The sequence below is a fragment of the Saccostrea cucullata genome, unplaced genomic scaffold (assembly GCF_032062105.1).
Source record: "Saccostrea cucullata isolate Sc308-1 unplaced genomic scaffold, CSIRO_AGI_Scuc_v1 ctg33, whole genome shotgun sequence".
Lineage (NCBI taxonomy): Eukaryota > Metazoa > Mollusca > Bivalvia > Ostreida > Ostreidae > Saccostrea > Saccostrea cuccullata.
This window is the reverse complement of record NW_026936019.1, coordinates 79,432-151,520: the sequence shown is the minus strand read 5'-3', so window position 1 is coordinate 151,520 and position 72,089 is coordinate 79,432. Positions and strand designations below refer to the sequence as shown.

The window sequence follows — 72,089 nt, the reverse complement described above, 5'->3', positions numbered from 1 at the left end:
ATATACCTTCATCACTTGCATACGGAGTTTATTTAATCTCAGTTGATTCGATGTGCAAGAGCATGCTGTACGCATGAACAATTTCTTAAACGAGGTAAATTATTGACAAACACGTTGATGAAACAAAAATTTCATGCATCTTGTTTAAAGCCATTATTTCGTAAGTTCTATGGTCGATACAATCACCTGGTCAGCAAATACGATTTATCATTGAGTCAAATGCTGACGAACGTTTTTATACTAATTTTTAGTCCATTATTTATACAATGAATTGACGACGGATTTTTCCGTGATTTTTCGATCATGGCAAGTAGCACACGGCGGGTGTGGCCGTTCGGCAGGGGATGCTCACTTATCCATGGCACAAGCTACCACCTCTGATGTTTCGGAGGTCCGTGTTTGTTCTGCTCCTATTTTGTATTGTATTATGGACCTTTGATCTTGAATACTATTAGTTAGCTCTATGTTTCCTTTTGGGTATGAAGATACATTCATTTGTTTGGTTCGAAAACAGTATATATTTATTCTAGGGATGTCAAAATATTCATTTTCCTAAGTCGAACATTCGATTGCATTATTCGAACGATAGTCGACTATTCGGAACATTTGTTTTGAAAATAATAATCTCATTGATCATGTCGATAGCATATCTATATCTCAAGAACTCCTTTTATGTTAAAACTAACATCAAATATCCGTATTGCACACCGAATCTCAGAGAATAGAGATAAGAAAATGAAATAGATTTACAGTGGCGTAGCATTTTTTTTTTACTTACCTGAAAAAGTTGACAAGCAAAACAAAAAAAAAAGGGGGGGGAAAGTTGCCCAAAGTCGAAAATCCTATTTCTTGGGGGGTGGGGGGGGGTGTAGGTAAACTTTTTCTTAGTGTCAACTACTTTTAGTACCCATTCTAATACTACATTTTCGGTACATCACTAAGAGTGGGGGGCCAACCAGGCTTTCAATTAACATTTCTTATAGTATAAGTAAGGTTGGGAAAAAAAGTGGGGGGGGGGCAGGCCCCCCCTTTGCTACGCCCCTGATTTACACCAGTGATTCTCCAAAATGTACGAATTCTCGTCACACAGTCAGCTTCATCCTAGTTAGCTTACAGAATTTTCCTGCAGCACAGTATTTTAAAGCTTAAATTATGTCCTAGCAATGTAAGACTATTGTCTTAATAATTATCGAAGTTTCAAAACTTTACACACTTTATTGTGATTTCTTAGCATTTGAACATTCTTAGAGGTAATAATGAATTTATAATTGGCACAAGTCCAATTCATAATTTTTAAAGTCAAGTTTAGAGCGGCATAATTTACTATACAATAAAAAAGTAATTGAGAAATAATTATTGCGGTATGTAATTAATAACTGTACATGTACTTCCTATAAGAACAGTGTGGAAAATTATTTATATACTGTGAAGACGCTTGACCTATTATACGTCTGAGAACGTATACTATTATGGTTTGAGGAATTACACTTTTTTTCAATTTTGAAATAAGAATTTCTTTATCACCCCCTTTTCTTGCAATTTTTAATATTCGAATGTCGTTTCATTATTCGATCGTCGGTCCATTCGACTGATAGTCGAATAGTCGACTATTCGTTGACATCCCTAATTTATTCAGACCAAAAAATCAAACTGTAAGAATTTAGTTTCACTAAGTGTATTTTGCCCCCTTACACAGTCAATATTTTTTTTAATTTTACCTTAAAAACCATAATGTTGCGATGGCTTTTATGTTTGCGATATTTCTTGTGAATTTTGATTATAGTGTGCTTACGAATGTACCCGTACTACAGATTTAACTTTGTCAATTTTGTAACTGTCAAACACCTTAGATATAAATACGTAATTCCACCGACAATATGACGTAAAAAGTGTCACAGCTGTCCAGTATCTAATCGACAGGTCTAAGATAGTAACTCACTTATAATATGTATTTCCCTTTTTAGGGGACGTAGGTAAAATATAAAAAAAAAATATCAGACTTTCCATAGATTTATATAAAAAACAGTATTTAAAGGTATAATTGATTTATTCAATGAATGTCGTAGATAAAGGATCAGTTTGCATAATATGATACCAAAGGTTTAATCTATCCTTTATTTTTGTTAAAAAAAGTTTTTGTTACTCCTGATAATGGACATTTTTTGCTTTTCAGCTTTTACTTTAAATAGTGACTTTTTCCAATTTCATCTTGGTATTATTTTTATTCCATCAAAATGGTCAGTCGTCAATATGATTTTTGTTTGTTTTTGTTAATTCGTTTTTTGTTTTGTTTAATATGTTTCTTTTTTACATTTCCTTGCCATTAAATCTTCACATTTTTAAAATTTGTGTTCATTTGATATCTATTACTTACTTCTTTCCAAAGTTACTACAGATTTATTTATTGATTCAGCGTAATATTAATAGCAAATGTATTAGTTGATATCATACACGTTTGACCTGGATGTAGACAGGGAAAAGGACAGAAAAGATACCCTTATCATAAAGAATTTTGTGTTTCACTTAAACATTCGTGGAGACAGTTGCCGTTAAATAGTCGCTTTTGCCTTTTTAATGAACATTTATAAATGCTTTACATTTTCACGAACGTGAGAAAGTGCCACCGCAATGAAAAACGTATCAAATTATATAAGAAAATAAACACCTTCTTTACACAACATGTAAATATCATTACAAGTAAAAACCTGCAGACTAAGTTTTTTGTCCACCCAGTAACAAAACAAAATGAAGGTTTCAAGGCAGCACCAGTCATTACGTCAAACATTATTTTAATGTAACTTGAATTCTGTGAAAAGAAAATCAACGATTTGTCAAAAGATGAATTGAATATAAAAAGTTATTTTCATTGTGTCTTTTATGTTTAGTTAATGATATTTATAAAAGTTGCTCACATAACTCGAATTAACGATCAGAGTTTGACCCTGTAATGACGAATTGAAAAGTTATTCTATTTGAAACATTTAGAGTAAAATATTCCTTTATCGAGTTAAGACGCCAAATGAATGTGTTCTATATTATCTACAATCTTAAAAAATGACACATTGCTGACAACTGAAACCAACATTTAAATTAAATGGAATGACGGAGCAAAATGTTTTGTAAACTCATCAAAAATTACAATATACAGTCGCTTTTGGTTTGAAAAGTATTTCAGAGAGAATTTTTTAAAGTCATTCCGTTTTCAAATCAATTTTTTTTCAAAGATTATTCAGGACCTTGAATTTACTTGCAACAATTTCAGATTAGGCATTTGATTGCTCAGTTGATACTCTATTTACATGTATATAAGTGTATTTTTTCATTTATTTCGTGAACTGAGACAAAAATCTATTTTTCAATAACCCCGCCTATCCCTCATTAAACCAAGAGATGGTAGGTGTCTAGTCGACAGCCAAAGTACTGTAAACTAAGTGTGCGCGTGAGCCTGCATTGTTGGATCACAATAATTTGATTAATTACTCAATGCTTTTATCCCTATCTCCTCCTCTCTCCGTACAAGAACTGATTGATTTTCCTTAATATTCTATTGCAAAGAGGTTAGAAGGGATATTACACAATCGGGCGTGTGTGTGAGTTTGTTTGTTGGTGTGTGAGTGAGTGAGTTAATGCTGTGCAAAACGGAATTGACCTAATTTGCCTCGGGATGGATGTCGAATGCCTGATATGCTCTTTGCGAGGGGATAATCCGCTTGGCGGCGCCCTTGTTTACGAGAGAGAGAGAGAGAGAGAGAGAGAGAGAGAGAGAGAGAGAGAGAGAGAGAATGTCGAGTTGAAAGCCACAGCAAATGTTTTCTTCTTTTCATGTATAAGATTTTGGACAAAAGATCATCCTGAAAAGGCTGTTTCGTCAGTTTTATCACACAAATATAGATAGATGAAAAGCGGTAATGAAATTCGAATTGAAACACAAATGAAATAAGTACTATTGGTTTTTCTATTAATTATATGGACAAAACGAACAGTATTCAAGGTCAAACGTTCATAAAACAATACAAAATAGGACTAGAGCAAACACGGACCTTCAAAACATCAGAGGTGGGGTCGGGTGTCATGGAAGAGTTAGCATCTCCTACCGGCCGTCACAAGCGCCGTGTTCTCCTTGTCATGATCGGGAAATAACGGAAAAAATCTGTCGTCCAGGTCATAATATCGACTAATGTCTTTTTCAAGTAAAACATCTAAATACGAAGCAGATGTATCAGACCACGGGTATATTTTATTTCAAGCTCACCGGGATATATCGTACATGTATTGACGTGAGAATGGAAATAACTATTGTTAATTGACAAGTTTGTAAGCTATTGATTTTTGTAAAAATCTATAGGAGGAAAACAGCAGGCATGTTCACCTAACTTTTCTTAGACTTGTCCTTAGATTATTCTTCATTTGCTTTTTTTAATTATGTTATTTTTATGCAAATAAGATACTTTTATGTTTTAGCTCATTATAAATTTCTTCTTTAAATTAATGTATTGGGTCTGTCAGGTGTATTATTTCTTGATCAATAATTAATCTGAGTGTTTTTTAATTGATATGCAATCAAATTATAAACTATAAAAAATATTTTCGCCGAAATATGGCTGAAATATTGCCGACTCGGCGTTAAACAATAAAAATTAATAATAATAAACATTTCTTTCTGAAATGATAGCTATGCAGTTTGAATGAGCATCAATGCAAGAAAAATTTCCTTTTTTAGTTGTGAATTTTAGTTATATTTTGTATTTAATTGGTCTTAAATGTTTTATCATTGATTGATAAAATAAAAGCAGTTTAACATTTGAAATATATGTAAGAAGTATAATCGAACTTAACCCGTTCAGATTATATTTACATAATGGACACTTCATTCCCTCTGAATTTTTGTTGGATCAAAATAAACTTAACTTTTTTTAGGTACAAGTTACGCTGAATTCAAAATATTTAAACAAGAATATCAGCAGTCTCGTTTAAAGTAATCATTCCGTAAGTTCTTTGGTCGATACAATGACCTAGTCATCAAATACAATTTATCATTTAGTCAAATGCTGACTGACGTTTTTCGTAATAATTTTTAGTCCATTATTTATACACTGAATTGACGACGGCTTTTTCCGTTATTTCCCCGTCAGGACAAGGAGCACATGGCGGGAGTGACCGGCCAGCAGGGGATGCTCACTCCTCCATGGCACCTGATCCCACCTCTTATGTTTTAGAGGTCCGTGTTTGCTCTTCTCCTATTTCGAATCGTTTTATGGACTTCAATATTGAATACTGTTCGTTATCTCCATATCCTTCATTTAAACAATTAAGTCGAAACTTTTCCCTTTTTCCTTTCCAATGGTAGGAATGGAAATCCGATTTAGCAAATCTATTTTTGCATTTAGATGCAGAGTTAATTTGAAACTTTAAAAACAGAGAAGAAAGAAGCTTTCCGTAGTCTTCAGCTCGACATTTAGATGTATAGACGACGTTTTATCAATTAGCAATAGTTACTTCCATTTATGTGTCGACTCGATATATCTAAGTGAACTTATAATAGATACTCTGTATATCTGTTTTATATTTTGATATTTTTTCAGAACAACAAGGCTTTCAGGAAAGATTCTTGTTTGTTTTCTGATTAAATGAAATATTTATAGTCTATTTGCTTCTATATCATATATATCATAAAAGATCACATAATTCTTTCCTTCTCATAATTGTACGACGTTTAATAGAAATGATCAACTGAGTTAACTGAAATTAAATAGGGATTATATCTTTAGAAGAATAGCGGCGTATGAAAACATCTCCTTTTCTGCTCTTTAAAATAACTTCAGAACATTGAATTTATTTTTTTAAACAATCAAATACAAAAACAAAATTCTGAAGTGACTGATATTAATTACCGTGGACTAAAGTTTAATTTTATAAACAGAATGAGTTTCATTTTCTAGACGAACTACAAATTCTATAAGCTTTGAAGGCTTTTCATCTCCGAACAGATTTGAGCACCAAAAAAAAAGTAAATTCTTTCTTACTTTTTGTATCTTGATATGACTACTTCATCATAGGAGAAAATAGGAAAAGTTTAAATATATACAGTATATCAGAACTTCTAATATTCGTAAAAAGTCAAGAAAATAGAGGAGATTAAGATAAGTAAACCTCTGTTTATCTTAATTAGGTAATACTTTCTGATAGACCTTATAAAGTGAAATTTTCTTATTCAAAATTGGCATAGAAATAATTTGATTATTATTTATACCCTGAATTGTCTACGAACTTTTCGGTGTCCTCAATCATGTCAAGGAGCACACAGCTTTGTGACCAGTTACAGGGGATGCTTAACCCTCAGGGGCGCTTGATCCCACCTCTTATGAGATCAGTGTTATTTGTATTGTATTGATGGACTATTGTGCTTGATTTCTGTTTAGTCGTCACTATATTTCACATCTCTCTACAATAAGGGAAAAACATCTGCAAATCGGACTTCTTTTTCCGCGAATTCTTACCCCTGTATTAATCATTCATGTGGTCAATGTTATATGGTGGAGTATATGATGTGAATTTATATGATTATCCTTATTCTGTTACCACCTTGATCCCATGATAAAAATAAAACCATAATTTCTTCTGCTAATCCGAAACATTTATGATCGACTTGTTCACGAAACAAAAGGAGTGACGATTTCTTATCTCTTAAACATATCGATATACTTATTAATGAAATATTACTATTTATTGTACTATCGTAGGCCATCTTTAAAGCAGTTATTCGGTTATATATGACAGTGTATTGTTACAGATTCTCAATTTCTCATTAACATTTTAATAATTGAAATGTAATTTAGGAAATTACTTATAGTTTAACAACTTGTTTATCCAAAAACATTAAAATATGCTTTATTCGCCTTTCTCTGTAGTGACAATTATTTTTTTCTTGTACATAACACATTAAAAAATAAAACTCATAATCTTTACCGTGTTCATTGATTTATAATTTTAAACTAATTCGCCAAGAATAATGCAGGGTGATCAAAAGCCAACTCGACTGGGACACATTGAAATTTTGTTTCTTTTGTTAAACATTTGACGAGAATATTCCAACTTTGTACCAAGTTTTCTTCGATAGCAAATTATTACATTTTTTATTTGCAACGATTAGTTTCCAACTTTATCAGTATGAATTATCAACATTTCACTGGTTGAAATTGTCAGCTTCAAGCGACTTCTAATTTAACTTGAAGAAAAGATGAAGGGAGGGCGGTGGGTATAGGGACAATTTTCATCTTTATCTTGTGTATCGCTTCTCTGCCTAATTGTCTAGAAACATCGTAACAATTTTACAAAGATTCTTTATTGCGAATTAACAACCTTATGGAAAAAAGACGACGTTAGCTTTATTTATCTATCAGATCTAAGCATAAACTGTGAATGGCATTCCCAGTGCTAGACTTTTTCTTTTACGACTACCGCAGTTTACATTGTGTGCACTTTTTTGGAGAGGATAAGTAAACATGTATTTGTTTAGACCTGATATAATAGGTTGGTAGATTGCTTTGCAGTGCTTATCTTTGTTGACTTAAGGTTAATGTGATTATTTCTTCAAAAATTTAAAGATATAAATGGGGAGAAAAACGATTTTTAAAAGTCAAAACACCGCGCTCAATTTAACACATGTATCTAAAATCATCAAAAGAAAGCAAATGCTTTTGAAAGACACGTTTCATTAATTTTTGAATAAGTCGAATATAAAATTGTAACGCCTTTAAAGTTACAGAAATTTAAACTGTCTTTTTAAGAACCATCAAAGAGATTTTTTGATTTTTTTCTTTGCAAGAATTTCCATGCGAAAGTCATGTAAACACAGATTCCTCGTTCTGGATAGATGTGAACACAAGCTCATGCTCTCAAAATTGTTTGATTTTTCATACATGCGCCAGTAACAAGTCAAAAAAAAAAAAAAAAAAAAAAAAAAAAAAGGGAAAAAGTCAATTGCAACATTTGAAAAAAAAAATCACTGGGTCTGCGGTCAATAACAATTTCAAGGTATCAGTGAAAATAATAAAAGAAAAAGATTAAGCACTGATTATTTTCATGATTCTTTTATGTCTTAAGAATTATAAAAGTGTTATCCCTTATCTGAATTAAAGTAGACTACAATTAGAAATCTTCAAAATCTTTATGCATGACATATTGAATTATAAAAAGGAAATTGTCAAATAAAATCAATATGAACCTTTATCATGTATTTCATTTATATATATATAAAATATAATTTATATATTTATAAATTTTATGAAACACATTCTAAAAAATTGAAAATATGAGCAATGACATAAATATGTAAATGTTCCTTACATGAAATTTACTTGACAAAATTCAGATGAAATCCAAAGAAAAGTTTCAAAGCCTTAATGCAATTTGTAGTTTGTATGTAAAAGCACTTCTGACAATAGATCAATTAGACCTTCAATTCTTTGAAGTTCACCATGTTCTCATTAAACCCAATATTGACTCAGATATACTTAACCCTAATTCCTCCACCTGTCTTATGGGATTCATTAATCACCCATTTGATTATCAAAAGAGATGGCTTTCCATACTTAAAGACATCATTCTGACCTTTCTTTTAACACTACAATCTTGTTAATGGAGATAAACCAGAATGAACCGTTCAAATATGTAACTATTTCACTGTTCCACTGGAAATGAATTGTCTCAGGAAAGTGTCAGAGAGAGGGAGTCCCTTCACAGTGTGATGACCAGATAAAAGTTAACTCGCGCCGAGTCAATATGATGATAAGACGACTTTAGCGATTGCCATCTTTTCAACACAGGGCACTTCACAAAGCGTCGATAAGAACATGATCTCGGTCCGATAAATGTTTTGATAAAATTTAAACAAAAGATTTAAAAAATTTGAATTGGCATTCTTGAAGAAAAAAAGAATGAAAACACGATTGACCACGCGACTTTTTGATGGCGGCTGGGGTGATTCACGTTTCAGGATTGAAAAAAGTTGAATAAGAAACATTCTGTATTTGTCAGTTCGCAGGGGGCCAAGGTAATCGGTACAGCCCTTTCTTCCAGTAAAAGAAAATCTTTAAAGTCAATTATAATATAAGAATAGCGCTAATAGACGGAAATTTTTCCTGACATTTGAAGAATAAATGTAATATTACTTACCGATGCATAAAGATGACACGAAGGTGACTGTTGCAATTTTAGACGAAGTTTTTACTTTCAGAATTTTCCGTAGTCACTGAAGCAAAGTTCTTCTCTTCAAAACAATTGTAAAGTACATGTATTTAAATTAAAGTGTTTCACTGCAAGTCAGATGATCCTTGAAGTTTATAAACTGAAAGAAATAACTAATATATGGAACAAGTAAAATGTTATCTTTGAATCTTATAAAGTTATTCAGAAGTAAATTTTAATTGAAAATTAAGTATTTAATAATAATTATTTTAAAAAAAATGACATTCAAAGTGTTAACATTAAGCTATCAATAGTGGTGTCAGATAGGTTAAATTTATTTACAAAAGGTTTGGTTATTTCTATTTTTGAATAAATCAAGAAATTTACATTGGATCAATGTCTCTAATAAGTAAACAGACTTAGTTTGAATTAAACATTTTGAAAAGGTGTTTCGAATTAGCGGGAAGAATTACAAAATTTCTTGGTTTTAAAACTTATTTCCCCGTCGCGTCCTCCAACTGGCGCCGAGGAATATTTAACCAAGCTTCCATAGATGTCTTGGCCTGTTCATCTGTTGCCTTTCTGTAAAGAAACATATTTGTCAAACACTTGAATCTCGCTGTAGTACTCATTTGTGGTAATCTACTTGAAACTTTAGAATGCTGTCAACAAAAATATAACAGATTAAATCGAAAGGAAAGATATGGTGATAATTTTCCTGTCCACACGTTTTGCCTTTGTTTTTCTTTGGGAAGGGTATAGTAACGTAACACTATCTGTTTGTTAAGACGGACAGATCTCTACTTTCAAAACTCTCATTTTCATACAGAATCAAGTATTGAACTGATGATTCAAATGATTAAAAAAAATTAAATGAAGAAAGTACATGTTTTTCCTTATATACACAGATGTTGTTAGTAAATATATATTCTTGATGTAAAAAGCAAAAGTTTGGGGAAAAAAGAAAATCAATAAATATAAATGGTGAGTGGAGAACTGAATTTTCTCTATTATCAAACAATCCAGTCCATACTTAAATATTTTACAATAAAATATTAGATCAACAAAATAAATTAATCTACTAGTAAGTAGCACTTTTGTATATATACATGTATTTAATTCTTTATTGTTCTTTCAGTTTTATCATTTCTTATATTTGATTTCTATCATCAGATAGTTTATAAAAAAAAGAAGAAGAATTTTCTCGAATATTTGGACAAATTTAACTTATTGCACAAACAGCATTTGAGACAAGACCTTCTTTATAAATAAATATAGCGTGAAAGAGAGAAACAAATCTAAAAATTTAATACAAATCAAAAACCTCTTATATGCACAATGTTTATCTGTTTATTGAGAGGGAAGAGGCGGATTTAAATTAGATTGATTCTTGGTCTTGGTTTAAAAGTAGAGCAGAACTAATTTATTGTCATTTTGACGAAGCCGACGAAAAGACATGCTATCAAAATGACATTATTTTTTTTACTAATTATATCTTTCTCTCTAGCTTTTGTATTTTACAACATGTATAAAGACCTCAAGCAAAGAGGAAAATGGATAAAAATGAAACATTATCCTTAGTAATTCCTATATGATAGGTTTTTTTTTTACGACAATGGGTTAATAAATGTCCTTGTACATATGAAAGAAATAATTATAGGCAGAGAAATTGTAATATTGATGAATATTTGCAATCTTTCTATGAGAATTCTATCATATTCTTGACTTTGTTTTCTATATTCATTTAATATCAAGTTTCTATGTTCAGGAAAAGTTGAAAATTACAATAAGAACTGCACCTTTACATGTTAAATGTCATATGAAAGCTTTCTTTGAAAATTAATATTTATTAGACATATGAGAGATATTTCATTTCATCTCTGTCGTTTCTTCTTTTTTAACATCCACAACCCGAGAAAATTCTTTGACCATAAATTAAAGAGGTTTGTATACACTCAAATTAAATTATTTTTCTCGATTCAGTGATCGAGCTGAGGAAGTCCGTCAGTTGGTCACTGTTATGTTTCTGAAGCATTATCAAAATCTTATTTTTTGGCTAAAAGAAGACGTCCACAATGGAGCAAAGTATTGTCCAGTTAAATAAAGAGTTAATCTAACCATGATTCAAATAAAATGGAAGACTAACTTTATCGACCACCAACACCATCGCTGGTCAGGGAGAACCCCGCGGCTTTGCACTAGGTTTAACAAAGTTTTTACACCTGGATAGGTGTCTTCCCGCATGCTTCTCTTCACAAACGAAACTGAAACACATCTTACCGTGGCTTTAAATAAAGCAGTGATTTTATGAGATTAGCATCTCTCATTCTTTGCAGTAATTCTCTGGAATCTCCTACGGGGCGCAGGGCCGAAGAGTTCACCTTATCCAAATTCATTTTCTAGCTGGTTACACTAAACTTCTTTAAATGTATCTGAGGTCGCAATTAAGTGTCGTCAGGTATTCTATTTAATGAACAGAATTAGAGACTGTTGACAACCATCGGGTCTTTTCAAAAGAAACAGATACGAGCGCTGGGCGCATTGTTACTTCCGGCGATCATAGCGCCTGTTGATTTCTTAAAGCATTGCTCTGGGTCGTTAGTTTTTACCTTGAATAATTATACGATAGGTTAAATATATGGGAATTCAAAACGAATTTTTGGCTTTGAATTTTTTTTTATTAAAGAGGAAATAGACAATACACAAATATTTGTTTAAACTAATTAAGAATATATTTAAGTGTAAGAGCATCATCAGCCAAGTATACTAGTTACAATTTTTATACATCAGTACGTTAATGCAGATGTAAAGAAAAAAAGACAGCCACACCCAGTTTCATTTTGAAATAAAAGTACTCGCTTTGAAACACACTTAACACAATCTGCCAACTTTGATCAAAGATGGCGTCATCAACAACACTTTCAGTTGATAGTAACCAAGAGGATAGTCAGTATCTTTTTCAAATTCGATGAATTTCATCAATACCGTCTGTTGCATAGCATGTAAAAAGTCAGTTGGACACGAATTTGAATTTACATTGTAGATTATATTTCATTGTGTCAAGCACTCAAGACAAGAAGTGCCAAAATTTCAAATCTGTCGATCATCATCACATCCTTAACGTTAAAAAAGACTAGTAACATATTTCAAAAAAGGTTGTTCAGAGAAGACATACTGTCAATATTTCTATCAATAAAAAATAACACTCTAAAGAAGTCATTCAATAACTGGGCGGAGCTGCTGTGTTAATGGTGCCCTTCTTGTGTACCTTTATTGAAACCCAGATTGAGCCATTACACAGGAATATTATGCAATTAATTATACCCCTTCACTGTTGTATAAATTTTATTCACGGTAGAAACATTTTCCCAAAAATCGTAAAATGAATCTCCTATGTGTTTATCTAGTTTTCCAATAAACGAAGCTATGATTACTAAAGCAAACACCATGTTGACATCTTTGACACTTAAAAGAAACATTTTACTCGTTTTTTTTATACATTTTCCCCGTGAATAAATTCTAATTATTTTTAATGTGTCGCTTGTATCTATTTGATGGGAACATCCTACAGCACAGAAGAGTAAATACCACCTTACCCATGAGAAAAACGACGATTATTTTTGGAAACTTTTGAAATTTTAGCGATGATTTTTACATTATAATTTGATAAGAAATTGTCATTACGTAGGTCAAATTTAAATGAATAACCTTACTAACACTACCCTGTAAAATTCTTTTAAAAATCTGCATTGTCATCTTAACAGTATATCACCAAGGACAAATCTTAACATTTTGATCAAGTTGTTATGAAAAAATTAAAATGGCAAAGAATATTTTGCAACATTTAATACCACTATGAATTACTTTTACCGCGCCTATTACTCAAGATGAAATTTAAGATAACGAGACAAAAAAGAGAGGACGGCTTAGGAGTAGTATATCTTACCGCGGAGTAATTTTAGTTAACACCAATTATCGCGGAGGAAATATAATATATCGTAATATACTGTTGAATTAGATTATGAGATCAGAATATTGTTAAACATGAATTATGGCGGAAAAGTGCAACTGTAAACTTCATGTTTCCTTTTACATGATTTAATGCAATGTCATTTTCCAAAATATCAGTTTCTTCAGAACTCGAATTAATAACTTTTAAATTTCTAACCACCATAATTAAAAACATAACATAATGTATAGGTTTTCATTTTTATTGGCTTGATAAATTGTGACATTAAGCATATTATAAGGTGAAGCAAAAAAATAATTTAACAATCTATTTTATAATATGTACATTGTCATACAAATTAAATTTAAAAGTTGTATCTTTCACAGACAAAAAATACAAAGGACAAAAATTAACAACAATTCCAACAAAATATTTTTTACATCACTTTCTCATATCTGATGCATCAAAGAGTAAAGTTATTTATACATCAAATGCATTTACAATAGCACGGATACGCTTGAAGTCTTTCTTTATTCTGCAATGCAGCTTGATTTCTCAGAGTTTGACGATGAGAATGGTTTTGTTGTGCAACAAGGACACATGGCATAATGAAGAGGCTTGGATCCATTAGAGGAGGAATTTAAACCACTATAATTGGAATAGGCAGCACCCAGTGTTAACCCAGGTAAGACGGGAGGGTAGGGCATTGCAAGAAGTCCTCTTCCTCCCATCCCACCCCAAGCGTACCTCATCGAATTTAACGTATGTGCATTGGCAAGGGTGGAGATCGGAGAAAATGCAGATCTAAAGGATGAATTTGTCATGGTGGAAACTAAGCCTGGATGAGGCAAGAATGAACTAGATGAGGAGGAGGAAGAAGACGTTGCTGATTGGTCAGTTCCATGGTTACTTAAGACCTGTTCTATTGTTTGTACTACGTCACCGTTGCATCCTTGTAGAATCAACTGTAGAACACTTCGTTTCATGTGTGGGAAAATTCTTTGTAGCATATCTAAAGGGTTCCTCTTGGAACCACCAGGAAGAAATCCCTCTTCGTAGGGAGACTTTGAAAAGGATTCTGATTTGTCCTCGTTGGGTGTGGGGGAGTCTGGGATTTTGGGTGATGGGGCAGGGGACCCTGTTGATTCTACGGGGGAGTGTGTCCGTTCATTAACATCTTCAGAAGAACAGCGGGAGACAGGAGATTCATTTCTCAAGGAATCTAATTTTTGTCTTTTAGCAGCTAAAATTAAAGAAAGGAAATGTAAACATTCAGAAATATCATATGATATATTTTCAATGTTCTGTTAATCATTCGATAAAAATTAAGAAATTCAGTAAAAAATATATACATGTATATTTACATGTTTTAATTTTACAAAGTTAAATTCAATGTAAAATATATTTCTAAAAAGTAAAATTTGTATTTTATTATATATTTTATATAAGGTAATTTATTTTTTTTATTATATGTAACATTAGTTAATTTTAAGAAAAAAATGCATCGATATAAAACAACAGATTGTGAAAATAAAAAATTTATGAGAGATTTTTCTTCTTTTTAATTATCTTTACTTCTTAAACTTGATTGCATTATTTGAAAAATTTCTGAAATAATATTTTATAATTCTTATTTCTATTTTGTAAAATTTTAATAAAAGGATTTTCTGTAATTTTATTGTTTAACAATTTATAAATTTTAATGCATTTAAATAGATGGAAATAAAATAAATAACCATATATTGTTCTCTTGTAAGTTATAATAAAATTTATTAGGTATAAATATTACCTGGCTCATCTTCGTCTTTATTTTTTTCGATAATTTTCTTGGCGTCTGGAAACATATTCATTGTCTCAGGATTAAGGTGAAGCAGTCCACTGGGCCCATACAGCATCCCCAATTCTCTGGCTTCATTTTCCTCCTGGGCTTGCTGTCTTCTTAAAGCAACTTGAGCTGCCATCACCCTCTGTCTTTCAGCTATGAGAGTACATTTTGCACATACACAGTCTCTCCACCGACAGTACCTCTTGTGGCCTTTCAGTGCAGACACCACGCCGTGGTTCCTACATCTGGCACATTTTGGTGTTCGGGGGTACCTGTCGGACGCTCTCATAAAGCTATGGGAATCACCCTTCTCCTCATCAGAACTCATTTTGAAGACTCTTTCAGTAAATGTAGTTATGAGGTTCCCTTTAGGCTCTGTATTTTCTCTTCAGTGTCTAGAAAGCACCTTATTTAGATGTTGTTTAAGCTGCAGATCTTCCCCTTTTAAAATGTTTCTGACTTGAACTACTGTAAATGATCCCTCGCTGACACGAGTCTTCTGAAAACTGTCGTCTGCTCCCGGTCTTATTTGTAAAAGTTATGATTATGTACCAGAAAGTACCCGCCCATTAGAAACGATTAGCGTGTGTTATCTGTTTAAAAAAATCACTATTTACTCAATGTGGCTTTATGATTGGTTAAATGCTCTCCGTATCCCGACTCTTGTATTTTCTTCATTAAATGATTGAAGGGACTGTGAATGACAATTTTTGTTCACACACGACGTTGAAATTTAATTCAGAATTTAAACTTTCTTAAACAAGGCATCGATTGCCACTGTGGGCTTTTTCAAATGTTAAAGGGTGAAGAAAAAGGGTGTATTATCAGATCTAAATTTAAAGTATAGTACAAAAGTGACATTTTGTTAATCAATGTGGGGTTAGATACAAATATGAAGTATTCTTACAATAATAACATTATTTTTATAATTTTTATGTTTTTATGATTATAATGATATTTTTAAAAATCTAAATTCCTGTTGATAGCATTCATTTTAGACCTATCTCGTTTACTCCAAATGCAAACTATGGTTATTTTAAATAAATGTTTTTATTGAAATCGAAAATTATATTTATTTATTTCATTCCTTTATGCAAATTAGTTTTAGTGCTATTCAGCATATTAACTCCTGGAGGTTTTTTTCTTTTCATAAACTAATTCAAGCTGATAAAATATGGAAATATCTTACGAAAACTGTTTTTAAATTTCTTTTAAAAGAATTGAAGCAAAATTTTTATCTCAACCCCAAATCTGGAATAAAATCAAAATAAATACAAGTATTTAGCAAAGCCATTAATAAATCATTATAAAAATCATTAATATTAATTTCTATGAACAACTATAGTCCCAAAATTATTTAACCTCAACTAAATGCTTCAACTAATCGCCTATTTTCTGAAATGTAATATTTTCATATCTCCCGATATAAAACCGAATAAAATTATCTTTTCTGTCCCTTTAAATTATCAATAACAGAAAGCTGTCCAAAGATGTTTGCAACAGATAATCTTTTTTTTTATCTATGAGGTAGCGGTCACAGTATTGCACAAATGTACTAAAGAAGAATATTTCTTATAAAAGGATTTCTTGACTGGTTTATACATGTAATGTAGCATAATCCACCAAGGAATGTTTAGCATTTACTGCAAACAAAACTTACTAAACACTGAAATCAACAATAATCTTACTTTCCCTTAAAGAGATAGAGGGACAGTGGATATTTCTTCTACATGGTATTCTGCTTTTAACAAAAAACAAGCTTAGTCATTCGGCAGGAGAGCTAAGGAACACAAATGATGTTTAAGCAACACTTTATATCATGATGCACTGATATTTTACTGAGAAAATTAAAATTTTGTTTTAAATTTTTATGAAAAATATCTTATAATAGTAATTTCTGCTGTTATCGAAATTTGAATAAATTTATTGTCGAGCTTTAATTGCACATGGCAGAATCGTAAACTTACAAAAGTATTAAAATTACGTACACTACGGCATTTTCCTGCTTTAATTAATAAATTAATTAATTAAATTAATTTAATTTACAAGGCAAAGATACCATATGTTGCAGCAACTTATAGTACATTTATTGACCAACTGATTTATATAAAATCCAATAAATGTTCTGTTGCTTCAGAAAGAATATGCTCTGAAATTATAATGCTTCTAAATCCATTCTTAAATTGTGAATCCATGCATTTTTAATAGCAAATCAAAAACAAATATTTATATAAAGGCGATAACAAGATTTTTCTCTCGCCGACTCCTATTTATGAATCAGTATTAACATACATTCATATCGAGTGTATATGGAGTTTATGTCTCTCAGGCGATTCGATGTACAAGAACATGTTTGAACCATTTTATTGAATGAAATCTATTGAAAAATAAGAAGATGAAACAGGGATATCAATAGACTCGTTTTAAGTCAACATTTCTCAAAACTCAAAGTAAACACAATGCTTTTTAGGTCGATCTAAGTTTTACTTTTATCTTCAACGTGTAAGTAATTGTTTTGCATACGAAATGATCTATGTATCATGACCAGAAGAGTTGCTGTGGAAAGGTTTGCTTAATCCATCATGCCATCTAACCCACCTCTGATGTTTTTGAGGACTTTATTTGCTCTACATCTAATTTGTTTCAAAGTGATTTTTTAGCTTGATCAATGTTTGTAAGCTTTTTGAGTTGATCTGTTTTTATATTCTATGAAGTATAGACTGGACTTATACAGAAACTCGTGCATGAGAAGAAAACACATTTGTGAGACATTTCAATGTATAGTCAATTTACAATGGCTACTTTCATTCATATATCCATTCGAGATGTCCGAATGAACTTAAATTAAAGACACCATTATTGACGATAATAAGGACCAAATAAAGTTTAATTTGTGTGACAAACATCATGATTTCAACATTTTTTGCATTTTTAATTTTTCTTACTTATGAAGTAATATCCAACTTTCACATGCATATGGTGTGTACCTCTCCCAACTTATTCGATACACAAAAGTATGCTCCAAGTAGGATCAGTTTTTAAACCGTAACAAAAAAAAAAAAAAAAACCCGTACTATACAGATATTTCAACAACCTCGTTTTATGTCAGCTTTAGGTAAATTCTATGGTGATTTTAATGACCATAAACAACATTTCGGTTGCATTATGGCCGATTTCTCTCATGTGCCTATTTTATATTTTTATACTGAGTTTCGTCTACCTGATTATAACATGGGTTTACGTTGAGTGAGACCGGTCGATAGAGGACGCTCACTCCTCGTCGTCACCTGATCCCACCTCTGGAGTTTACAGGGACCCGTATTTAGGCCTTCTTAAAAGAATTTTCTTGTTCGAAGAATTCTTGATATTTTTCATTTTTCGTGATCTTCACCTTTGCATAAATTTTATCAGATCATTGCAAAAGCTTTTTTTTTTTTTTTTTTTTAAAAAAATACATGCAATAACAAAATCATATTTTCTTATGATCATTTATTGATTGAGATTAATTTAATTTCAAAAATATATTTGTAAAAACAATAATAATATTTTTTGAGACATGTTAAATTTTACTAGTGGTACTACTTTACTAACCTTGCTGTACACCTCGTCGATCATATCGAATTAATTTTAAGGTACTGAATACAATCGTACAATGTACGAACAATCATAAGTATTTCAATATTTTGGGACTTTAAATTCAAATCAAAATATGAAAATCATTCTAATTTTTAATTTTATGTTGTATTTTTTAAGGTCATGTAAAAGATATATACAACAACGCTCTATGTTAGTATATTGTATAAAACTATCCAAATATAAAAGATAAAAATGATTATCAAATAGAAAATTAATTTTCCTATCCCGTAGCTTCTAACTACTGAGACAGGTACATTCTAGTTTTATCAAAAGGAAAATGATGGAAAATAATGTGATATAGACTTTTGATCAAATGTTATAATGACTATTAAACTCTGCTTTGAAGTTTTTTTTACCAGTGATTTCAATTCTTCATTTATATATCTCACTGAATTATTATCACAACCAAACACCTGTTTAATTTTAATTGAAATATATTGCATTATTAGTTTTGTTTGTCATGGTGCTGTTGTTGCTTCTAATTCATTTTTGGACACTCTTTCATTATTATTAGAAGTCACTCACTTGATAGGGTAGCTGTCAACTCAAATATGTCTTTTGCATGTCAAAAATACAGAAACACCCTAGCCACCTGCTAGGCCTTATACATCGAGCATTGTTTCAGCCGGAAGACAAGAAAAATCAAAACGAAAAATAACTCTGGTAACAAAACAAAAAGAAACCCTCCCGCAAGCGTACCAATTTTGTTGATTAATCTGGCAGAAAAGAGTCGTTTTAAGGAAGCTCTGCTGTCCCTTCTACATTATTTTTGCTCCAGGTAGAAATCTTAAATTAAACAGTATCTAGTGTCAATCCGCATGCCCAACGTCCCTTCTAACCACAGACCAGAGAGCTTAACCAAAGCAAGTTTAAAGAGATACTGCAGATATTACTAACACAAAATATAGTGATTTTCTTAATATGTCCGCTATAGAGCTTTAACATTTGTCAACTATCTATATAATGTGTGCACGTCATTGTGTCATATTAAAAACTTTGTATCATACAAAAATACACAACGCTTTAATTTATTTCCAAATTTATTTCCAAATTAACTGAACACAGAACTCGCCAATACGATGCACACGGATTAACAGAAATCATGAGTGAACAAAAGATTCGAAAGATGTTGCAGGATCTAACCTTGGATGAAGAAGTCTATGCCACTCCTCACAATTACAGAATTAACAGCCTGCACTAAATCAGGTACCTATAGCGATAAATTTATACAAGATAAATCCAAAAATCCATCGATTTACGTAATTACTAATGATATATCAGGCTGTCGCGCAATAAGGACACAGTTAATTATAAGTTGCCATCAGCTACCGCCTATATATATCTAACTTGTGATATCTAATAAGATTTTTCAGCCTGATAAAGACAACCTTTTTATTCTGCATCTTTTTGCAACATATATAAACCATTATTCCCGGCATAAATATTGATAAACAAAACAGTTTACTGTTTTCAAAGGACCAAGGGCGCCGAGACAGATTTTTCAAGTGAATGAAATGACGTCACTAAGGTAACACCAGCTGAATCTTGTAAAATCAATGAAGAAATTCAAGTTACACAAAAACTTCCTTTACTTCTACTCTTCTTAAAGGGATTCCCTTGGGGAATTACGTATAAGTATGATACCTGTGCAATACTTATGCATATAGGGCTAATAAACTGTGATTTAAACACTTGGATTAATTTTGCAAATGTGTGTCTTGTTCTCTGTTTACAGACAGTATTTGGTTTCTATGATGCAAAAAACTCAAGGCAAAAGGGATCATCTACCCATTAAAAATAAATCATTTAAACGAATATAACAATGTACAAGACAGGCGAGTCATTTTCATTTCTGTCAAGTTTTGATAACATCTGCAAGTGTTTCTCTTTCCACAGAATCCCACCATTACCAACAATAGGAGAGGGGGAAACTAGAGAAGTAGATTTTGTTTTCAAGGTATCACCATAAATTAATTCTCTATAGTTAAGAGGAGATACTCTCCCATTTGAAGAATTTAATAATTTGTGTCAGTAAAAGTAGAACGAATGAGTAAGAATTCTTATAAGAAGGGAAAGAGACAAAAATGTGTGGATGTTGTCAATACCTACCAGACTGAGTGACCGAATCATTTTGTTTCAAAATTCTCCAAACCAACAGTTACTAATCATGAGAGGAGATGGAAAGTATCATCTGAAAAAATATAGATTATTCATAGTAAGAAACGATTAATTATGTTCCATTAAATATTACGAACCTCATAAAAATGATCTTTTAAATGGCTTTGAATCAAATAATTCAAAAATCTGGAGCCTCTTTATACAACTTAATAAATCCTATAAGAAGATTCAAATATGGTATGGTAAAGATGTTTCACTCTCTTTGAACTATATTGCGCTTTCAATAAAAAAAATCTAAGATAGAATAATTTGTTGGGTCATCATGATCCATATCAGACAAGCAAACAAACGGACAAAAGTATATCTACAGCGGGGAAAATACGCTTTTATGATGTTATAATTTGCTAAAAAAAAAAATAAAAAATTCAAGTTTCAAGAAAAAAAGGTAGATATATCTTCCGCACAGTTTCCTTGAAATACAGATGATTTTCAAAGCTTATACATGCATCTTGATCGGTCTACTGATGTCAGGGATGTTATAAAATTAATGTTATTTTAATGTAATTTGTACAAGGTTATAGAACATTATAGATAACATAAAGATCAAGTTTCCATCCAGAATTAAAAGGTCATTAATACGATCCTTTTTCTTTCAATGTTTTTACCAATGTACACGGTATGCAAAAGCATGTTTGTCAAATGTGTCTTAGAGACATTGAAATTTTGTCGATTTCAAGTCAAAAGATTTGACTTTTAAGAGCTTGGTAAATTAAAAAACCTTACAATGTTTGCAAAAACGATATTGTTATGGCCACTTGTCAGGTAAACCTTGGTTGATGAATAATTTCCTTTTAGAACATTTTGATAAATGTTTGTTTATTATTATTTTTAAACTTCAGTCTTATTTCATTTGACTGCATATTTAATAAGATCTTTAAAATGTTATACCTAAATAAGTGTTTAAAGAGATAATGTTTCAAGATTTCTGAACACTCATCCATCAAGGTCCAATTAATACACTTAAAAATGCAAATCAAGTGTACATTGCCTCGGAGTAAAAACAGTTTAGTGTGCTGATGTGGCGTACATAGAGTATTTAAATATTATAAAGAAATCTCAAAGAGCTATGTTTATAGGTATTTTCTTATAAATTAAAAAAAATAAACCGACTTTTGAAAAAGTTATGAAAACCTAAATTATTATTTCTTACGAAATGAATTATTTATTACTAGCGTATTAATCTTGAATATTTCTATATCAAACATCTACTCAAAAAGGTATTAAAATTACTAGTAGATTTGCATTATCAAAGACATAAGTATTATAAAACCTCACAATACTCGACAATTTTGAATCTCCATCCAATACTTTTTTTTTTTTTTATTTTTTAACATTAAACATTATACAGAAGCACCTATGCTAATCGAATAACAATGTTATCTTGTTGTAAAGGAATGGATTAAAACTTATTCATTATTGCAATAATATATAACTTTTGACTTCTTGAAAAAGATTTCACATAAAGAAATAAGTTAAACATATATTTTAATCATTATAAATTTCTTCTATGTAATAGTTTATTTTTTATTTTGTCAAATATTAGCAAACAAAATTTAGCACATAATTGATTATAACTTGTGATGTATATATAGACTGTGTGGCTTTATATTCCTTTTGGAACATTTTATCAGCTTGGTTATTTTCTCACTTTTATGATTAGCTTTCAAAGTAAATTCTAAATACATTAATTTGATAATTTTCATGTTATGGTAAGGTACAAATTATGCAATCTACGTATACATTTTGATAATTTTGGAAAACAAGAAAATTCGTTTACGATAGGAAGTTCTTTTACAGAAGGAACAGCGATGGACCTTGCTTCCACTTGATTGTACGTCCTTTATCATGCACAAGATGTGGACAATAATCAAAGTGGTCAGTGGCTTTTTAATAAATGACCGTTAACACTGAAGAGCAACGTCAATTTCCATCCAGCAAAATAAAATAAATAGCTTTCTCTTTTGCGTCCTTTATCAAAATCAAAATTTGGAAATGGAAGCCTTCCTGGAGATGGGGCCTTATTTCCGTGCTCTGTGTAGAAGTATGGATTCCACATTTATTTCGGGTTTCCTTTTCGTTGACAGATTTCAATAAGGTTCGGTACAGGATGCACCCAAGCAGAAATCCCCCATGTGATGCTGACATTCTGACGGAACAGCAGCATTTGTATATAGTAATTATAGACCAATCGTTCTCTTAATCACTTTCATTTCATTTGTTTCTCCCTGGTAATGTCAGATCGCAACAAATAGAAAATAGTTCCTTGTGACATAAACATCACTTTCTGAACATTACATTTTCTACTTTATACATTTGACTAGAATAAATTTTCTCATCTTCTGATACAAAAGTAGTCTAAGTGAATTTTTCATTCACGAACTGTCAAGCATGAATCTGTTTTCGGATAAAATTACATTATCACTTGATTTCTTTTCCTTTACAGCATACAATCTATTAGTGTTTAGAGATACATCAAAATTGTCTATTAAAATTGCGTCGTCAACAATTTAAAACATTTGCTGTGGAATTAATGTGACATATGTATTCATACTATGTTTACTGGAGAAAATAATTTTGTAAAGAAAGAAAATAAATATTCTAATAAAAAAATTTCTTTACACATTTTATGGCTCTTTTAAAATGAAATACAATGTGTATATTTCAAAGTAACACGAAGTAAGTAGCGAATGAAAAAAAGTAACTGTTGTCAAATTCGTGGGAAAAGTATTTCTTTTTCTAATTCTCATTGTCAACCATTAACAAAGCAAAGTCAAATTAAAAATATATTAACACACCTGTGAGTTTTCATTATTCAAACTCTGTCATAATGCTTTTGTTCACGGTCATCTTCAGATTGACTATTTAAATATATTTTATTAAATTAGAACTCTTGTAATAGAAAGCAATACGAAATATTCGTAACATGAGTAAAATCGATATTTAGCTTGAAACACCCCTTTTGTTGTGTGGTAAATGACGAGAAAAAGTATCTCAACGTCAACATTGCTGAATGATACTTTACACAACGTGAGGCTTTTACTTATTGTAGCATTCTAGTATTGAAATAAAACCGTTCAGACACTTCAGTCTTTTGCCAAGAACTTGTTAAAAACGGAGAGTGAGAGCGATTTGTTTCTCAAGTGCTGTTCTACTTCTCCGCGAGTTTCAGCATTTTTCAAAAGAATCCGAATTGCTTATGAACATTGAAAATTCGAGAGGACTCGAATATTTCATTTAAACTTGTTGAACGTAATTAATGTACTTTCAAGAGAAGGGATCTCTTGTACGCTCTTTACAAACATGATCGATTCATTATCTCTATTTAACATTAGTTGCAGCTTTAATTTTGATAATTTGAATTCAGCTTATTAAAGAGGAGTTTCTATGGTTCATAAATAGACAGCTGTTGCAAAATCCCATATCTTCCTCTCTCTTTCTGTCTCTCATGTATTTTCTCAATATACTGTAGGACAGAGCAATCACTTCATATGTGTAATTCATTCCTCTTTTTTATAGAGTAAAAACCTGTTTATCCGATTGATATGAGTAAAAGAAGATTATCGATATTTTAAAGCATAGTAAATTTAGCCTTTACCCATGTCCGGTGTAAGATATTCTGGGACAGAAAAGATCAATCTTATTTCTCCCAATGGCTTCCAATGGCAACTGGTGGTGTTTTGGCTTGAGATAAGTATATTCTAAAATCATAATTGTTTTAAAATGTTATTATGTTCTGTTTAACTGGTGATTCAGGTATCCGGATGCTTCTATCCGGACAAATTGTTTCTAAAATCATAATTGTCTTCGTTTCTGCTCACATTGTTTCATCTAAGATGAATCAATTAAAATCAGTAAGAATTAAAAATTAAGTCTATTTCTATGATATACAGGGAATATCGTTTAATGCAGTAAACCAACTTTAATCTGCAAACGAGTTTCGCTACTTTCTTTTACTTGCGAATATTTCTCGTCGCAAACTTTTCCCTTTGCATTTATGTGGTATAAATCCCAAAAATTAATAGACGGGGATGAATTCCAAATTGGAGAATCGTGGATATTCTTTTGCAAAAGAAACTTCTGTATCCTTACCTTTTAAATCGGAATACCATCGTAATTATCTATATACTGTAGTGAGTTTCTTTTTCTGAATTCCAAGGACAATTACAACTAGATCGTTGAATTTAAGTATGCTATCTTTCCTATAGAAATTGACTATTTTTTTACTCTCAAATGAAATACGTTCATTCTGTATAACGTTTTACGCAGAGTGTATACGGCAGAGATCTAATTAGTCTGATTTTAATTAGATTGAGGTCCGTTAAAAAGTTTTCCATGTAGAGTCCTATGCATTGATTGGTTGAAAATGGGCAGTCCATGGTCAAAATAAATAAGACCATGGCTTATCAATCAGATATATATGGAGATCACGAAAACTAATGTATCTCACAAGTCATTCAACAATACAATGCAAGCAAAGTGGGATTAAGTGGAAAGGAAAAGCAACTACCCCATCCGACCGCCATGTGCTTTTTGTCATGGCCGAGGAACCAAAAAAATTATGGACAATTTAAGGTAAATACAGGTCTTACATTGCTACAAAAGTAAGGAACTAAACGAAAAAAAAATTTAAGGTCCTCACTTACATCACTTATATTGTTATTACCGTTGAGGTAACTTTCTAGTAAATTACCCAAATGCAGAACAGATACATTTAAAACAGACTTCTTTGTTTCACGTATAGATGGAATGTAGGATATGGAGATAACGAACAGTATCCAATATCAAAGTCCTTGAAACAATACAAAACATCAGAGGTGGGATCAGGTGTAATGGAGGAGTGAGCATCCCCTGCTGAACGGTCACACCCGCCGTGTGCTCCTTGTTATGATCGAGAAATAACGGAAAAATCAGTCGTAAATTCAGTGTATGAATAATGGACTAACAAATATTACGAAAAACGTCAGTCAGCAGTTTGAAGTCATCACGTTTATCATAAAGATTGGTTGTAAGATTACCATTAACACCGTTTTCAAGAAAAATACCCACGTATAAAACAGGTGTGTCAGGATGTTTGGTACCTTTTATCTCAAGCTCACCAGGATATATCGTATCGACAAAGGAATGGAAATAACCATTGTTAATTGACAATACCAAGTCGATATATCTAAATGTTGAATTGAAGGCCACAGCAAATGTTTTATTCTTTTCACGCATAAGATTTGCAGAAATTTTGCTTCATATGAATACAAAAATAGGTCTGCTAACAAGTTTGGCTTTCCAGAAAGCCTGAAATGTCATCTCTTTGGTATAATAATGTCAAAGAAATAAAACAGAAAGGGAGATATTTTAATGCAATGAATATATGGATTATTACACCTGAAGTTCCCAAATGACTTATTCAGCAAACTCCACAGTAAAGTACGCAATTTCTTTTGGCCGCAGTAATATATATGGAAAGCATGGACGTCTGCGAGAGCACCCAAGGCGATTTTTGGTGAAATTTCATTCAAGCGGTCTTTGTGGTTCTTGATGTTTACAATATACTTAAATTCAAATACTTTCCTTGAACTATATTTTCTTAACACAATACAGAATTATCAACAATAATTATCATTCATTTAAAAGCAGCTAATCATAAAAGTTTGACAGGAATTAATTTAATAAATCCAATTACAGACTAAAAAATTAAAATAAAATTAGCGTTTAATAGTAAGCTTGTTCTTTTGTGCGAGAACCAGTTTTCCCTTCCCGTCAATTGTGTGGCTTACACATTTAATAAGGCATAGTACTGAGGATCAATATATATACGACACACCGAAACTATAGACATTTATAAGCATCGTACTTCTTTTCTAAATTTTCCTTGGCTGTCAAATAGGCCTAAACCGAAAGTAGATCACACACTCCTAAGCTAGTTCTTCTAAAAGACAACCAGTTTACAGGCTACTTGGAACTCTGTAAAACGTCGAGGACTCCCGAAAGATTAATGGAGGCTTACACTAGGACTTCACTTCCGGCATACAATCTTAATGTGTCATCTCCCGAGGGAGATGACAATAACGGGGCGCAATTGGTACCCATGGGAATTCCAATAAATTTTTGGAAGACTTTGTCTCCAAAAACCACTTAGATATTGTCAATCAGAAACTCAAACAAATATTTTAATGTCAACTTCATAATAGAATGTACTTGTGTGTGCAATCAGAATGTGTTTTAACAAAATAATTTTGCAAATGACCAGTTACCACGTAAGTAAATGTACGAGTTCCATTTTTATTGAAAAAGCAACTGTCAATGATATCAAAAAGCCTGCACTTTAATTTATCGTGGGGAATGTATAAAGTTTAAAAGTTTTAAGTTTTTAAGCTGTTGATTTTGGTAAAATCTTGTGATTTCAAATTGTCCGAAAGTTTTTTTTTTAAGTATCCACATCTGATTCACACCACATCTTGAATATATTGTTGCACAGTACTCTTGAAGTTTTCCTACACTTCTGTCAATATCTTAGTGAGGAGTAAGGAAAGATGGTTGGTTGAACATTTACTGGGACCCGCAATGTATCTTTGTAAGTTACTATTATGGTACCACATTCCACATGATTCCACATTTGATTTTTTGGTGGTCTGTATTTGCTCTCCTCCAATCTTGTATTACTTATGGACTTTTGAACTTGAATTCTGTTCGTTATTTCCATATATTTAATTTATTTCATTAAGTTCCATGGTGGATACAAAAACCTTGTCAGCAAATACAATTTATCACTGAGTCAAATGCTGACTGACGTTATTCATACACATAATTGTTAGTTTATTTTATTTATACACTGAATTGACGACAGATTTTCTCGTTATTTCCCGATCATGACAAGGAGCACACAACGGTGTGACCTGTCGACATGGGATGCTCACTCCTCCATGGCACCTGATCCCATCTCTAATGTTTTGGAGGTAAGTGTTTGCTCTGATCCTACTTTGTATCGTTTTATGGACTCCAGTTTTGAATACTGTTTGTTATCTGCATATACGCCATTGAAAATACGTTGTAGATACATGTACAAGGGTTGATCCAAAAGTAACGTTACAACTTTAATAAAATTGATAAAAATTGACGTAAAACAACAATATTATAAATGATGAAAGATATATTTATTTCAAATTAGACCTGAAAAATTCAAATGAATATGATGCATACTTTCAAAATTATTGGATTACATACAACGTGCGTTTATGGAAGTCGTCTCACATAAATAACGTCATATGTACACGCGCCTTCAAAATTTTTATTGTTCACCCTTCTTTCATTAAAATAGATATTTGAGATACACGAACATCTTCACCAATTTCACTTTCTTTAAGAATTCTTGTTACCCATCATACACTCACTCTTTTCATATAAGTCCTCAGTCAAAAGTCTGTGAACAGTAGCATAAGACAAACTTAAATGTTCACTCAAACAGTCTGTCTTATTTGATAACGCCTGACACCATTGCACGTTTCCGTCAAACTTCCTATCTTTTGGTCCGCTTGTTCTTCTGCTGATCATTCAATGACCCACCATCCGCCCAAAATTGCTGAAAATATCCATAAAGAAGTCTCTTATTTACATTCTTTGCTCTTTGAGTCTGTTTAATCACGTACCTTCCTCTATTTGTGACTTCCCTATTTCTGTAGCAAAAATGCAACAGCTCGCCACGGCGTTTCGTTTTTTCATTTTGCATTTCGACGATTCCTTAATTCAAATTCAACAGTGTAAAACAACAATGTTAATGATCATATATACTAATCCCCTTCTTTAATTTTTAATTATAGACGAGAAAATGACGTGAATCGTGTATTTTTAGATATTGGGCCATTATACGCTTTTTAGAGGCTTTTCAATGTGTTTGTTTTCTTCATTGTAAATAAAAAATTCTCTTTAAAACGCGACGTTTAGTTGTGAAGCGGCGGCATCCTCTATGCTCTATTCTTTAAGTATCAATAAAATAAATTCAATTGAACATTATTATATGAAAATTTCATTATTAATTAGATTCATATTTGTGCATCTTTTGGTGTACCATATTTGATAATATGACGCCAAATATAAAAGATATGGACACTGTGACGTTACTTTTGGATCAACCCTCGTATATCTCATGAAAAACGTGAAGCTAATGAGCATCGATCATTCTCATAAAATATAAACAATGTAATTCTGCGGAGATGGCATAAAAGCAGATCCATGGAAATTCCAGGACGAAATCAGGTGCCTAAGAGCATGAATCAAGTCGATCTAAGTATGCCTCTGTCATAGCAACCAGAATTTATGAATTACTGACTAAAGATGACGTTGTTGAAATCCGTATAATATCAACTTAAGCGTGTGGGTTTAAAAGTTGAACATACTCAGGGCTTGCTCTTGAATAGATATTAATTTCGGATACAGTAATTCCATATGCAAGTGAATATAACTAAAAAAAACATGGAAAAATGACGATAGAAAAGCTGAAGTCATCTTGTTTAACATACGTGTTAGGTGTTGGCCTTGGTCGTCTAGTCAGTAAACATTCAAAAATGAAACAGACGTGGAAGAATCTGTGGTGTCTTTTACTTCAAGTTTACTGGGATATATATGTATCAAGTCGAGTTATGATGGAAAATAACCAATATCGAATTGAACAGAGTGTTTTCTTATTCTTATTTAAAAGTTTTACAAATATTTGGAAGCATGGTAGACAAATTTTGATCAAACAATAGCCTGCTGGCAAACAAGGTTATTATATTGACCATAGAATTAACGAAGAGCTGATTCTACGATCAAAATTTGAAAATACCTGCATCATCAACTTGAGTCAGTAGTCTCCGTCTTTTTAAAACTTGGCTGAACTAATAACATACTTATGGGTATAGAATAAATTAGGAGACATAAAACCGTATACAGGTTATTTAGATATATTGTTCAAAGATAGGGAAAGATGAGGATTAAAAAAGAAGACTGAAGGCATAAAATATGTATCGCTTCCGGGCGATAAAAAAATTTAAAAAAATAAGTGACTCCTTTGAGAGGTTGTATTCTAAAAGTAAATGGCTTTCTATCTGCCACTGTAATTCCAGCGTATATTCAAACGCTTTCAAAGAATAAAATTCTTCAAATGAAACAAATATGATAATGGACAGTATTCAAAGTCCATAAAACAATACAAAATAGAAGCAGAGCAAACACAGACTTCCAAAACATTGGTGGCTGGGTCAGGTGCAATGGAGGGGTGAGCATCCCCTGCTGACCGGTCACACCCACCGTGTGCTCCTTCTCATGATTGGGAAATAACGGAAAAAGCCGTCTTCAATTCAGTGTGTAAATAATGGACTAACAAATAGTATGAAAAACGTCAGTCAGCATTTGACTCAATGATAAATTGTATTTGCTGACAAGGTCGTTGTATCGACCAAAGAACTTGCGAAATCAGATTTCAGTATTTAATACTTTATATCATTTTTAAAAGACTTCAGGGAAGTTTTTAAGTTCACCTTTTTGCCAACTCAAATAAACAAATATAATTTTTCAACACTTTATATATACATCCTTTCCTTATAAAATTTGAGTTAAGACTTCTTAAAACAATAGACAACTACTTTATTTTTTTTATATCTTGTGATTAAACATCTATAAATTCGTAGCCCCCACATGACAACAATCAATTTTAAAAAACAAGTCAGGCTACGAAAAAATAAATGAATATAACTCCAAATATTAGTAAATGTTCTTCAACTGACGGATATGGAAACATTATTTAAAAGGTTACAGCTTTGATGGTCATGGTACACTCATTACGACAGAATCACATGTAAATGATGTCAATATTATATCATTGTTTTGGAAGAATTATTTTCTGTACATATCTACTCAGAATTCTCTTTACATTAAGCAGTTATGGTTCATGTTCATAAAAATATCTGTAATAAATACTCAAACCAATTATTTTTTCATAACGTGTACGTATGATAAACCTCCTAAGGGAAATTAATTATATTTTCATTTGAAAAGAAATACACGTTCCTGTGTAAAATATCAATATCTCCATTTGCTGATAAAATAACAACATTTGTTCGTTTCTCTCAACTCAAGCAACTTTCTGATTCTTGATTCTCAATATATGTATTTAAGTAATAAAAATCTCAATCTCACAATTTCTACCTGTATTTATTTTTTTAAAATCTCAAGTGTGCTTTAAATACAGGTTGTATGAATATTTCACTTCTAGACAGAACATCAATTAACTTTCATTATAAAAAAGAGAACCATTTGTCGATATCACATGCTTACAGTTAGTATATTTTATTTTCTCATGGAAGCAAACTTGCTTTAAAGCTGATTACACTTTTTACTCAATATTTAGAAAAGAAGTGAAACAATGAAATTTGCAATGATTATGTGTTAAAAAGTTTGTTACAAAATGGATGTTAGAATTTATAGAAAAATGCATTGTTGAGGCGAAAAGGGTATTTAGCTTATTTTGTCCTTTCTATCTTTAACGTTCCCCGTATAAATTAGTTTTTTTTTATCACTATTTGACACATTCTTAAAATTATAAAGATTAAATTTCATGTTGCTTAAATGATTTAGAAATTACGTAATTTTTAATTTAGTTTCTAATTTAATGCTTCTAAAAAACTATTTATTTTATGATTTCAAAAAGTTTACGAATAAGAAGAACGAACGATAGTATTGTTCTCCCGCTTATCTCTACTCAATTCTCAAAATTTAAAATATTCGAATGATTTTCAAAATTTTTCATAGATATTTTTATGAATTTTCATAAAACGTTACTAATTTGGGATGCCAAAGAGAGATAACTCTATAATTTTGGTAAAACTTTTGTTTTTCACTATAGAAATCAATGGAAAACGAAAAATATTTTTAAAAAACATCTCCCCCCCCTCCCCCCGTGACACAAAAATTTCTTTTCACGGGTAATATGGACTGTCATTTTACAAATTTATGCCAAAGCCTTTTGCTTGTCAATAAAATATGTTCAATACAAAACAAAACAGCTTTTTTGTGTTTCACGGGGGGGGGGGGGGGCATATATTTAGGCAAAAAACGAAAAAAAAATGCTGATTTTTCACCAATTTTAAAGCTATTTACAACTAAATACTTGTATTTTATTAATTTATGTATGTTTTATTTATTTGCGTAAAACACAAGAAAAGATATGAGATACATTTTATCATATGTAAGACTTTCAAATTATGGGGATTCTTGAAAGTTCGATATCAATAAAAAATATCGTCTACCCCCCCTTTTTCAAGAGCTGTAACTAATGATAATTTACTATCTAGCGGTGAAATTAAATTGATTAATCAATTACCATAGAACTGTTCTTTGTATTTAACAAAGATTTAATGGTCAAATTGCCATTAATATTGAATTTAATGGGTGCAAAATGTAGACAGGAATCAGGAGTTAGAGTTCGTAGTTCTTTATTGATTTTTTTTATTAAATATGTTTAAGAAATGAAATTTTACGCTAAACCATCAAATTTAAACATACTTGTTTAAGTCATGTGTAAAGACAATCCAGTTAAATAACAAAAGACCAAGGTAATAAAGGATTTGTTTGATTGATCAATGTTAAATTCTTTGTAGTGTTCATCAATTCATTAACCTTACAGTTTCTTACCCCTAAGTCTATTTGTAAAGCGATAGTTTCTGATAGAATAACAACATTTGTTTGTTTATCTCAACTCAGGAAACTTTATGATTTTTGATTCTCAATTTATGAATAAGAGAAAAAATCTCAAGCTCACAATTTTAACCTTTATACATTAGTTTAAAATCCCAAGTGTTCTTTAAATACAGGCTGTATTAAACTTCTAGATTGAGAACTTCAATTAACTTTGATTATAAGAGAAGAGACGCACATACTGATATCACATGCTTACAATTACTATTTCTTATTTTCTGATGGAAGCAAAATTACATAAAAACTGATAACACCTTTCACGTTATATTTAGAATACAGTGAAACAATGAAATTTGCAATAACTGACAATGTTTAATAGTTTGCTACAAACTGGATGCTGGTTTTACTTTTTATCTTTATAGAATACAGAATTCTAATGACTTAAAAACCGTTGAGGGGTTTTAAGCTTACCTCGCCTTTTCCATCGTCGACGTTCCCCGTATACACATTCTTTTATCACTCTTTGGGACATTTTTAGAAATTAAAAAAAATTAAATTATTAAGTAAGAACGTTATCTAGAATGCAGTTTTCAATTTTATGCTATTCGTTAAAGCCATGTGAAAAGACGGTTCAGTTAAAATGAGTGAAGTCCAAGTTAATAAAAGATTTGTTTGAATGATCAATGTTTAATTCGTGGTTTTCATCTTTTCATTACCTTGACAGAGTTACTTCCCTCTAAATCTTTATTGAAAAGCGAGGAATTTAATCACTGGCTATACTAAGAGAGATAACCCCAGTAATTTATATGTCTAAATATAATGTTCATTAAACATAAATTTGTGAAAGGGAATAATTTCTTTAAGGTCAGACGACACGTTCCTCAAAAATATGTTTTGTATCTCTTGGTATTATATGAAAAATTATTCATATTTGTCTTTCTCTTCTGATTTCTACATAATTTTCAAAATGTTTTTAAATATAAGTACACCAAAAATTGTATTTTAGGCTATTTTGAAGATGACCCATAGGGGCTATATAAGAAATATGACCCCATGGTATCTTGGCCAAATGCCTGGTAAGGTACCCTAATTTTTTGTGAGGAAACTTGTTTATGTACCTTTAATTTCAAAATTCTTAGGAAAAATTATACATTTTTGAGGAACGTGTCGTCTGACCTTAAGTAATTTTTGATATCCTGTATTTCAAAAAATATAATTTTTGTAATAATATATATACTGTAGATCACAATACAAATTATTTTCTAACATCAGAGGTAGTTTTACACTCATGAAGGAGCAGGCATCCCCTGTCGAGTTGTCACACACGCTTTTCGCTCCTTTTCCTGATCGGGAAAAGGCAGTAAAAAAAATCAGTAGACGGTTGAATAATTATAAGAAAAAAATTACATGGTATGAAACAAAGTTATTATAAGACTATAGATTTTACCAAATAAATAAATAATATTATTATTAATGTAAATAACTTTTCTTACAGAATGAATATAATGTAATTTCATGTTCTGGAACTGAATCAACTTTGATACTCTATTTTGTACACAACAATTAGCAATCGTTTTGGTGTATCCGCGCAAAGAAATATCAAAGTATCATGAAATATGATCATGACTTCTTGCACGTAATTTACCATAGATATACGTTGAATTTAAATCACCAGAAAAAAAAAACTATTTGAGGCTTGGAATCAGAATAAAAAACTTTTACAATTTCCCCAAAAATTCTATTTCGTAGGGAAGACTCAAAAGTCCTTTCACAACCAATTTATAAATACATTACTAAATAACCACGATATAACCATAGTTATAAATCTTTCGGCATTTAACATTTAAAAAAATAAATGATTTTGTTTAAAAATTTTGGACCCCCCTTTTGATACTTGTCTATATATAACCTATAATCAAACCCCATTCAACTTACATGTAGGTCATGGATCTTTAAAAGGCTTATCGATTGAACTAAACGCTAAGTTGGTATTGATTGAAAAATTCACTATACCGTATGCGTTTTTCAGTCCCAACTGTTTGTGATGTTTGGATTTAAAGGGCAAGGACTAACTGTTTAAATAAAGAATTTTCTGACGTATACGTGGATGTCTTTCAAAACAATCTTGGTGCTGGTCGCCATTTTGAGGTAGAACGGAGTTGTGTTTTAAATATGGGATGTTTGTCGTCCTCACAGGCCAGTCAGCCCACAGTGACAATCAAAGACAGACAGAGAAGCCTGTCCTCACTGCCTTATAAAGGTTCAGTAATAAACGAACAAAAGGAGACGTCCTGGATACGTCAGGAATCTTTTCATGAAGAAATTAGAAGTGTTCCAAAGACAGACAATAAAACTGATGTATTTGTGTTAAAACCGGAGGAGCCTGAAGAGGAAAGACAGTCTTCCCAGCATTCCTTGATTCTTCATGAAGTAGGCAGACGGGAGGAGAGCCTCGCAAACAACGTTGTGGAGACTGATAAAACTGTTATCAGACAAACATCTGATTTTTCCAAACCTGATACATGTAATACAGAACCAAATCAGAGAGTTAGTGTGAAAAATGATTTAGATTTTTCTCATGATAAAATAAACACAACTCAGACGGCTACAGTTGTGAGACAATCGGAAAATAGCATTACTGTTGCAGGAAATTCTAAGGAACTTCAATCAAATCAAAGTGAAGAATATAAAAACCAGAACTTGGGTGATGACGCAGATTCCGGGTTTGAAAACCCAGAAATTGCCTCCGTGTCTGCTTACAGTCCTGATGACTTGAGTGATGATGAAATGTTTTGATAAGTTAATGGATAATTAAAAATCATGAGGATACCGAACTTTCATAATTATGTAGATAGAAGGAATATCTCTTAATCTAACGAGCTAACGCTCTATTTTAAGCATTGCATCACTAATCTAGTCGTATGCTCCTATGGAGGGCGATTGTTGAAAAGCTAGGCAAATGTTTTGTTTAACAGTTTAATTTATTATACCATACTTGAATTTGTTTTTGTGACCGTTTCAATAACCCTTGATTTTTATTGTTATAAAATTAATCCCATCGTTAGTATGGTGTTCACCATTTTTTACTTATACTGTCATATAACTATATATAAGTTATACCCTGAAATTACATGACAAATATCATTTCAAATATTTTACACAAAGTTCACTATAAAGATAAAAAGAAAAATATTTTTTATAATCTTTTAAATATGAAATATATAGTCTTTCCTTTGTCAAAATTACGGAAAGAAAAAACTAGCTTTTGAAATCAGAGTCAAAACAATTACTTCATTTTAAGAACTATTTAATGAAGCATATAGACATCTGACCTTTGACCATCATTTAAAAAACTGTAACATTGCGTTTCATAAAGTAACCATAACACAATTTTCAAAAAACAAAAGGTCTTAAGTGTTTTCGAGCTACCCTTAAAACATCTTATATAAATCTAGAGAATTGTGTTATCATTGCTGGCATAGTGTTTTACAAAACATCTTGTTTTGATATTAATTGGGTACACTTTTATTCATATTTAATGGTTTTTCGCCAACCAGGAATTGTAAGTAAGAGCATATGCGTTTCAATCGCTCACGTTTTGACATTTGCCTTTTTGCCATTTTGTATAATTATGTACAGACAAAAATTAAGAGCACGAAGTGTGCACTGTCATGAAATGGAAATAAAAGTTAAGAAAAATGTGCACTGTGCAAAATGTACATGTCAATGTACATTTTAGGTACAAATTTTAAAAGCATGTAATTTGTACAGATAAACATATCCTTATATCCATGTACGAGCATTTGACTTAAATGTCTGATATGATGTGTTTGCTGACAAGTTCATAATATCGGCCATTGACATACGAAATGATTTTAAAGGAGACTGTCGCTATTCTTGTTTTAGCAAGTTATTTATCAATAATTTACTACGATTTATAAAAGTTTATATTGAATAAAAGGGTAATTGTTCTTCATAAACTAAATATATCCTTAACACTCACTATTTGGACCTCTGAAAATCTGAATATAATAGATACACTACTCAATTTATTCAAAATATGGTATATACTCATGAAAAAGAAAAAAAAATTTAAATAAATTTTGGTCAGATTGGTCAGACTCCGGAAATTTATATCCTGGTAAACTTGCCAACGACTTGATGACAATTTGGACATGTGTGAACACAGTCCTTACATCCTTCAACGTAAAACGGAATCAAACAGCAGCCAAGCCAGCACCTTCAACAGAAATCAGAACAAATTATTACAGTAATGAATAGTCAGATTAGAAAGGTTCACAAACGTATCCTATTAAGGTAGGTGAACTTGATCATATGAGTGCACAAAAATAAAAGAGAAAAAAATAGTAGATAATTTAACAAGAAAACTAAAATATTAAAAAACATATTGTTCAATTATCACGCATTTAATTTCATGCATGATAAAAAGTCCTGAAATAATTTTCAATTAAACTTGTATTTAATTTGAAGTATTTGTATGCTAAAAACCAACTCTACAGTTTTTAACAAAGGTTACATGTATAAGCGGATTAAGAAATGTTAACGTTTTACAAGGATTATAAACAGCTGTTGTGACATTGAACCTTCATTTTTAGGAAATGAATATTAAAGTTATTATTATCCTGGTATACAAAAACTTCTGAAAATTTTTATAGTAATTTGAGATGTATTTTGTTGTTGTTAATATCAATTGTTAATTTGAAATTAGTTACATGATAAGATACATGAATAGACGAATTTTGTAACTACTACACAAGACAGGGTGAAAAAACGATGATGAACATAATCGATAATCAAACAATGTAATTATATACCTGAATAACTGTTTTTTTGTGTGTGTCATGATCAATTCATCTTCTTTGCAAACAATAAGAGGTAAATGCATATTTACTTTTAACATAGATTTATAGAATAAGCACTGCATTATTGAATTAATTTGATTATCCGTTTTATAAATCGCATTAGTCAAGCGTTTTCTCTTTGATTTTACAAAAAAAAAATGAATAAACTACGAAAATTTTGATTTGGTTAGGTTTAAAACAAGAATTAGAATTAATATTCAGTCAAGTAACTTCTGTATGTTACCTCTACTCCCCCTCCCCCCCCCCCCTCCCCAGGCCTTCTCCGAAAAAAGGAAAAAAGTTACCAATATTATAATTATAATATAGCAAAAATATCAATGATGAGGTTTATACCCAAATAGAATTAAAACGCCACAGATAATCCAGGTTAATGTTCCTGTTTCGAAGGAAATGGCTGTTGTTATTTGATGGTGGCAATGCTGACAGACCATGTTGACCGGGATGTCCCTGAAGACAGGGGTGGGTGGCTGTTGTACCACGGTCACATGCTGATGTGGGGCTGAATAAAAATTAAAACAATACTATTCAATGATGAAAAAAATCAACGATGTTGATTCCTTAACAAATATTTACATCCCAATTTCTTTTTCTGAGAAACTGTGTTTAGTCAATATTTTTAGGTTTTTTTGTTACATTTTTACTGTGACATATGTGTTTTGCAAACATTGTCTGTACATGCATTAGACTTTTTTGTTTAAATATTGTTTTCAAAAATCAATTGATGTGTTCATGAACACCAAATTTATGCACAGCTTCAAGCATGAGAAAAAACTAAGTAGCAATTAAGAAAGCGAATTAAAAATGTGAATTTGGCTGACACCTTCTCAGGAGTATCAAAGGTAAAACGTAAATCCCTGAAGCAAATTGGTGGAACTCATATACATAGAGAATGAGAATAATCAGGTTAAGCGGTCACATCTTAATTACTAGTATTAAACACATTAATTATTTATAAAAAAATATATTTAAACGATAAATAAATAGATAATAGATAAAGATATTATGTCCTAACAAGAAATTACATAATAATAGCATTTTGAAATTTATTTTAAAAAAATATTTTTTTTTCAAATATATTTTACCCATCCTTTTGACTGTTCAAAGTTCTGCGACAAGCCAAGAGGATTACATAAAACAGGTAGCATTTGACATTTATTTTAAACAAAAATTTATTTTTTCAAATATATTATACCCATCCTTTTGACTGTTCAAAGTTCTGCGACAAGCCAAGAGGATTACATTAAACAGGTAGAATACAGTGTGTATCTACTTACGTGGTTGAAGATTTGACATCTTTTAAATTAATTCCCAGAAAAAGTGTAGACGAGAAAAGTTTGTTAATAATGTTAGGAAAACACCGTAAAGAGACAGGGCGATTCACCTGTCAGGTAACGATGTGAAAATAAGACACAGCAGCAGCTTGTACGCATGTGTGATGAGTAACAATGTTTGTTTATATGATTTTATGGGAAGTGTTTGCCCATTAAAACTAATTAAACCGTAGGACTATCCCCACGGAAAACTGGCACTTGGGTCGAATTCCCAAACAGAATCGCTCTCTAGGAGCAGAACCTTTTTTGTGGAAATTATGCTTTAGAGTGAAATTCCAACTTCTCCCTCTCAATGGCAGTTTTCTCTATCTGATAATGCCTTATACAATATTTTAGAATATTGCATTTCTGACAGCAATGAGGTCATTAAACAACACTAAAAAACAGAAGAGATAATAAATGTTTTATCAGTATGAGGATCACGATTTACAATTGGCCGAAACTTTGTTATTAAACATGCATTTAAAATGATACATATTTAAATTTGGATTTATTGATTTATGTTATATGTATATGAACTATTAGTATTAATTAAGGAATGAATTAAATAGCAACCCAAATTATACAAATTATAACCTCGAAGCGGTTTATAAAAAAGCGTAAACTGCTCCAACCAAGGTTATAGCAGTATAATTCAAGGGTTCCTATTTAATTCATTCCTTATAATTTAATTTTCAATCATTAAAAACATAAAACAAGACAACTTCTCTCTTTAAAACGCCTTCAAATTGTTCATATTTTTAACGAAACGTCAAGCGGATTGATAAGATTTTGACGTAAGTCATTGTGACGTAAGCAATCCAGATTATACAATTTAGATTAATTTTTTATCCAATCAAATGACGCGTTCCAACCAAAATTAAATTATTTAAAAATATCAAACACCACCAAATGTTTTTCCATAGATTTCCATACAAACTTGAGCCCCTGTCACTCATGTATATATTGAATTTTGGGCAAATGACCTTTTTGCTGTGAAAGTTCGAAATATTGGAAAACAAAACATGCCAGAAAAAATATACCGTGCCGTTGCACTTTTACTTTCAATTTCCATTTGTTAACAACTAGGTGCGTTTACCATCAAATGCAAATCTCTGAGCATGTGCATCCCTCTCTTCAAATTTTTACCTGTAACTCCTATATACCTCAAAGAAACCCAAGTCTTGAAATGAGATTTTTATCAACTCTATTTCACTTGTCAAATACATAACAAGTCTTTTTTCTTATTGACCAATCACGCGCCAGGTAGCATTTTCTCCTCCGCACAACTTTGGGAGTCCAAAATGTCTGCGCCCATGTATTTGTTTATGCAGGGGTTTTTCCATAAAGGCTTTACATCTTTCAGTTTCTTCGATGAGCAAGAACATGCTTTACGTATGAACAATTTCTAAAACGAGGTAATGAAAATTGTCAAGTGACTCGTTTAAATTCTTCATTTCGTTAGTTCGATGGTCACAGCAATGATCATGTCATGTCAGTAAATACAATCTATCATTAAAACAAATGCTGACTGACTTTTTTCAACTGTTAAACCATTATTTAGACACTTTATTGTCAACAAATGTTTGCATTATTTCCCGATGTGCCAGGTCGGCAGTGGATGGTCAGTCCTCTAAGGCACTTGTTTCGCGTTTGCCCTTCTCCTGCTTTGTTTTATTTAATGAACCAACGGCAACGTATTGATTCAGAACCCCTGGCTTGCGAGGATGTCTTATCTCATATACACTAGTTGATTTTTTTTTGTTTTATCGCATTGAAAATCAAATAAGATATGTATACATGTATTCTTTTCAGTTTTCCTTAAGAAAATGAAACTAAATGAAATGTACATGAGTCTGACTTTAAATTTTAGATAACCAATTTCGCTCTTCATTTTCGACTTGAGCAACATCAGCTTTACTCAAAGTTACCGAATTTAGCTTTGATATATTGTAATATATTTAGACAATTAATACAAAACCTCAAATTATTTTTGAAAATAACCACTGTTTTTTTTCACATTTTATTACATAAGTTTTCGTTGCACTAAAGTTGACGATGACGATGTTGTTGAGGACATAAAGAAGTCCTTATGTCTCCATATCCTTTATGACATGACTATAGATAAAGTTTCGTAGCTTCTGGATTCATGTTTTTATCAAATACCTAATGACAAAATTGAGTTGCAACCATGATAGTAGCAGTGAATTTGAAGCTAATGCTTATTTATCTCTGATTACAAACTTATGGCATTGAGTCGCTTCGAGAAACAACCTGGAGCGTGTTGCACGGAAAACAACAAGAAAAAAGAGAAAAGTAATGCAGGAGACCTTATAAGTAGAGTCTTGACCAAACATAGACCTCTAAAATATCATAGAGGACATCAAGTGCCAAGGAGGGGTGAGCAACCCATGCCTTTTAGTCATACCCACCGCGTTCTTGGTGTTATTGCATCTATCGGGAAATAACGAAAACTCCGTAGACCATTCAGTGTCTAGATAATGGCCTTACAAATTATATGAAAAATGTCAGTCAGCATTTTGGCTAATTGATTGCATTTGCTGAAAAGCTCATTGAATCGACGATAGAACTTATGAAATGCTATACTGTAATGTTGATATTTTTGTTTCATCCTTTTTGGACATTAACTTAACTCATTTTCGAAAGTATATAGTGTACATACGTTAAGCTTGTTTTTGCGTTTCAAATAAACAAGGATAAAATAAACCCCATATGCAGGTGATTAAGGTATATTTCTGCATAAGTAAGGGTTGACAATTGAAACGTTAATGTCATCTAGTTTATTATAAAGCTTGGTTTATAGATTGCCATTAACTTCTTTATTTAAAATAAAAGATTGAAAAATAGCAAATGTTTTCTTCTTTTCATGTAAAAAAAAATTGAATTGATTATGCTTCGTAAGAAAAATTTTCCAAAGGTTCCGCGGAATTTTTAAGCATCAAAACGGATTTACATCACTCCTTGAATATATTTTGCACAGTACTTTTGAAAGTTCCCCTTCACTCCTCTAAATATTTAAGCAAGGTGTAAAGAAAGAGGCTTGGGAGAACAGTTACCGGAACCCGCTATATATCCTTGTTTGTAAGGATTTTTATCAAGTTACGGAATCCAATATAGATATGGTTATTCAAATTCATTTTGGTCTTTGGGATTATGAAAATTACATTGTATTCAAAACGGATATACGATTTTGAAGAATTTTATCCAAGAAAGAGAGCTTTGGGTATAAGTTAGGTTAACACTTATAAAATTAAATCCATTAAATTCCTTTCAAATACATGTGCATTTTAAATAATAAGCATTGAAAAGGTACCACTGTCATTAAACAACGTAAATGAAGTGCATATAATTAAAATTGGGTTAAAAAGATAAAATTAAGACAACAATGCTATTACATCTACAAAAGCCTAATTGTCAGGAAGACCATAGTTTCAAAATAATCCTGTAATAATACTAACAATTGTCCTTAAAAAAAATTCAAGAAAATCCTTCAATTAGCATTTAGATAATAATGAGTTCAAGATAATTCTAATAATATAACTTATTGCGCAAAAGTAATAATTTTAGAGAATTCACAAAAATAAACAAAAGCATTCCATTTTAATACCAATTAGAACATATATTACAAGTAAAACTTGATAAATTAGATTTAGCCTTATTTACCTACGGAAGCCCATTTAGGACCTATCAAAATATATTTTTTAATTCGTTATAACGATTTTTACAATTCGTTATAACGAATTTAATTTGTTATAACAGATTTATTGAATTCGTTATAACGAATTTAATTTGATTTAACAGATTTATTGAATTCGTTATAACAAATTTAATTTTTTTTATAACAGATTTATTGAATTCGTTATAACGAATTTAATTTGCTATTACAGATTTATTGATTCGTAATAACGAATTTAATCTGTTATTACAGATTTGTTGAATTCGTTATAACCAAATTCTTGAATTGGTTATAACGAATTCAACAAATCTGTAATAACAGATTAAATTCGTTATAATGAATTCAATAAATCTGTTATAACAAATTAAATTCGTTATGACGAATTCTAAAAAATGACATAACGAATTCAAATTTTTTTTTGATAGGTCCTAAATGGGCTTCCGTATTTGCCTGTGTCTAATGAGTTTAAATTATTTTTTTTTTTTAAAAAAAATCCCTTTGTCTCGATTTGCATTCGCGTCTCATTTTAAACAATTTGTTCCGTTCATATTCGAACAATTAAAATACATATGTTATCAATACCGCTATTATGACTTTACCTGGATGATAATCAAATTTAATATAATGTGTTGTTTTATCTGATGAAATGATAGTTTAAGTAGTCCAGAAGATTTGGTATCCGAGCTAAGTTAAAGTATTTGTTAGAAGAATGGGGTGTTGTGCATCAACAAAAGTTAGTGCATCAACATGGGTTGGTGTAAAAGATGACCAAAGGACTCCCTTACTTACTGCAGAAGATAGCATTCAAGAACCATCAAAAGTAAACGGAGGTACTCTAGCCGAAAAAAGCCAAAAACCGATAGAAAATAACTTAGTGAGATCAGTAGAAAAGCGACAAAAACCGACAGAAGAAAAATCAGTTCAATCGGTAGAAAACAGTAAAGGGACGATAGAAGATGATTTTATTACTTCGACAGAAAGCAGTCAAAATAAACAAATTACTCCAGCGGAAAATAGACAAAAATCAACAGAAGATGATGTAATTCCGGCAGAAAACGGACAAAAACCAACAGAGGATGATTTAATTACTTCAGAAGATAACAAACAAAAACTGATAGATGAAAGAGTGAATGAAAACGGTCAAAAACTCTCAGAAGATAACTTTATTAGTCCTGCCAAAGAGGATCAAACGCTGTCAGAAGAAAAGTTTATTACTTCGGGAAAATTTTTTGAAAAAGATAACTTTAAAACTTCAACAGAAAGAGGAAAGGAATTGACAGAAGATAACTCAATTAAATCGATAGAAAATGGCCAAAAACCAATTATAGAAGATCGCCCAGTTACTGTGGAAGAAAATGGCCAAACACCAATAGAAAATCGCCCAGTTACTGTGGAAGAAAATCACCAAAAAGCAATAGAAGATCGCCCTGTTACTGTGGAAGAAAATCCACAAAAGTCAAAATAAGACAGGAAAACGATAAGACAGAAAACAGGAAAACGAACCAAACAGAAAAAGACGAGAAAGGGGTCTATGAATTAGTTGATGCGCATGCAATAAATGTAAGTAAAATCTTAATAAAGGTATCTATATTTAAGGATGTTTTTTTTTAGATCAATCATTATTCAATTTGTTATATTTAGCTTTCAAATATTAAACTACCGAACATTGAGGAATTTGCCCGGTACTTCGGATAAGACCCTATAAACCAAGCTCCCTTGTTACACTAGTTGGTGGCAACAGAAAGATCAATTGCTACTTACTGGGCCTGATTGTGAAGTATAGGTCTTAATATGTAAGGGTTTTACATGTTCATTGACTATAGGATTGAAGGAGAATAATAAAAATCTGATTTTAATCAAATTGATTGATGAAAAACTTTCGTATTTTGTCCAAGTGTTAAAGTAATTGTAAAAGTCAGAAATTTTCGCAAAAGTTCATTACCGGATTTTTTACGTTATTTCTTCTAAAGTCTTCTTGGAAAACTGACTTATCAGTAGTATTCCCTTCAGAAAAAGTTTTTATATAAAATTCATTTTGCCTTGGGGTGTTCCCTCCCTATTTAGCTCACCAGAGCTTTTTTTTTTAAATCAAATTTTGTCCGTTTTCTGTTGTCATCGTTGGAGTTGTCCTTGTTGTCGTCGTAAACTTTTCACATTTTCATCTTTTTCTCAAATACCATTTGGCCAATTTTAACCAAACTTGCCGTAAAATATCATTGGGTGAAGAGGATTCAAGTGTACTCAAAAAAGGACCTCTTTCAAGTGAGGATAATTATGAATTATAAATGCATAAAAGTTTTACATAAGAATATATAGGAAATATCTTTTAAAAATCTTCTTTTTAAGATCAGCAAAGTCATGATTGTGAACAACAATTTAAACATCCTCTGGTTATTAATTTCATAGCCCTTTTTTGGACGATGTTATTATTTTTAATTGTTATATAAGTACAGGTGACTCTCGATGGCTCGAACTCCGATCTCTCGAAGTGAACCTCTGGTCCCGTTTTTTCCTCTGTATAACTAAGCAAATTTACTCCTGATCTTTCGAACTTCTATCTCTCAAATTTCTCGATCTGGCAAACCAAAACCTGGGTCCTGTTACACATATTTCATTGAATTTTACTCTCTATCTCTCGAAATTTTGATTGCGCGTGTATACACGCCGATCAAGTGTAAAATTGAGCTCTTACCTAAAAACCAGGTGAAATCTGGCATGGAGAATTTTAATTGGGTGTTTACATAGATGACACTACATTTATGAGTCGTCCGTGTGTTGATATAATTAATTGGTTATTATTGGTAAATTATAAACGAATTCATAACTTATTTTGGGGATTTGAACACACCGATAATTTTTAAAAAAAATTTATAGTTGTTGGTCAAATAGTCCCATAGACTATTAACAAAATTACTAGTAGCTATAGTCTACATAATCCCAGTATGTGCAAATTTTTCACACAAAATTCCTTTATTAATTAAAAAAATCAGGTGAACAGTGATGAAGGACCCATTAAAACCTATTTAAGCAAATCACAGGGCTATTCGGGTTTCATGTTATCATTGAACTTCGAGAGATCGAGAGTCATCTGTATATGTTTAGCATACAACCTTTGATGTAAATAGTACAATTCTCCGCAATCCTTCGACTTTCAGTAGGCTATTCTCGAAAATATTAGCTTGAAATTTTCACAGCTTTTCATTCACTGTTGATATATATATATATATATATATATATATATATATATATATATATATATATATATATATATATATATATATATATATATATATATATGAAAAGTCTGGCGAATGTAAACAAGTCCCCCCCCCCCCAAAACACACACACACACAAAGAGATGGGGCTCATTTCACTGTTGTCAACAACAATTTTTTCCTGTTGTTATTAATTTCATAACCAATGAGAATATATTTGCTTTTAGAGACTTTTTCTAGGTAGAGTAAAAAAAAAGTCCAAGGATGACAGAGAATTGTATTAATCTGGCTCTAAAATCTGGATACACTAGAGAAGAATAAAAGGACTTGTTTACTCTTTGGCTAAATACTTTGAAATTTTAATAGGTTAAAACAAGATTTTTCAAGAAGAATTTCAGATAGCAAATATTAAGGTCAAGATCGTTAATTTGAATACCGATATTAAAAAAATTATTAATTTGCCTTTTTTTGTTTGAATGATTATTATAAATTATGTGGAAATGTTTTATAATACAGGAGTTATTGAACTTACATTGGTGAATATTGGCAAGCTCGTGCATTTGAATAGCCAACTCGTGCCAATATTCACCTATGTAAGTTCAATAACCCTATATTGTTTACTCTTCAACTAAATATTTTGAAATTTTGATGAGTTAAAACAATATTTTTCATAAACGAATTTCAGATAGCAACTATATAAATAATACTTAAAATTAAAAGAAAATTTGCTTTCAGCTGGTATGTATTGTCTATTTTACAACAAGTTCAATGCACTGAAATGCATACCTAAAAAATTACAAATATTATCCTTATTCTTTTATAAAATTTACTGATAATTTTAGTTTAGTTTTTTCCAAACAGGCACCAAAACATGTAAATACTTCCGTAAATAGCTTGACTGAATATCTGATTAAAGGAGCAAAGTCGGACAAAGAAAAGGTTCGAGCTTTTTATATATGGATAGCCAACAATATTGAGTAAGTAAGCATACATCATTGAATGATTTAGGTTCAGTTTATTTTTGAAGTATGCAAAAATAATTTTAAAAAAGTTTTTTTTTCATAAAAGAAGCAAAAAAATCTTTATTCATAATATATTCATGACCGTATTGCAACTGAATTTTATGACATAATCTAGAGAATATGAAATTATTATTTTATCCTATATTCTTAGTTAAACAAAAATACCTAAATAAGAATATACATCCCCAGCGAATAGAGTAGAATCTTTCATTATTTCGGAATAATAATAATAAGTTTTATTTCTTTATTTAGATATGACACAGATGCATACTTTGGCGGGAATTACGGGGGGACAGACGCTGATTCAGTATTAAAACACGGGAAATCAGTGTGTAGTGGTTATGCCAACTTGTTCGAAGCCTTCTGCAAGTAAATATTGTCCCTCTTTTACTCTTTTCTCTTATAGATATATCATACGAGTAAAACTAGGCATTCTCAAGCAAAGAAAATCCTGCAAATAACTTTTTTATAATAATTTATATAAATATCCCCTACCTTCCTAGGATATTACACCAGTTTTGAAATATTTATTAAATCAAATACATGTAATATGCAATTTGGATAGGATTTTTTCCTTTGTTTTGTAGATTGCTTAGCAAAGAGATTGCAATAAACTTTGAACTGTTTTACTTTAGAATTGCAGGGATACAGGTGCAAGTTATTTCTGGATTCTCAAAAGGGTACAGCTATTCCCCAGAAAAACCCTTTACACCAAACACAAAGACTAATCATGCCTGGAATGCGGTGTTTATAGAAAATAAGTGGCAATTCATCGAGTGTACATGGGGTGCTGGGCATTTGAACAATGCAGGGGAATTTCAAAAACAATTCAACAACTTCTATTTTCTGACAAATCCTAGACATTTAATTGTCGATCACTTTCCATTTGAGTACAATGATGAGGAATTTAGCAAGAAATGGCAACTGCTTAAAAATCCCATCTCCCTTGATGAGTTTAACAGGAATATTAAACTTTATAGCAAATCAATCGAGTGGGATATTCATCCAAAGTCGCACAAGTATGGTGTCATTGAAGTCAAAGGTTCTGTTGAAATTACCATAGAAGACAAAAAAGGACATCTATTTAATACATCCTTTGTATTCTATGAATACCCGAGTGGGGAAAGAGTAGAGGAATATGGATTCTTGCGAAAGGAATCTGCATATGAAATAAAACTCACCCTTAACCCACCAAAAGTTAAATCTTACAGGGCTGAATTATATGGTAATATAGACCCGTCTCAGAAAAGCTTAGATCACCTTATGACGTACGCTATCAAGTGTACACAGGCAGCCAATGTAAGTCCTTATCCACGACGTACTGAGCAATGGGGATTTAGCCAGAAAGCTTATGATAATGGATTTTTAAAGTCAGACCAATTCAAAATACCAGCGCTACAGCAAAGCAGTAATGGCCAACTGGAACTTAATCTGAGAACAACTAGGAATGTACCCTCCATGGTAAAACTCTCACATGCCAAATATGATTTAGGGAAAAAGTTTGCTTTCGTCACAAGTGGAAAAGACTTTTTGAAGATAAACCTGAAATTTCCATCCATCGGATATTATCAATTGATGCTTATGTGTGAAGAAGAAAAAGGTACAGACGACCGTTACCATGAAATGGGAAATCTCTTAGTTGAGTGTAAGAGTCCAGCTGACTCTTGTATTCCTTTTCCAGTAGCAAGTTCAAAAGCCCAGGAATATCTTTGCATACTAATTGAGCCGTTAAACGGGCAATTACCTGCTAACCAGCAGGTAAAATTCAAATTTCAGTCTCCCGTTGTTAAAAAAGCTATAGCAGCTAAAGAGGACATGAAACAAAATGGAGACGAGTGGTCTGCTGTGATCACAACCCCTGGACCTGGAGGTAGTGTTCAGATAAGTGGAAATGATACTGACGAGAATAGGTTCTGGGGACTATTTACCTTTGAAATTATATGAATATAAGGGAAGAAATTGGCCGCAGCTTTCGCACTGAGAACACTTTTCATTACAGAGTAGATATAGTCAATGAAACATTTTAATTAGTGATTGGATTGAAGACATTCCCAGTCAATTACTGTTTCATTATATATTATAGAGAAAATTTTATAGTTGATTTCGCATTTATGCCAGAGTTCTTTGATGTCAATGTCTATGTAGTCCTGGAGACATGTTTCATCAAAGCTAATAGTAGTATCGTTGATTTTGAAAGAATGCTGGAGTTCTTCAATGGCAATATGCATGTAGTTTCGGAGACCAGGTCTTCCAACAGTGTAATGGAATTGTGGCGTTGTAACTTTCACAATAGGAATTAATTTTAAAACTTCTACATGAAAGAGAACTATTGCTGTGATCGTTACCTCAACATGACTATAGTTTCTTTAAAATAGTTGTATATCTCATTTCTGGAAATTTTACGGATCAAAGAAGATGAAAGTAAATTACAAATAAAACTGTTAGAGAAACAGGATGATTTCACCTTACCTTTTCCACTGTCATTTATTTTTCAAACCCTTCAGAGACATTCGTAGATGTTGTGTCCTAAAATGCCAACGTTATAGATGGATAAAAAAGTGTTTCGTACGTAAACACGAGAAAAAGATTAGAACAATAAACAAAAGCAATTTAAAAAAACAAGACATTATTATATCTTTATATCTTTATAAACTTCATTGATTAGATGTACATGTACAAGAATATGATATTGTATATCAGATGAACAGGCAGATCATAAACACCACATACCTTTGGCAAACTAATTTTTGTCAATACATTTTTTCCCAGAAAATGTCAACATATTTGTTGACAGGATAAAATGGAGACATATAGTGAATCTGGCCATTTTTCGTCAGTCGTCGGAAGAGGGCAACCTAACAAATTTGTATATTCTCAATTTTTTTATGTTGTAGTTATTATGTATTAAAAGCTGTTTCAAAGAATAAATGCGCTTCCTTTTTATTATGATGCGAGGAGCATTGCACAATGGAAACCTCAGTCGACCCCCCCCCTCCGCTTTTCGATATGGATCAATATTCAACTGTAGTGTTTCGTCAATTGTGGGAGAGGACACAATATATATACTCTGATATAAAATGCATAACACACGATGATTTGTTCATTCTCTTTTTACATTTTGTAAAATACTGTACATTTAAGTGTATTAAATAAACAAATGCCTTTCATTTTATTGTTGATTGTGAAATCGTTTTTATTTTGTAAATTATTGGTGAGGCTCCTTTTTTCACTTATTATAAGGTTAAAATTGAAAAATTATCTATCTCGCGTGTCCTTTGAAACATTGTACTTTTATGACACATTGCATTGTAACAATACCTATCAATAATCAATACAGGTATTGACCCGTCTCTTGGACGATAGTAGAGTTATAGAATACGTGTAGTTTAAATTAGTACAAATTCTGACTAATCGACAAGGAAGTGTGGAATCAGAGCTGATTACCTGTCCCTGTCAGAAGAATGGGGTGCTGTACATCAAACGCCGTGGCAATAGATGACCAAAGAACTCCTTTGATTACTCCGAAAGATAAAGGTGAAAATGTATCAACGGTAAAAACTATCCCCGCACAAAACAAACCGAAATTGTCAGAAGATAACATTATAACTACAACGGAAAGAAGACGAAAACCGTCAGCAGATCGCAGAAAAACAGTTCCAACAGGGGAACTCAAGAAAGGTGCCTACGATCTCATTGATGCTCATGCAATAAATGTAAGTAAAAGCTGTATTAAAAGAATGATAAATTATCAGTTTACATTTTTGGGTGAACATGTGTCATTAAAATTATTTTTAAACCTTCATCTATTCTTTTCTAATGTGGAGTGTTTAAGTAAATTAAAATGGTAAAATAATTATTGACAACAGTGTAAAATCATTAAAAATTCTCATGAGTTGTTTAGTTACATATATATTTGATTTATTTTTCTTGAAAAAAAGGAGGGGGGTTAGATGAAAGGAAATGTAAATAGCAAATTCAATGTTTAAAGTGTAGAAAATCTTAAGTTGAGTCAGAAACAGCAAAAAATCAAAACTCAGGATACAAATCATGACGATATATAATTGTAAATATGATAGTTTGTACATGAATATCAATCCATAAAATGCATATGTAACATTTATGTGAAAAGGTCTTTTGTTTTCCTTTATACAAATCCACTTAAGTGCATCTTAGGCAAATTATAAAATTAAAATAAACTTACCTGTAGTATTAATTATAATTTAATACATATATACTTGTACTTGTTTCCAATATAAAACTTTAGGTACAATTTTTTTCCAAACAGGCACCTAAAGATGTCAAAACGTCTCTTAATTGTCTTGCGGATTATCTTATTAAGGGGGCAAAGTCGGATAAAGAAAAAGTTCGAGCTTTTTTTGTATGGATTGCCAACAATATAAAGTAAGAATGTAAATCTACATGGACTTAGATATCATCATTTGTTTTTAAAAAAAAAGTATGCATTTTATAAGATAGTGTGATGATTATAAAAACAAAGCCAAGAACCTTAAGGTTTGATTACACTTTATCTAGAACTGGTGACAACATTACCTTCCTGCTCTTTATATTCAATAATGGTAATTCAGAGTGATAAAATTATCTGTATACATGTAATTTAAACTGACGACCTGTAAAAATTTCGGAGGTAAGAAATTATGTAATACATTTGTATTAGGGATGTCAAAATTGTTAATAATTGATATTCGAATATTCGATAGAAGTATTCGAATATTTTCGAATATTCGATAAAATAAATACATTTTGCATTATAAAATATATATCTTCACTCTCCTGTCATGCAGAATAGGTTTTATGCCATTATTTTGGAACAAAAACTCATAAAGAGTTTGGTAAATGTGCAATTATATATTTTTTTTAATTATCGAATATATGAAGAGCATACATTCAAAATGTAATGCTTATTTTTGGTGAAATTTTAAAAGATTCTTTAGCATGTTCCAGATTTATAGATCATCTTACTAAAGTCTATACTGACAACTCCTACAAATTTATACCAAGCAGAACAATTATCTAAAGGAGAAAGATTCCTGATAATGATTTTTATTCTTTAATGATATTTACATAAACAATGGATCCATGTGTATACTGTAAAAGTGTTCTTACAACAATACAAGCTGACTGTAAGTACTGGACACTATTTTACCACTAATTAATGATCAAATAAATAAATTACTTTGATAGATACACTCTTCACACCTTTCTGGTAATCCAAGAGGACTGTCTTTTAATTTTGTACAAACTTGATTCAATTTCTAATAAAACTTTCCAGGTTTTTCTCTCTTTTTTTAAAAAAAATGCTTTTAAGACTTAGAAATCAAAGCCAATATTAAAGGTTGATTAAATTTATATTCGAATATCAACTTCTCTTTATATTCGAATAATATTCGTGATAAAATTATCTATATGGTTTTAAATGACAACCTGTCAAAATTTTCGGAAGTAAAAAAATAATTTAATATTGCAACATAGAATACATGACTTACCTGAATTGTTCATTATTAAGATAATTAGTGGATAGCTGTTGAATTTAATCATTAGGACACATTAAAGGTTTTGATTTTTTTTTTTAAGATATGACACAGATGCTTATTTTAGCGGTAATTACGGAAATACAAATGCTGAATCAGTAATAAAACACGGGAAATCTGTGTGCAGCGGTTACGCCAACTTGTTTGAAGCCTTTTGCAAGTACGTGCTCTATTTTATTAAATGGTTTTATCATCTCATTTAATTGATTTATACAAATCTGAGTGTAATTAAACAGACAAAATTTATTTTATCTCCAAAGTTAAAGATAATTCATTCTTTACAATTCAACAATGTCTGATAAAAAAGCCATGGAGGGACATTTAATTCTGTTCTTACAGTTTGGTTATCACTTGTTTACTTAACCCCAAAAAACGTGAGATGGAGGCTACCTGTAGTTTCAAAAACGAAAAACAGTAATATTTTTGCCTTTGAAATTATTTCTAATAACAAGAATTAATACAAGTAATAGTTATGTTCATGTGCATCAATATATACAAACTAGAAAACTGAAACATAACACTTATATTTCAACCAGTAACAAATAATCGTTACAAATAAATCACAACAAGCACGTTATAACAAAAAAGTCATAAGAAGTAGGCCAATCTCTCTCCAAGGCTTTCATAGTCATCTGCCTTGTTGTTGATTAAATAGGTGTAAATACAGTTGGGCAGGAAAAGTTTATTCTTATTTAAAATTGAACAATATGAATAAGAGGATTTCGACTATTTTAGTCAAAATACTGATTTGTGAAGGTCATGCTTTATTTCAGAGGGGCAGGGATACAAGTGCAAGTTATTTCTGGATTTTCAAAAGGTTATGGCTATTCCCCAGAGAAACCAATAACACCAAATAGAAGGACTGATCATGCGTGGAATGCAGTATTTTTAGAGAATAAGTGGCAATTTGTCGAGTGTACATGGGGTGCTGGGCACCTGAGCAATGCAGGAGAATTCCAGAAAGCATTCAACAATTTCTATTTTTTAACAAACCCCAGACATTTCATTGTCGACCACTTTCCATTTGAGCACAACGATGAGGAATTTAGCAAGAAATGGCAGCTGCTTAAAAATCCCATTTCTCTCGATGAGTTTAATAGAAATATTAAACTTTCTAACACTGCCCTGGAGTGGGATATTCACCCCAAGTCTCACAAGCACGGTGTCATTGAAGTCAAAGGATCCGTCGAAATTATCATAGAAGATGTAAAAGGACATTTGCTGGATACTTCGTTTGAATTCTATGAATACCCCAGCGGTAAAAGGGTAGAGGAATATGGATTTCTACGAAAGGTATCTACACATGAATTTAAAATCACCTTTAATCCACCAAAAACTGTAACGTATAGGGTCGAACTTTTTGGAAGCATCAAAGAGTCTCAGCATAAGTTAGATCAACTGATGACATACACAATCAAGTGTACACAGGCAGCCAATGCAAGTCCTTATCCAAGACATACTGAACAGTGGGGATTTAGCCAGAGAGCTTATGAAATTGGGTTTTTAAAGTCAGATCAATTTAAGGTACAAGCGCTACAGCAAAGCAGAAATGGTCAATTAGAACTTACTCTGAGAACAACTAGGAACATACCCTCCATGGTTCAACTCTCACATGCCAAATATGATTTAGGGAAAACATTCACTTTAGTCACAGGTGGAAAAGACTTTCTTGAAGATAAACATTAAATTTCCATCCACAGGGTATTATCGCTTGACGCTAATGAGTAAAGACGTAAAAAGTATCGACGACCGTTACAACGAAATTGGTAACTTTTTGATTGAGTGTGTCAAGCCTGAAGATCCTTGTATTCCCTTTCCAGTTGCATATCCACAAACCCAAGAGTACCTGTGCATACTTATTGAACCACTAAACGGACAATTACCTGCTAACCAACAAGTCAAATTCAAATTTAAGTCTTCCTCTGTCAAAAAAGCTATAGCAGGTAACGAAAGGATGACACAAAATGCGGATGAATGGTCTGCTGTGATCACGACCCCGGGACCTGGAGGTAGTGTTGAGATCAGTGGAACAGATACTGACGAGAATAGATTCTGGGGGCTTTATACATTTGAAATTGTATAAATATCAGAAAAACTACAATCTTCAAAATGAATCTTTAAAATTCACAATGCATCATTCTTAACATTTATTTTTTAAAACATTATTTTCAATAATTTACCTCGTATTAGAAATTGTATAATTAAAGTCATCACGTTTATCATAAAGCTTGGTTGTTAGATTACCATTAGCGTCTTTTTCAAGTAAAATATCCAGGTATGAAACATGAAGATAAATCAAATAAAGTAATTCAAATTCATTTTGGTTGTTGGAATATTAAAATATTCTAAACTGACATATGATTTTGAAGAATTTCTTCCTTAGAAAGGGAACTATCTTAATGGGTATAAGTTGTATTACCACTTGTTGTATTAAATCCAAGTTCTTCTAGTATACAATTATATAATGAGCCTTAAAAACGAAGACAGTGTTGTTGTCTACTTTGTCATATTCACTGTACATATCGATTAAAACTTAAATTAACTTTATAAAATAAAGTGGATTAACATTATGCCAAATACTCTGTTTACATCATTGTGTCATCATAAAACGACTAAATCAAGACGATAAACGTGTAAGAAAAGTAACAAGTGAGGTACTTTATACCTTTATTTTTCAGTAGGACGAAGAAAAAAAATTATTACTACTCATAATTTAACGTTCTTCCATATACAGATTTAGGTTTAAAAAGTTAAATTATAGGGTTAAGAATAGTTTCCCATGACGTTAAAAATATTGGAAATACCACGTTTTCACTAGAAGTGAAATATATGGAGATAATGAACAGTTTTCAAGCTAAAAGTCCATAAAACAATACAAAACAGAAGCAGAGCAAGTACAGACCTCCAAAACATCAGAAGAGGGATCAGGTGCCATGGAGGAGTTACCACTGCCTTGTGTTCCTTGTCATCATCGAGAAATAATAGAAAAATCCGTCGTCCATTTAGTGTGAAAATAATGGACTTACAATTAGTATGATAAACGTCAGTCAGCATTTGACTCAATGATAAATTAATTGTATTTGCTGATAAGGTTATTGCATCGACCAAAGGAACAGTTTAAAGGTATAATATATACATTAAGTTATTGAATGATCACTTTAACAAACTTTAACAATCTGGCAAAGTTATCTTGTATAAAGGTATATAACGCATTTGAAATGCTGTGTATTATAATTGTAACCGATAACCCTTTTTTTGATCACGTTTCATCAAATAATTGTTTCATTGTGAGAAACTGGTAAAGTCAAACTGGAAAACGAGGGCTATTTGAGACACTGCATTAAAAATGAATGGTAAAGAATCAGTAAACTAGAGTGAAGTTACAAGCTGCCGTCCTTGGAAACCACAGGACTGACAACATTCGAGGTAAAGTCTGCCAAAATTTTAACAAATTATCATTGATGACGTTTGATTGACTTTAGGATACATTACAAATTTGGTATTCATAGAAAAAATCTCATACTTCAGTGAATCAATCGATGATCAGTTACCTTGATAATTGATACAGAATATGAGCAATATACACTGTATATATATGTCGATGGGATATGAAGATAACAGTTTTCAAAACAATTTTTTTAAACATTGCAAATTGAGAACATACAGCAACCAGAGACCTCTTAAAACATCAGAGGAGGGATTATGTGTCACTGAGGTGAAAGCTTCTCCTATCGACCGGTTACATCTGTCGTGTTCTCTATGTCATAATGGGGTAAACGGAAAAATCGGTAGAAACAGTGTGTATATAATGGCTTAACCTAACAATTAATCGGTAAAACGTCAATCATCAGTTGATCTAATTATAGAATGTACTAGTATATGCTGATAGTGACATTGTTTCGATAGAAATAAAACTTGGGAAATGGTGACTTTCAACCGAGACCAATGATATCCATGTTTCATTAACTTTATGGTTAATAGCTTGCTTTGTTTTAAAAAATTAATCCTACCTATAGAATGTTCTCGCGTAAGTTTGGCTTAATGGTAGCTTAGAGGTACTAAATGATGGCTTAATGGTTGATTCCTAAATACATGACATTAGATACAGATTTCAACAAAGCAAACGTATTGTTTTAATTTATTTTTATTACTAACAAATAAACAAAGATCACCAGTATTATAAACATTTCATTTCCTGGTGCCAGAAACTTAAAGTTCATGACAAAAATGATTAAAATGATAAAAATACATGTACCTCAGATCACTTATTTTTTAAAATAATCTTCGTTCCGACTGAAAATGCACAGGGATGGCTGAGAAAAATCCAAATCACTTACAAACGTGGATGATAATAATGTCAAAATAGATACATTCTATTGTTTTGTAACAGTTCCTCTATCACAAAAAAATTGGTTTTGATAATACTTTGCCCTGATATTGTAAGAAACTCTTTGGAACACGTGATGTTCCATAAAAAGGTGTTTTACATTAGGAGAAATCATGAATTTATTTAAGCTGTTTTGCAAGCCACCGGAAAGCGTCACCATAACCTTGACGATAAAGCATGCTGGTCATAAAGAGCTGGCACTCTCGACTAGAAGTGACACTTTCTTCACACTGAAAAAAAAATCAAACATGGTAAAAATAGTTTATGTACTTTATAAATTAAAATTTCTTTTCTTTTTAACATGATCGTATTTTTGTGAGATATCTTTTGAAAAGATATTACCCATTTGACATAGAACAACTCGATTTTGCCGATTTGAAATAGAATTACATGTACATGGTTTTTCAAAATTTAACTATTTCTAGGATTATTATTATTTTACTGGTAGATGTGTAACTTACTACATTTATAGATGCATTTCTATTTTAAAAAATATTTGATGTTAAGGACAGACGAGACGTTCCTTAATAATAGATAAATTTTTCTAAGTAGATGTGTAAAACATATTTAGTTTATAGATGCATATAATCCTTTGGGGAAGAAAAATCAAAAAACATTTGATGTTATAAAAATTTGGAATATTTTTCAAACATTACGAAGATATACAAAAAAGATTTTGAGGAACGTCTCATCTGATCTTAACATGACTCTGACTTACTGTTGTAATGTATTGTTGCAATTCGAGCACCTGTACTAACTCTTCTGTACCATAGCAGTCTTTTTTATCTGTTTTGTTTCCCAATATAGCTACTGGAATCTCTTTTGGAAAATCACTCTCAAATAACCCCTGTTATACATGTAAATGCGTCAACAAGAGATTATGAATAAATCGTATTATGTCCTCAAAACATAGATACAGGGCTTCATACTATAATTTTCAATCATTTTTTTAAACTCATCTATCTGTCCACTGCTAAAAGGCTTTGTGTTTACATACCTTTAATTCTGCTCTCGTTTCCGAAATCCTGACTTTATCTGAAGCATCGACAACAAACACAACTGCGTTAATGGCGGGCATATATTCCTTCCAGAGTCTTCGGGCTGTCAATATAGTACATGTATACAATATAAGGTTACGTTACCAGTGCATATAAATTATGTAATACATTGTATTAGGTTACGTTACCGGTATGCAGTATACATACAGTTATATTATGTTACTAGTACATGTATTAGTATACAATATTGCTTCGCCTCGGTCAATATTGATATTTTTCTGGTGAATAAATACCATATTCACCATAGAAAAATCCATATAATTGTGTAGTAATATGCAATATTGAAGTGCAGTGACAGTGTTGTACAGTGAGACTTCCACAATCGTCACCCACCCTTCTAAATGAATTGAATTATGAGAGTTTCCGACTCAAGATATTTTGAATTAAAATATTTGAATATTTAGATGAATTTTGAGTCTACATCAAATTTTGTTATCTATATACGAAATTGTAAAAGTAGTCATCCTCCCACATCAAATAGATTCGATGTCTCAATTCTATACAGTAATGTTTCTTTCCCATTACAAAGTTTTCACGCCATTAATCAAACATATTCATTTATAAATGGTATATGCTTATGTATACATTTTTGAAATAAAGTAAAATCTACTGTACCCATCTGGTGGCCGCCTAGATCATAGGCTGTAAACGTGATACCGCCGAGAGTCATCTCCTCTGATACTATTAAAGAAATACAAAATACATTTTGAATATTTTTTATTTATATATGATATTCTGACGTAAAGGGAAAATTATTAACGACTTTACACATTAAATAAATTAATATATATTCAATTTAAGTTAAAGAAAGATTGCACTATAAAGGTACATTTTGTGAATGAAATCTTTTGAAATAAAATACCTGGACGAGGAGTTGGCGGGTGCTGGATTAGTTTTCCGTGTTTAAGAAGAGACAACAGTGTGGATTTACCGGCATTATCTAGGCCTATTATCATCAATTTTGCCCGCCTATAAAATCCTGAAGAAAACAACAATTAATTATTAAAGACATCAAAAACAATCTTAAGCATAATTGTGAAAATATTTCAAATATTTCTATGAAAAAGAGGAAATTAAAATATTGAACTGAAAATAACTTTTTTACCTACCGAAATAGTAAAGAATTTCCCAAATCCAATTTATAAGCATGATTGTATCGACAAAGTTAAATTTATAAAACTCTCTTCCTAAATTTGATAGATTCATACTTCGATTGATAGACGTACGATCATTTTATATAGGTTTATTTTTCATATGCAATGTAAACATCATACTGTACGCGTAAATTCAATGTGCTGTACGCGGACACGTGTTTTCTCAGTTTTTAATTAGAGTTATCGCTCTTTGGTCGTTAAACTTAGCAGTCTTGGATGGCTGACTTCTACTTGTAAACAAGGTACGTGTACCAATGAAATCAGAGCGCGTTGAAAATATGATTCTAAATTTAAATTATATTTGTTCCTGTTTCTGATATTTTGTAATCAAGGTAAGAATTCTTTAAAATCTAATTTTTAGAGTTAAAATTTGATTATTTTCAATCGAATTTACTCTGAATTTATTACAGAATATGAAAGAGGTAAGTTCCAAAGTTTGCTGTTCATTTTTGTTTGCAGTAAGTGAACTTTTGTACACACTTAGTTCTTTTTTTATCAAATGACTCAACTAATTTTTGTATAAAAGAGAAGACAAAAAAGTCAATAACTTGATATTATTAACCTTGGACCCCGAAAAATGGAATCATGCATACTCATCAATAATTCAGTATCATTTGTATCTCGAATGGCAAAAAGCAGGTGTTCTTTTTCGCGTGTAAATTTTTCTTTATCTAAATGCGTCTTTTTAATTTTTTTTAAAATACTTTTTCTATTTATCTAGGTAGTAAGTATGGTCAAAGTCGTCATTACCGACATTGTCCACCGTCCAGGGGCGTTTCTGGGATTGCTGGGTCTTCTCTCCGTGGGACAGGGATTATTTTATCTGGTGTTCTCCGGACTTACGCCCGCCCCACATAACCCACTACTGGTGCTGGCTATAAATGCCCTGCTAACCGGTATCACCCTCCTCATTATAGCAAAAGTTTGTTTTAAACCTCAAAGTGTCGAAAAACTAGAAAAACTGGCGGGAATGCAGAATGGGAACGCTAACACAACTAAATTGAAAGTTTTCGGAAGAAGCCATGATTCACTGACGACTACAGGCAGCGAAGACGACCATTCGTTTGACTTTCTTCATTCGGATGAAATAATGGACAAAAAACTGAACTAAATTGTGAATAACATATCAACATTTGTACAAATACAGACATACATGTACATTAGTTTTATTGATGTTATACTTAATTTTTCATTAAATCATGCATTATTTTTTTTATATGTTAACATGTATTCACTTCAGGGTTATTTATATAACATTCTTATATATTAAAGATATGAACATTTCAAGACATTTGTCATTAATCAGATTTATCCATAAAAAAGTTTTTGTTCTCATAATGCCCCCGTAATCGATAAATCGGGGGCATATAGTTTTACTTTGTCCGTCAGTCTGTCAGTCTCTTTGTCTGCAAACAACCTTAACCTTGCCCACAATATTTCATTTGGTGGAGCTATATATGATTTCCTATTTCACATGAAGCTTTTGATGATGTATACCTTGTGTTCTTTGGATAACATCATATTTGACCTTTTGATGTTGTCCTTGTTGAGAATGAAGATAATTCTCAATATTATAATTATGGACCGATGACCGATGTTGTCTTCAGGTCCCAAAGCTCTGATAAGATTTATTTAATACTCAGGTATTTGTCAATGTTATGCTGGTAAAAGCTTACAAAGTGCATAAGAACATACATTTAGCGTATTAATCAACTCTGCCAATTGCCATTACGGCTCTGAAAATATGTTTTATTACTATATTTTTAAATTTTATCAGATCAAAAGTGACTGGTGTATTGGACATATGTTATGCAGCATTATCTTGTATGGAATCATAAAATAAATTTGTATTTACTCTGTATAAGTGTTTCCTTACTTCAGAAAAAATTATATAGTTATCCAAACCATTAGAAACATATTCAAGTTAAAAAAAATACAATTTTTTAAAAAAAGAAAGCATAAGGCAGAGTACGACTTGATGGCATCGCCAAGGATAATATTGATAAAAATGAAACAATTGGGAAAGGTACATTTTATATAAACTCCATCGATAAAAAATTGACGTACATGTATAAATGAGTATATAAGTAAAATTTAGCAGCTTAAAGTTTCATTTTCTAATTAATGTCCTTAAGCCGAGATATTTATCTACAGGTATATATATCAAATTTAAGTTGATCACTTCAGTACTTTCAGGTTGTAGAACTCTTTAAATGTAGTTGATAATGTCCGAGTCGATAAACTGGAGAAGTGAACTTCCGATCGAAGATGATGCATGCTAAAAGAAAATTTACTTTTTGTAATAAGATACACGCGATGAATCCTCCCTTATAATAATGGTTTCATATGGCGTAGACAGCTCAGAGGCACGATTGCGATTTCTTCTCAATAGCTCCTCATCTAGAGAGGCAAACCTCATAAACCGTTTTGGGAGTTGGATATCTGATTTTATCTCTGCTTTGAAGAATTCATTACAGTCTTGAATAGCAGCGCATGCGTTCTCTGTCACAGGTTCTATTTCCGCTTCCTGTTCAACCTCTCCCTCAGTGATGACATTCTGATATATGTGCTCCTCCACTAGGGAGTGGTACTGATGAGATGAGTTCTGTCCGGGCAGGCTGAGGGACCGCTCATAATTCGCCTCTCTTCTTGTCTTGTTTCTACAATAAGTTTATTTCTAGCATATACATCCACAGATAATCTTAACCTATTACTTATTCATAAGGGCTTGTTTCAATTTACGAAACCATCTCAAGGAAATTGTATATTAACTATTAAGATAATTAACAATAGCAATATTATCAATTCTTCATTAAAAAAAATCGCCAGATGAATTGAATGATAGAAGTATGATAACGTACAAATGTATCATTCTTTATTTAGCAATAAATATGTCAAATATTGCAGTTAATTATTTGATGAGGTCATGATCTAGAAAAAGATGGGTTTACCTTTCTTTTTGAAAACGGCAAATTACCACGAGGAAAACAATGGAAAATGCTATCAATAATGCTGTACCTCCTAATATCATGACGTTATTTACCATGGCTGAAAACGAAACAACAAAGCAAATAAAACCAACGAGGCCTAAACAGAATAATTCAGTTACGATCAGCTAATTAGAGCGGGGTAGATCTTTAAAATAATTTTGAGATTCATATTATTTATTCATGACACTACGAATGAAATTCAAAAAAGGTTTCTTACAATGAGAGGAAATGGGCGCGTTCTTCCCTGATACGTCATCACAACTTCCGTTGTTCATGTAGCACCCTGTTTTACATCCTGCGTGACATACACCCGTACAGTCGCTCCCATACCATCCCGTGATGCACTGCAAGCACTCGCCACTGGTTTTGTTACAAAGTTCACAATTTATTGGTTGGCACAATGATTCACAATAATCACCATAATAACCTTTTTCGCAGGTAATGCATTCTCCATTCATGTAACATGATTTGTTTTTACATGATGAAAAACAACTTTGTGTGCAATGGGCGCCGAATTTTCCATTATTACATTGTTCACAAGTACCGTTTACAGGATCACAATCACGTGACCTGCAGTAGTCGCATTCTTCTTGGCACTGCTCACCATAATAACCTTTCAAACAAGGATCACACTGTGTCCCATAATGACCCTTTTCACATTTCAAGCATTCGCCTGTTGTAGCAGAGCAGAGAGAATTCAAACAGTTACTTGAACACTCATTCTGACAAAATTCTCCATAAAACCCCTCTTTGCAATCAGTACATTTACCTGTTTCGGCATCGCAAACTTCATCTTTACATTTGGTATCGCATTTCTGAGAACAATTTGCTCCATAAGACCCACTTGGACATTGTAGACACGTCGTACCATTAAAACGATGTCCAGATTGACACACTTGGCAATGGCCAGTTTCTCGTTGACAGTGTGGAGAACAAGCTTTCGGACAGACTCTGGTACAGTTTGGTCCCCAGTGGTTTGTGTCACATTGATGGCATTGTCCGGTAGTTCTGTTACAGCCGGTTTGTCCACAGAATTTAGAACAGGTTAAGTTGCAGGAATCTCCGAATTGACCAGCTGGACATTGGTCACACTTTCCGGTTATCTTGTTACAACTTCTGTGACATTCTTCTGGACAAAGTAAGTCACATTCTTCACCATATGTGCCAACAGTGCAAGCTACATTAATATAACACGATAGTCATTATAATAATGATAAATGTGATAAATTCATTGAAAAAGGTCTGAATTTTGTGTCATTTGGAACGAACCTTCCATGAACATTTTATCTGTTTAAACAATAAAAAATGTAGGTGATACAGAATCAGAAGTCTGGTAGCAAGCATACCTAATTATGTTTTACAGGAACTTAGTCAGCTTTGAGCCTTTATACGAAAAAAAAATTTCCTTGAAAAAGTTTAGCCTTTCACTCAATGTGGGCAAGATCCAATATCAGAATATATCTTGTTTTGTATTATTTAATAATGCAGTTTAAATCTTGGTCAGGCCAATTATTACTTGGATATGGACCTGTTTCCTTAGCTTCCTTAACTGACAATCACAAAAAGACCGTTGATGTAACATAAGTTTCCCGACTTCATCAATGAAGGCTAAAAGTTCAATAAAGTTTTCACAAATTAAGATGAAGGTAAAACTGAACCAGAAGTCTCTGATGAGACTATAGTTCTACTGGTCTATATAACAAAAGAAAAGTAACACTTAGACTTAAAACTTTGTGCAATAGGCATTAACAAATAGAATTTTGAACCATAATGTACTCTACTCATGCGCCAATTTATAATGAAATCAATCCAAAACATTAGGAGGAGTAGTGAGTTAAAAGTATTTCAAAGAAATTTATATTTTTTAAAATCAAGGTAACACCGTCCATGGAAATCAAAAACCGATACATTAAATTATGTATCTTAGTTCAGTCTACTATGTGCCAAGTTATATTGAAATCAGACCGAAACTGCGGGAGGAGAAGTTAGTGTTTAAATGAAATTTCTGAGAATTATATTTTTTAATAACCATGGCAACGCCGTCCATCAAAATCAAAAATCGATGCACTAATTCATGAACCTTAGTGAAGTGTACTTTTGTGCAAAGTTATACTCAAATCGGACCAAAACAGTAGGAGGAGTAGCATTTTGAAATAAAAAATTGTTTACAGACAGACGGACGGACGACGGACACTTTACTATCGCATAAGCTCTTCTGGTCTCTGACTAGTAGAGATAAAAAAATAAGCCCTTTTATCACGCTTACATGCTGAGCCGACTTCGTAGATAGTCAGAGGTACGTGAGGCGGCGCCTGAATCTCAATAGTGCTGCCTACCATGGCATGGGAACATTGGAACACCACACTTCTGACTTTCTGATCAGAGTCAGATTTCTCAGTATCACATAGAGAATGAATGTTTGTCACAAGGGAATCATGTGTTACATAGACGTTGTATTCAATATCAGACACTATATCAAAAGAAGAAAAGAATAATTCAGAGATTTTTTTTAAAACAGAAATTCTAATATCAGCTGCATGTTTGACATCGGAAAAAAATATTTCAAATGTGTTATTAACTATTTCAATGACAGGAAAATAGAACGTTTATAAATTTCTTTTGTTCATATTTGCAATGTAAGAACTTTTTATAACCTCTGCTTGAAGCAAAATTGAATTATTGTCGTCCTGTACAATAATGATTTCTTATATAATACTATATATTCGGTTTACAGAAATATTTCTTCTGAAACATTTTAAAACTTTATTTTGGTTTCATTGATCATAATGATTTAGATTACATACAGATTAATCATAATAACACATTTTACCAGCAAAATAAATTCTCAAAAATGAAGCTCATATTCCTTTAATTCAACATTGTCGTACCCCAGTCCATAGTGACGTTGATTGTTGAAATGCTGTGGTCTCCATCTAACCTGACCCTCCACCAGATGGCGTTCTCCGTCTCCTGAACTCTAGAGTAGGTCTTGAGGTCCCCGTCCACCGCCCGACTGGAATCGAACTTCGACGAGTAGGTATTCTCTTGCCATGTCCGTTTTTGATACACTATATTTTCTAAGATTGAAAATATTTATATTTTCATTAAATAGATGTCCAAAGAGTATGACATAATAGAAGCATCTTACCAACAAAACATACATAAGTAATCGTATTTTAAAAATAGAATAGCTTTCATCATATTTACATAAGTATGTAAATGTAGATACATGTGTACGTTATATGCTTGTCATCTCTATTTCAATTAGCCAACATTAATATGGCAATCATGGAAGTTAAGAGTGATAAGGAATATGTCAATATCTATTTTAATATTTCTTAAGTTTGGAGCACGGGATTTTCTATTTTTTCTTTTTTTCTTAATCGGGCATATTTTATAAACTCTACATTACATTAATAATGATTAAATAGATGTACATGTAGGATGTAAAATTCATAGTTTGATATTCATTAACAAGGCTTTCAAAAGTAAGGTGTAATTGAACATGTCTGTTCACTGTCAGAGAGAGCACATTACTTGAATCCATAAAAATAAGAAAAACAGGTTTTCCACAATTATTGTGAAGAATGGCGTGAAATATCTGTGTATGTACACACACATTTTAGTGGGGATAAAATTTCATTGTTATATCTTATATTATATACTTTATACATGTATTATGTTATACCTTTTTGGCAATGTTTTCTTTTGGATCCACCCCATCCTAAATCACACGTCTGACATCCATGGTAACAGTTGTCGTGACAATGACATATGCAGACGTGAGTTGAGTTTGGAAGAAATTTACATTGACCTTTTGAAGAATGCAAATTAAGGCTTAAATAAATAACAAAAGTATTGCAATTCATACATTCTAAATGTTTAAGTTCATACATAGAAACAGAAAGAATATTATCATAGCAAACAATAGTTTCCTGATTTTTGTTCTTCACTTTCATGTCAATTTTTACAAGGATATCTGAAGTAAACTAGGACTGCGAACGATAATATTGTTCTCCCGCCTACTAGTTAGAAGTCGATTTTTAAAATTAACATGTTTGAATAATTTCTCATAAATATTTAAGAAATCACTGTCTAGGTTGTTGTGTATACCAGTGCAAACATATTGAACAATACTAGTAGTTGGAAACGTGGGATAATTCGCAAAATGGGCGAATCACAACAAACTAGACAGTGATTCCTTATATGTACATTTCATTGTGAAATAAACTTGTTAAAAATTTGAGAAATGCTGCCAATAGATTTAAATTACACGAGGCCTGAGAAATTTCAATCTCAATAGTCTCCCCGCCCACTGATGTCAAACACAAAGACAGACCCACGAGATGTACATGCATAGAAGGCTTTCTTAGCTCCTGACCTTTCACTTTCCGGTTGAATTATCAAGAAATCAACTCACGTAACTTTAAGAGTTATCACATAGAAAACAAATAGATATGGAAAGATTTACAATGTATATGAATTTTCATAAAACATTATTATTTTGGGAAAACAATTTTTAATTGCCAATGAGTACATGTCATTGGCAATTGAAAATTGTTGACTAGTGAAAGACAATAGTAACCAACGGAAAACATTTTTATAACATCTACATGTCCCCCCCCCCCCCCCCCCCCCCGCGCGCGCCGCGCGCGCGCGCGCGCGCGCGCGCACTCTGCGAAGCAAAAATTCCTTTATACAAGTAATTTTAACTGTTACTTTACAAATTTATACTAAAGCATTTTGTTTTTCACGGGGAAAATATGTTTACATACTAATTTTTTTACATACTAAAACGTCAAAAAAATGCTAATTTTCACCAATTTCAAAGTAGAATACTTAGTATATTTAATTCTTTATTTAAAGTAAAACATAAGAAAAGATTTCTTTATAAAAAGAGCTTGAATGAGAGTTAATTAACTTGAACACTGGTATTAAGAAAATCAATTACTACTGAACTGTTTGTTTACATTCAGCAAAGATTTTATGACCAAAGGAGATGGGTGAACATGACGAGAGATAAGCCCATAGCGCAACAAACATGAAGGTGAAAAATTAAATCTCAATTATATCAAAATTTTCCTTAATATATCATCTAAGATTAAAGTATACTTTAAGTAAAATCTCTACAACTTGCACAAATCTCATGAAGATAGAAGTTTTTTGCCAATGAAATATTATATACACTTGAAATAGGACAAAAGGAGTCAATTTTTTTTTATATTATTACACTATTTTTCGATATGAAAGGGTCTTCTCTCCACTTTTTTTGAAAATTAATCCTCAAAGTTTGAATATAAACATACATATTTTGGTTTCCAAAAACATGGAGCAGAAACCCAAAATTGAATTCCCTTAAGTCAATGGTTTTATCACAAACATGATTTAAGGACCAGGGGCTCGTAACATAAAGCTTGCTAAGTTTTTGACTTAAGTAGGGTCGTAAGTACGGTTTAGGCATAATCTTAGGACCTGTCTAAGTACTACTTAAGTATGTCTTAAACCGTAACATAAAGCGAACTAAGCTAGGTCGTAGCTAAGTCAAACTTATGTTAAAAATATTTCGTATGAGTCAACCCATGGGTTTTGATTTTATATAGATATATTGCTAACAGTGATTCAGTTAAGGTTTTAATTAATTACATATTAAAGTTGACGTCCTTGCCTATCGGTTTAAGTTATGTTAGATTAGATTTCGAATTAAAATCATAATTATGTTATAAATAAATTATTCAGAATGTTTGGAAACAAATACTGCACGGTCAGAAAGTGGCGATTTGTGGTTCATTGTAAATGTACGACAATTGTTTTATCACCTGAGATGTTTTTAGTGCATATCAGAAGCAAAAACTGCGGAAGTTTTATGATATACTCATTTGCTATTTAATCAAGGATACAAAAAAATATCGGGATATCTTTTCATATGTCTCCACTTATCATCTCTCTCTCTCGTAGTGAGCCCTGTGTACAGTTAGAGAGAGGCGCGTTCTACATTTATTTTTTCTACTTTACAGATACTTTTTATAATATTACTGTTACTGTCATCATCCTCTTTTCTGTTTTTAACAAATTATTTCAACTCATATTTTCAAAGTGAACATACAGATCCATGGTTTATTACTGTGTTCATTTCTATAACCGAGGTCCCACTACATTTCAGACGTATCCCTAAAATTAAATTTTGTATTAACATGAATGCTGTGTTGGGAGTAATCCCTAAAATTAAATCTTGTATATATATGTATGCTGTGTTGGGAGTGATATTATATTGGAATCAGTGATCCCCCCCCCCCAATGAAAAAATAAAATTCTTAAATCAGCGTCAGATACAGATAATTATTTTCTTTAATGCATAATATGAATAGAGGACTGTTTTAACATCGAAAGTCAGCATTAAATAATTCTAAATATATGTACAAGAAAGTAAAGATATACTTAAGTCACCTCTACCGGCCGCCTAAGTTTTGCTAAGATTGCCAAATCTTAGCACGCTTCTAGCTACGGTCTTAAGTTTTAGACTGTACTTAAGTCCTACTTAAGCACTGTCTTAGACTTAAGTAGCCTTTATGTTACGACCCCAAGGATACCATATTATTTTTCTTTAAAAAAAGAATAAATTTTAACGAAAAATGTTTCTCAAAACTTTTTGTTTATCATTATTCCATAAAAATCATTGATGAGAACTTCACTCTAAATACTATATTCACAATTTGAATATGATTTTTATATATCTGAAGCTAGTGAGCTTTCTGGGGGTCGTAACATAAAGGCTACTTAAGTCTAAGACCGTGCTTAAGTAGGACTTATGTACAGTCTAAAACTTAAGACCGTAACTAGAAGCGTGCTAAGATTTGGCAATCTTAGCAAAACTTAGGCGGCCGGAAGAGGTGACTTAAGTTTATTTTAACTTTCTTGTACATATATTTAGTATTATTTAATGTTGACTTTCGATGTAAAAACATTCCTCTATTCATATTATGCATTAAAGAAAATAATTATCTCGATTTGACTCTGATTTAAGACTTATTTTTTATGGGGAGGGAGGGGGCTTATCACTGCTTCCAATATCACTCCCTACACAGCATACATGTAAATACAAAATTTAATTTTACGGATACGTCTGAAATTAGTGGGACCTTGGTTATAGAAATAAGTTGAACACAGTAATAAACCATGGATCTGTATGTCTACTTTGAAAATATGAGTTGAAATAATTTGTTAAAAACAGAAAAGTAAGAGGATGCTGACAGTAGCAGTAATATTATAGAAGTATCTGTTAAGTATAGAATAAATGTAGATCGCGGCAAATGCGGATTTAGACAGGGCTCACTACAGTTCGATCGATCGAGAGAGAGACAGAGAGAGAATTGCTGATAAGTGGACGCATACGAAAAATTATCATTTTGTCCAAATGCCTGGTAAAGAACACTAATTTTAAGTTTTTAAGTTTTTTGTATCCTAGATTAAATTGCAAATGAGTATATCATAAAACTTCTGCAGTTTTTGCTTCTGACATGCATGGCCTGATATAGCGGGAATACAGCATGTATTTAACTTTTTAGAATTTCAATTTTAAGTAGATAGACGGTCGATTATCTTTTCTTGTCTGCGATAATAACAGGGTAAGTGAACATTTGTCAAAACAAAAGAGTTACAAAAGGTAAACTGAAAACATCTCAGGTGATAAAACAATTGTCGTACATTTAAAATGAACCACAAATCGCCACTTTCTGACAATGCGGTATTGTTTCCCAAACATTCCGAATAATTTATAACATGATTATAATTTTAATATAAAATCTAATCTAACATGACTTAAACCGATAGGCAAGGACGTCAACTTTAATATGTAATTAATTAAAACCCTAACTGAATCACGTTTAGCAATATATCTATATAAAATCAAAAACCATAGGTAGACTCATATGAAATATTTTTAACATAAGTTTGACTTAGCTAAGACCTAGCTTAGTTCGCTTTATGTTACGGTTTAAGACGTACTTAAGTAGTACTTAGACAGGTCCTAAGATTGTGCCTAAAACGTACTTACGACCCTACTTAAGTCAAAAACTTAGCAAGCTTTATGTTACGAGCCCCTGCACGCTAAGTTCACCCATCTCCTTGCCATTAGTATGGAATATTTTTTTGTAAAATGTAGTCGGGAATCAAGAGTTAGCGTACGTAGTTCTTCCTAACAGTACACCGAGATTTGATCGTCGTAAATACATGTGCATATATCATCAAAGTTTATATTCCCAGATGTGTAAATTTGTTTACAACAAGAGGGATCAGATTTAAGTGTCTGCATAAATCAGATTTCAAACAAGTCATACTGCATTCAACAATTGACCAAATACATGTATGACAGAAGAGGACTATAAGTGCAGTTTTTCCCCCTTTTTACAAACTTATTTAAAACAACTTTGGCAATTTTATAACTTTCCTTTGTAATTACCTTCTACTTTAGGACTAATAAGTGCAATAATCCCACAGATCAGGAAGAATATTAACTCCAAAGACATTTCACTTCCACTTATATGTCTGGCACATCTATTTATGTTTAATATTTCCACAATTTAGCCGCCCTTGTTAAAAACACCTGTCCTCAATTTCAACAATTCACAAACCTTCCTCAATTTTGGCCGGAAGTTCTTATACTTCGTATGTTCATGAATAGCCCAAAAATACAAAATAACGGGAAATCGGAAATGTGTTCAAATATTTTAACAACACTCAAATTCATACCACTTAAATAAACTTTGATCTACAATAAACTATTTGCACATTTATATAACATACAAACTTGGGTTACATTCATTCACAGAGGGAGTATGAAAGAAAGATTTGCATTAAGCGAGCTTTTTCTGAGACAAAATCAATAGATTTTGCAATTTAATTTTGATCGAGGTCTGAATCTTGTTCAATTGCAGATGATTTATTCAATTATATAAAGTTTTCTAGTTATGTGGAGATTAACACAAAAGAAATAATTTATATATCTTCACTCCAATAACAAGATGTTCTTAATCAATTATGCAGGTCTTTTGAGATTTACACATACTTCTATTTTTTTAAAAATAATTTTCCCTTTGCATTCATTATCATGTAAAACAATGACTTGTGATAAAAAGAAATTCATGCACTTGTACATACATTATATCATTACAATATCTGGAAAGCTACTGGAGTAATTTTAGAAATATATTCTTGGCTACCTCCATGTTGTTTTGATGATATTTCTTTGTAAAAATACTAAATTTTAAATATTTTGTGCAAGCTAAATGTACATAATTTTTTAAAAATTCTTATGTACATGTAGGAACCAAAAGCCAAAACGTTTTAATAATTTAATCAGTATTTTATTATGTAAAATTAATTTTACATAATAGGATATTAATTATATATATAATCAGTCACGCTCCAATAAGCAAATCTATTCTCTAAAAAACAAACTGCAACAAAATATGTCTTGCCATTTTTTACATTTACAAGTCATATACAAGTACTAATATGATAGAATTCTACCATCATGAAACATATGGAGATAAGGAACAGTTATCAAGATGAAAAATTCATAAAACAATACTAAATTGGAGCAGAACAAACACGGACCCTCAAAACATCAGAGGTGGTATCAGGTACTGTAGATCACTTAATTTTCGCGACACCTTATTTTCGCGAGATAGTCATTGATAATTGATTAGCGACACAAAATTTTCACGAATTGTGGTTACTGCTCTATATGATCTTAAGGAATACTATTATACTCGAAAATTAAATTTTCGCGAGCACATTGTCTCGTGTAATTACGCGAAAATAAAGTTCACGCGAATAAAAAGTGATTTACAGTATCATGGAGGAGTAAGCATCCCCTGCCGACCGGTCACACCCGCCGTGTGTTTTTTGTCATCATCGGAATATAACGGAAAAATCTGTCGTCAATTCATTGTATAAATATGGACTAATAATTAGTATGAAAAACGTCAGTCAGAATTTGACTCAATGAAAATTATATGCATGTGCAGACAAGGTCATTTTATCGACCATAGAACTTATTAAATGATGACTTTAAACGAAACTGTTGGTATTTCTGTTTCATCAACTTGTTTGTCAATAATTTATCTCCCTTCAGACACTATTTATACTTAGAGCATGCTCATGCGTATCGAATCAACTGAGACAAATAAACTCCGTATGCAAGTGATAACATATATTGCTGCATAAGTAAAGGAATTAACAATTATTAAGTAAAAGTCAACACAATTATCATAGAGCTTGGTTGTTAGATTACCATTAACGTCTTATTCAAGTAAAATATCCAAGTATGAAACATGTGTCTCCGACTCTGTGGTATCTTTTATCTCGAGCTCACCGGAATATATCGCATGG

At 31.6% G+C, this 72,089-nt stretch overlaps 6 protein-coding genes across 6 annotated transcripts; 2 read left to right on the top strand and 4 right to left on the bottom strand.

The window, feature by feature from the left end:
- Window positions 1-13,468: 13,468 nt before the first annotated feature.
- On the bottom strand, window positions 13,469-15,472 carry LOC134244568 (doublesex- and mab-3-related transcription factor A2-like). Its single transcript, XM_062726823.1, has 2 exons — window positions 14,925-15,472; window positions 13,469-14,378 (listed from the first exon to the last, which is right to left on the bottom strand). The coding sequence occupies exons 1-2, from the start codon at window positions 15,286-15,288 to the stop codon at window positions 13,666-13,668; spliced, it is 1,077 nt and encodes a 358-aa protein (XP_062582807.1). The 5' UTR covers window positions 15,289-15,472; the 3' UTR covers window positions 13,469-13,665.
- Window positions 15,473-36,260: 20,788 nt separating this feature from the next.
- On the bottom strand, window positions 36,261-38,737 carry LOC134244567 (cell death-inducing p53-target protein 1 homolog). Its single transcript, XM_062726822.1, has 3 exons — window positions 38,593-38,737; window positions 37,652-37,817; window positions 36,261-36,675 (listed from the first exon to the last, which is right to left on the bottom strand). The coding sequence occupies exons 1-3, from the start codon at window positions 38,609-38,611 to the stop codon at window positions 36,567-36,569; spliced, it is 294 nt and encodes a 97-aa protein (XP_062582806.1). The 5' UTR covers window positions 38,612-38,737; the 3' UTR covers window positions 36,261-36,566.
- A 4,297-nt stretch (window positions 38,738-43,034) lies between these two features.
- Window positions 43,035-48,506, top strand: LOC134244580 (kyphoscoliosis peptidase-like). The gene is made up of 5 exons (XM_062726834.1): window positions 43,035-43,519; window positions 43,654-43,885; window positions 46,402-46,517; window positions 46,815-46,931; window positions 47,198-48,506. Exons 1-5 carry the CDS (start codon window positions 43,035-43,037, stop codon window positions 48,504-48,506), a joined length of 2,259 nt encoding a protein of 752 aa, XP_062582818.1.
- A 1,312-nt stretch (window positions 48,507-49,818) lies between these two features.
- On the top strand, window positions 49,819-53,882 carry LOC134244603 (kyphoscoliosis peptidase-like). The gene is made up of 4 exons (XM_062726857.1): window positions 49,819-50,275; window positions 50,848-50,963; window positions 52,155-52,271; window positions 52,885-53,882. The coding sequence occupies exons 1-4, from the start codon at window positions 50,024-50,026 to the stop codon at window positions 53,795-53,797; spliced, it is 1,398 nt and encodes a 465-aa protein (XP_062582841.1). The 5' UTR covers window positions 49,819-50,023; the 3' UTR covers window positions 53,798-53,882.
- Window positions 53,883-56,387: 2,505 nt separating this feature from the next.
- Window positions 56,388-58,868, bottom strand: LOC134244591 (uncharacterized). The gene is made up of 6 exons (XM_062726844.1): window positions 58,666-58,868; window positions 58,419-58,535; window positions 58,172-58,237; window positions 57,496-57,599; window positions 57,217-57,345; window positions 56,388-56,728 (listed from the first exon to the last, which is right to left on the bottom strand). The coding sequence occupies exons 1-6, from the start codon at window positions 58,760-58,762 to the stop codon at window positions 56,618-56,620; spliced, it is 624 nt and encodes a 207-aa protein (XP_062582828.1). The 5' UTR covers window positions 58,763-58,868; the 3' UTR covers window positions 56,388-56,617.
- Window positions 58,869-59,891: 1,023 nt separating this feature from the next.
- On the bottom strand, window positions 59,892-64,785 carry LOC134244590 (platelet endothelial aggregation receptor 1-like). Its single transcript, XM_062726843.1, has 5 exons — window positions 64,589-64,785; window positions 63,967-64,170; window positions 61,918-62,877; window positions 61,662-61,758; window positions 59,892-61,370 (listed from the first exon to the last, which is right to left on the bottom strand). The coding sequence occupies exons 1-5, from the start codon at window positions 64,596-64,598 to the stop codon at window positions 61,001-61,003; spliced, it is 1,641 nt and encodes a 546-aa protein (XP_062582827.1). The 5' UTR covers window positions 64,599-64,785; the 3' UTR covers window positions 59,892-61,000.
- Window positions 64,786-72,089: the final 7,304 nt, after the last annotated feature.

Excerpts from the sequence above, each read along its gene's own strand:
- LOC134244568 (XM_062726823.1), bottom strand. The coding sequence starts at position 15,288 with ATGAGTTCTGATGAGGAGAAGGGTGATTCCCATAGCTTTATGAGAGCG. Across the intron at positions 14,379-14,924 it reads TAAAGACGAAGATGAGCCAG|CTGCTAAAAGACAAAAATTA; the intron begins GTAATATTTATA and ends CTTTAATTTTAG.
- LOC134244567 (XM_062726822.1), bottom strand. Across the intron at positions 36,676-37,651 it reads GGCGTTTTAATTCTATTTGG|GTGCTGGCTTGGCTGCTGTT; the intron begins GTATAAACCTCA and ends TTTCTGTTGAAG.
- LOC134244580 (XM_062726834.1), top strand. The coding sequence starts at position 43,035 with ATGGGGTGTTGTGCATCAACAAAAGTTAGTGCATCAACATGGGTTGGT. Across the intron at positions 43,886-46,401 it reads TTGATGCGCATGCAATAAAT|GCACCAAAACATGTAAATAC; the intron begins GTAAGTAAAATC and ends TTTTCCAAACAG. Across the intron at positions 46,518-46,814 it reads TGGATAGCCAACAATATTGA|ATATGACACAGATGCATACT; the intron begins GTAAGTAAGCAT and ends TTCTTTATTTAG.
- LOC134244603 (XM_062726857.1), top strand. The coding sequence starts at position 50,024 with ATGGGGTGCTGTACATCAAACGCCGTGGCAATAGATGACCAAAGAACT. Across the intron at positions 50,276-50,847 it reads TTGATGCTCATGCAATAAAT|GCACCTAAAGATGTCAAAAC; the intron begins GTAAGTAAAAGC and ends TTTTCCAAACAG. Across the intron at positions 50,964-52,154 it reads TGGATTGCCAACAATATAAA|ATATGACACAGATGCTTATT; the intron begins GTAAGAATGTAA and ends TTTTTTTTTAAG.
- LOC134244591 (XM_062726844.1), bottom strand. The coding sequence starts at position 58,762 with ATGAATCTATCAAATTTAGGAAGAGAGTTTTATAAATTTAACTTTGTC. Across the intron at positions 57,600-58,171 it reads TCTAGGCGGCCACCAGATGG|CCCGAAGACTCTGGAAGGAA; the intron begins GTACAGTAGATT and ends CTATATTGACAG. Across the intron at positions 56,729-57,216 it reads TGCAACAATACATTACAACA|TGTGAAGAAAGTGTCACTTC; the intron begins GTAAGTCAGAGT and ends TTTTTTTTTCAG.
- LOC134244590 (XM_062726843.1), bottom strand. Across the intron at positions 62,878-63,966 it reads CTACGAAGTCGGCTCAGCAT|CTTGCACTGTTGGCACATAT; the intron begins GTAAGCGTGATA and ends ATATTAATGTAG. Across the intron at positions 61,759-61,917 it reads CGCGCCCATTTCCTCTCATT|CCATGGTAAATAACGTCATG; the intron begins GTAAGAAACCTT and ends TTTCGTTTTCAG.